General features: G+C 49.0%; 2 protein-coding genes across 3 annotated transcripts in view; one reads left to right on the forward strand and one right to left on the reverse strand.

Moving 5' to 3' along the window:
- Window positions 1-6,093: 6,093 nt before the first annotated feature.
- On the reverse strand, window positions 6,094-39,009 carry Wipi2 (WD repeat domain, phosphoinositide interacting 2). Of its 2 annotated transcripts, none has more exons than XM_052167578.1 (12): window positions 38,714-39,009; window positions 31,444-31,526; window positions 19,035-19,204; window positions 16,883-16,979; window positions 16,034-16,131; window positions 15,593-15,685; window positions 13,994-14,064; window positions 12,304-12,411; window positions 11,283-11,447; window positions 10,253-10,360; window positions 9,537-9,694; window positions 6,094-8,938 (listed from the first exon to the last, which is right to left on the reverse strand). In XM_052167578.1, exons 1-12 carry the CDS (start codon window positions 38,785-38,787, stop codon window positions 8,826-8,828), a joined length of 1,338 nt encoding a protein of 445 aa, XP_052023538.1. In that variant the 5' UTR covers window positions 38,788-39,009; the 3' UTR covers window positions 6,094-8,825. The 2 variants fall into 2 exon arrangements, with proteins under 2 accessions (XP_052023538.1, XP_052023539.1); XM_052167579.1 differs by lacking the exon at window positions 38,714-39,009 and adding an exon at window positions 32,174-32,440.
- A 17,977-nt stretch (window positions 39,010-56,986) lies between these two features.
- Mmd2 (monocyte to macrophage differentiation associated 2) overlaps window positions 56,987-71,247 on the forward strand; it is a 44,849-nt gene continuing 30,588 nt past the window's right edge. Inside the window, exons 1-2 of the mRNA XM_052167614.1 lie at window positions 56,987-57,008; window positions 58,172-58,334. Of these exons, the coding sequence (XP_052023574.1) occupies window positions 56,987-57,008; window positions 58,172-58,334 (185 nt within the window). The remainder of the gene's footprint in view (window positions 57,009-58,171; window positions 58,335-71,247) is intronic.

Genomic DNA, 71,247 nt, shown 5'->3' on the forward strand with positions numbered 1-71,247 from the left:
ATGCCTTTGCAGGTAAAGGTGGCCGGAGTTTCCCACATAAAGGTGGAGAGAGACAATCAACTCTATGGCGTTATCCTTTGACCTTTACATGTGCATGGTAGTATACAGGCTCACATACTTGTGGGCACACATGCACGCATACACATGTGCACACACATACACACACCTCTAGACATGGTTGTAATGCCAGTGCCCAGGAGGTTGAGACAAATTTATTCTTGGGACTTGCTGGTCAGCCACCAAGAGATCCTAAAGAAACGAACAAACAAACAAACAAACCCAAGGATGCTCTGACTTCTATACACATATATACATATGTACACACTCATCCTACACACATGTGTGTACATGCATACACATACCCATGTACAGGCAGCATAAACAATGCCTTAGTTGAGGTTTCTATTGCTGTGATGAAATACCATGACCAAAAGCAGGACTGGGGAGGGAGTGGGGTATTCAGCTTCCACTTCCACATTGTAGTCAGTCACCAAAGGAAGCCAGGACAGGAACTCACAAAGGGCAGGAACTGGGAGGCAGGAGCTGACGCAGAGGCCATGGAGAACTGCTGCTTACTGACTTGCTCCCCATGGCTTGCTCAGCCTGCTTTCTTATAGGACTCAGGACCACCAGCCCAGGGATGGCCCCACCCACAATGGGTTGAGCCCTCCCCATCAATCACTAATTGACCAAGTGACTTTAGCTGTGCCAAGCTGACGTAAAGTGACGTAAAATGTCTGCACTATCCAGTGCAGACCTGATGTTCTGGAACCGAGAGGCTGGGTATGGTGGCACATACGTGTAGTTCTGGCATTTGGGTGGCAGTGAGAGGCAGGAGGATTGCCATGAGTTTGAGACCAGCCCAGTCTACATAAAACCTTACAGGTACCTCCGGGCTACATGGTGAGAGAGAGCCTGTCAAAAAAACAAAACAGCCCAGTGTAGTGTGGCACGCCTTCAATCCCAGCACTCAGGAGGCAGAGGCAGGTTCGAGCCCAGCCTGGTCTACAAAAGGAGTTTCAGGACAGCCAGGGCTGAATAAACAGAGAGACCTTGTCTTGGAAAACCAAAAATCCAAACAACAATGAAAACCTTTTTTAAAAGGTGTTGGGCTCAGGGCGATGCCTTAGTTGCTCCTCAGTTGGTGTTGCCTTGTAAGCACCAGGACCTGAATTCAGATCCTCAGAACCTTAGTAAAAGGGCGTAGTGATGTGTCCCTGGGTTTCTAGAAGAGGGGGATGGGCACAGAGACAAGGGGATTGCTGTGAGCTCTCGGGCCAGCTAGCCTGGCCTGTGAAGATCAGGCCGATGAGAGATTCTATCTCAAATAAAAGGTGGAAGGTGTCTGAGGACTGATACGAGTGTCCTCAGATCTCCAAGTGCCTGTGCATGTGTGTGTGTGTGTGTGTGTGTGTGTGCCACACACCTGTGCACCCACACCTATCCATACAAACAAAAGAAATAACATAAAAAAGGCATCAAGCAACCCTGAGCTCAGTCCCCAGGATTACACGACAGACAAACAAACCCACACTTCCTGCACATGGGACAGTGTTGACTCCTATCTGTGGGACTCCAGCACCCCAAAAGCTGAGCCCTGCCTCAGAGATGGAAGCAAGGGGCCGCCCCTCGGACTTGTTCAAGGCACAAGGAGAAGAAAGTGAAATCTAAAAGGAGCAGGTGTTTCCGGGGAGGCAGCACAGGGCTTGCTTGAACAGATCAGGTCTCATTCTTGGGACACAGCATCCATTATGGTCCCCAAGCCTTGCCTGCTGAGCCTCCTTGAAGCAGATGAACGACTTGGCTGGCCACAGACACCACATTTCATCTGCGGATGTAATTGAGGGCATAAATAATGCCTGCTGACAAGAAGCCACCTGAAGGAAGGAGGGATGGACACAGGGCCCAGCTGGGGTTGTCTCGTGATGGCCATTTGTCAGCCTGGTCCTAGAGGTTGTCGTTGGGTGGCTTTGGGCCAGTGTGGGTGATATGTCAACAATGGTCTTCCAGCCACATATGAGACAGGAGTCTGGCTTCCTGCTGGATCCACTGTGGTCTATATCCTAGGATGGCAGCCTTGAGGCCAGACAGCGGTATCCTGACTGGCACTGTGGCTCTTTTTCAGTATCCTCTATTTTCCTGGGCAATGAGTCCTTAGATCCACTCTTACCAGACACTATACCTGGGTTTCCATGGAGTGACTTTCTCTCCTTGTCTGGGATGGGCCCCAGGATTCTTCTACCTCTGCCACCAGTTGGGGATCAAGTGCTGAGTCTATGGGGCATTTCATACCAACTAAAGCACTGGTATCTTGTCTCCCCCACCTCTCTTTGGAGGACAAAGTACCCCAGAAGCACACCTTTGATGAGCATCTAAGCGAGAGACATTCTCACTGTATGGTGTAAACACCAAATAAATATTTTAAAAATGGAGGGTTCTTTTTTTAATGTGTCATATTTCCATTTGGAATTTTGAGACCAGTTCCCACTGAGGATCCTGGAGTCTAACTGGTCAGCTTCAAGGACACCCCCTCCACCCTGCTGGAGGACCCCTAAAGAGCAATTCAGGTCCCACAGACACAGTCAGTCATGAGACTCGTGCCATCTAGTGGCTGAGGGAAGAGCAGGGCCAGTCCTGCCTGGGGCCCTGGGGTTCACAGGCTGCCTCCTACAGTGCCTCCACTGACTATAGATGACACTCTGGAGTCAGTCACAATCAGCAGGGAGGGCTGCCTTCACAGAACCCCAGGGATGGGCTGTGATGAGCACACAAGCCCTGGCCTGGGGGCATGTCTATTTCCAGATGTGTGTTTTAACTCATCAAAATGTTATGACCTTTGTGTGTGCCTGCACACGTGGCATGGCGGTATGCTGAAGTCGGTTCTTCTCGTGTGGCTCCTGGGGTTAAGTGCCTTGACCTACTGAGCCATCCCACTGGTCGTTATTTTTTAAACATTTATTTTTTATTTTGTGTGTGTTTCACCTATTTGTCTGTCCGTGCACCACTTGCATATGGTGCCCGAGGAAGCCATTAGAGAGCAGTCCTCCGAACTGAACTGACAGCCCTTTGCCACCATGTAGGGTGCTGGGAGCATAAGCCTGGTCCTCTGCAAGGCTAAAGGATGCTGTAACCACCAAGCTGCCCCATCAGCTCCTGCAAGTATCTTAAGACAAATCCCTTTTATTAGTTGTCTGGGGGTAAATTTACACAGATGACTGACGACCTGTGAGTGTCACTTTTTCCTGTGGGGGAAGCCGTGTGATGAATATGGACGCGCTCTGGGACACGAGTGGACTGCAAGGCCTTGCTGGAGCAGCTGGGAGTCCACTGATGGCACATGGACGCTCTAGTGCAAGGGCAAGGGTGGCTGGAGATCCTCGGGGTCTCAGAGCTATTAGGGGCTCTTCCTGGACAGAGTCATCAGGGAGGCTTCTGGTGCCTTCTTCAGTACTGTTCTTTTGATGGTAGCAAGACTCGAACCCAGGACCTCACACATACTAGACATGAGCTCTACCACAGAGATATGGTCCAGTTTTTTTCATGCGTCCAACATGATTTTTTTCAAGTTGTGTGTATGTGTACATGTGTGTGCATGTGGCTTATATGGTCTGTGTGGGTGAGTGCAGGTGGCTTCGGAGTTCATAAGAGGGCATTGGATCCTGGAGGTGGAGGCACAGGTGGTTGTGAACTACCTGACGTGCATGCTGGGAACCAAACTCTGGAACCCTACAAATGCAGCAACCATTCTTAACCACAGAGCCAGCTCTCTAGCCTCATCATTCTGTGAAACAGGTTCATTATGCTGTTCCAGAAGGCTTTGAACTTCCGATACTCCTGCCTCAGACTCCCAAGTATCTGGAATTACAGGTGTAGTAATTCCACCCTGGGTCCAGCTTATTACTGGTGTGGTCTTTTAAACATTAAAACAATTTTATGTTTGTGTGTGGTCCATGGGACACCTGAGGACAACTTGCAGTAGTCACATTTTCCTGCCTTGTAGGGACCAAATTCAAGTTGTCAGGCCTGCACACTAAAGCATCTACTTGCTGAGCTATCCCAATGATTTTTGAAGACAGGGCCTTGAACACATGACATAGCCCATGGTGGCCTTTAAGTGCATAGGTGCTTTGCTTCCACGTATGCCTGTGCACATGTGTGCACAGCCTTCTGTAGCTACAAGAGGGTGTTGAACCACCAGGGCCTGGAGTTATGAGTCACAATGTGGGTGTTGGGAACAGAACTCTGGTCCTTTGCAGGTAACAGTAAGTGCTGAGCCATCTCTCTAGCCCCACCCACCTATAAAGATTTACTTTTTTTTATTTTTAACTGTGTGTGTAGTGGTGTGTGAGTCCGGGTAAGCCTCTGGGCCTGGAATCACAACACAGGTGCTGTGAGCTGGGGGGAAACTCAGGTCCTCTGCAAGAGCAGCAAGCACTCTTCACCAGAGTCCATTTCTAAGACATTTTTAGAAATAGGTGTTAATGTCTCTATGTATGCATGGTTACTACATAAGTGGCTGGTGCCAACAGAGGACTTCAGATCCCCTGGACTGTAGAGTTGTCAGTTACCATGTGGGTGCTGGGAACCAAACCTGGGTCCTCTGGAAGGGCCAACAATGCTCTTAACCCCTGCATTCTCTTCAGCCCATTGAGATAGTATATCTCCCTGCCTACCCCCCACCCCCACCCTGGCATCCCCACTATCCTGAGACAGGGTTTCTCTGTGTAGCCCTGGTTGTCCTAGAACTCGCTCTGTAGATCAGGCTGGATCCATCTGCTTTTGCCACCCAAGTGCTGAGATTAAAGGTGTGCACCATGGCTGTCTGGTGACCCAGGGTATTCATGCAGCTCAGGCTGGCACTGAACTCTGTGTAGCTGAGGGTGTCCTGAAATTTCTGATCCTTCTGACTCCTCCCTAATATTGGGATCATAGGCATGTACCATATTACCCAGCTCTGATACGGGGACTTGTAATCTCTGTGGCTTTGAGAGAGGGGGCGAGGGGACAGATAGACACACACACACACACACACACAATACCTGAAATACCTTTACCTTGAAGGAATGTAAAAATGAATACTTTTCAGGCACATCTCAGTACAGAATGAGACAGAGGGAAGGGATCGGAACAGTTCCCTTAAATCGAGCTTGAAAAAGGTTTAATTTTTCAAAATCAAGAGATATTCCTTGTCAGACACCAGAGAAGAGCTGATCTGGCCTCCAAACCCAGAGCAATTGTTCCTTTTCTCCCCCTTGGCTTTCCCCAAACCCACAAAGTACAAACAGTATATAAGACAGGTCAGGGATTACAGGCGGGGTAAGAACTTCAACAACAGTAAATCCCTTGTGCTCGGCAAGCAGCTCTTAGGTGTGCATTTCCAACAGGCTTCATCCTCCAGGACACACTTCTCTCACGGGCCACCACGGGCTTCCACCAGCTCTCCTCACACCTGGGATACGGGATGTTCCCAACAAGTAATCCAGTCATCGCTAGCATGCAGAGGGTCAGGAGCCTGAGGAGCACATCTTTATGTCACTATCTTGATAAAAGCTCCAATGTGCTGCCTTGTGCCTGTGGTACCAGAACAAGGGAGGCAGAGGCAGCAGGATCTTAAGTCTGAGTGCAGCCTGGGCTAAATTGTAAGATCATTTCAAAAATAAAACAAAAAGAACCAGAGGGTGTAGTTGAGCAAGGCACACGTTCCTCGCCTCAGCTGAGCTGTGACCAAAACATTCTAGTCTTTTCCAAGCGGCACACCTGCTGTCGAGCCCCATCTCCAAGCTGACTTGGCAGGAGTCTCAGCCTTCAAGCTCCAGCGTCCACAAGAGGGCAGAGTTGGGCAGCTACAGGTGGCCTAGGCAGGGCATTTGCTGCTGCTGTGGCCTGTGGTCCATGCTTGAGGCCCAGCAGGGGTATCTCAGCATCACCGGCCTCCAAGACAGACCCATGCGTGGTCTCTTTCTCTTTGTACTGCGGAGCAGAGCAAGACCAAGGGCATACTTCCGCAGATCCTCCAATGCAAGACTGTCTTCCACCTAGCTTTGTAGGCAGAGAGCAGAGCTCAACAAAAACCATGCACTTTACTCCGTGGGGTTTCAGTTTTAGTGTTTATTGGAGTCCACTGCTGGTCAGCCCCAGCGCTGGGTGCTCACAGGACACCCCCTCACACACCTCACAACAGCCCTGTGAGGTAGGGTTCTTCTCCTACAGTCCAACCTCAGACCTGCCCCTAGCTCATGCTGTTTGTGTAGGCAGGACAAGGGACTCCAACTCTTGCTTTCACTGTTTGAGAAAATACAAAAGCTTTGGTCCCAATCCACACTAATCTTAAAATTGGGGGGGGGGTTCAAACTCCCATTCCCCATTGTCTTTTTTTTAAAGTCATCATCCTTTGGTTTTTTTGAGACAGGGTCTCGCTCTGTATGCCAGGCTTGCCCAGGAGTACATAGTCTAGGCTGGCCTCAAACTTACAGCAATCCTCCTGCCTCACTCTTCTGACTGCTGGGATTATAGGTGTGTGCCACCTCCAAAATTTTCTCTTAACTTTGGAGTAAAATCTTAAAACTAGCCACCGCTGTGGGGCCGGGGGCCAGCACTTATTCGAGTGTGTATCTACTGACTCAGTTTCTCAGTTGGCTCCACCACTGTATCCCACCAGTGCGTGCTAACCTCAGCCAGCTCCTCAGTGGTGCACGGATATAGCCTGAGGTCAGCAGAGCTTTCTCCTTTGCTTTTCTAACCTCTGTGCACATCTGTCCCAAGAGGGGAAGGCTTGCCAAATTTGCCCAGCCCGGCAAGACCACTGAAGGCACAGCCCAGACCCCCAAAGAGGCTTTTTCTGACCAAACTTTCAAGTGAGGAAACCCAGGTGAAAAGGGAGAAAGGAATTCCAACATGTTTTTGGAATACCAACTCCCAAGAGAGGAAACCTCAGATGGAGCTGGGTGCCAGCCACACCCACAGTGTACAAGGCCAAGGTCACTACCTCCCCAGTCACACTCTTTGGTTCCAGGAAACCCCAGCTCCCAATCAGCCAGCCCTGTGCACTTCCCATAGTCTGTTCCTGTCAGCACTCGCTGGCTGTGTTTGGTCCTGTGAAGGCCAGTTTTAGTCTCCCAGTAAAGTACTCACTGAACCAGACCATGGGTTGGGGTCCTATGTTATCAGGGTCCAGGACACTCACGCACACCCAGCCTCACCCTGCCTCACAAGCTATCCAGTTTGGCTCCTCAGATGCTCCAGGGTCAGGTGCCAACAGCAGCAGGAACTAGCAGTGGGCATCCCTCAAACCACACTCATGTGATTAGCTATCCTCTGAACAGCAAGATCAGGGGACCTCAGCAGATTTAGCTACAGGTACCTTGCAGAAACACTCTCCGAGACATAATCACACTGGCCTGAAGGCAGCTACCTGCAGTCCTTCTTGTCCAGATGCTTGACCTGAGCTGGGTTAACCGAGTACCCTGATAGTATCCTGATTTCCTGCTCCAAAAGCCCTGCACCTAAAGTCATATTCATGCAGAAGCCACATACCACACCCCCGGGCTCCACTGTTAGGGTCTGTTGTTTAGAATGCAGATTTTTTTATTCTATAGAGCTGAGAAAGGAGCCTGGCACAGTGGTACCTGGTCCAACTCTCAGGAAGTTGAGGCATGGGGGCTGCTGTGAGTCTGAGACCAGTCTGAGCGATACAGTGAGTTCCAGAGCCTGAGTTGTAGTGAGAGCCCATACTTTACCCAAAGACACCAATCAAAAGCAGATAGGTGCAGGGCAGCACTGACATCTGACCTCATTTCCAAAAGAAAAGGCACATCACCCAGGAGGGAGAGAGGGAGAGAGGGAGGGAGGGAGAGAGGGAGGGAGGGAGTCTCCTGCGGCACCCCGGGGCCTCTCTGCTATCTGCTATCTCTGGGGAGGGAGAAGAGCCTCTGGCAGACAGCACCGCTCAGGTCAGCAGAGACTAACACCTGACGTAGCATCTTTCTTACACCTTTGTGCTTTTTCAGGAATTGGAGTAGCAATACTCTCCTTTAAAAACAAAAACATAAAACCAAGTCACAGTTATGGATGGGGACAGTGGGAGACAGAGCATTTAAAGACACTGACGAAATCACCTTCCTTGGCTCCAGGCTGCCCCGGCAGGCTGCCAAGTTCACCTGTCAGAAGAGAAGGCACAGAGAGCAGAAACTGCCTCTCTCCTCTCAAGATCCCCGTGGAGACTAAGACCCAAAACAATAGTCCCCGTGGAGGAAGCTACTCCCAGAATGATCCAGTCTGGAAAGAGTTTAATAAATTGGGAGGGAAAATGGCCCAGGTGAGGCAGCAGGGCAAGAGGACTCCTGTCAGAGGCCACTGTCCACCTTTGCCCTGGCTGGTCTCGGTGGGCACACGGGCCCTGTCCCTGCAGAATCACCGCACGTGGGCAGACACTTCTTCATGCATACCCTGGCATGAGACCTGACAACTGTGGCTTGCTGTGGAGTGGCCGCTCCACTGGCTCTCCCTCCTATGCTGGCTTGGCACCTCACACATGCAAAGCAAGGAGACTCCACAGACTTCATCAAATAGTTAATTTTGGCAAAAAAAAAAAAAAGGTTAAAAAAATTAAAGAGAAAATAAAAAGCTAAATTCATAAGCAGGATTAAAGTCACTGAACTGAAAACTGTATTTTCTCAACAGTATGGATAGGCTATAACTACAATCTCTTTGCTTTAAAGTCTCTGCCATCCTCTCCCTCAATTCAGGTCAAAGTTCATAGCAGCAGTGCTCAAGTCCTCAGCCAGGCCAGTGTCGTCTGCTCCTGGGCCAGAGTTCACAGGTCGGGATCAGTCAGTCCGGAGGATCATGGGAGGGTGTTCGCTGTCTTCATCCAGGCGCAGCGCACTGGCTTCATCCTCTAGGCATGCGCCACCCACAGCACCCAGGTCATCTGTGTAGGCTGAGAGAGAAGAGTGGTCCCTAGAGAGCTGGGACCAGCCGCTGACCCTGTCACAGCGACCACAGGCTGTGGCCAGGAGACAGCACTTGGTGATGAGCCACAGCCACACTAAGACTTTCCAGACCTGACCGGAGTGGAGCCTCTACAGCCCAGCAGAGCCAGATGATGCTGCCCATTCCCAGCATGCACTACTCACTACAGCACAAGGCCATACAGTAAATGGTGGTAGCCGGATGCACTCTGTGAGTGACTAGGGAGCTCTATGGGATTCTGACTGGGGAATGTTACAGCTCAAAGGATGCCCCACAACAGGGAGCTAGCACCTCTTGAGTTTAGGGAAAGTCGGCCGCATGATGGAGAGGGGCAGCACCGGCAGCCTCTGCCCATGACACACTGCTTACACAGGGAGGTAGCAGGCGAGGTGGGCTCACACGCAGCCGGAGTCACTGGCCACAATGACTGACTTTCTCCCCAAATGAAGACTATAAATTTGCTTTCACAAGCTTTGGAAGGAACCCCCCCTCCCCCGGCTTCATGGGAGGCAGTAACTCCAGGGACAGCATGGGATGGAAGCGCCCGGAAGCTCGTGCTCAATTACCTTCTAAGTTGGCGTCCTGCCCTTTACCAAGTCTGGTGGGGGACGAGGGCACATAGGCCCCTTTGGCAGCTGCTGTGCCATATGTCTGTGTTGCTAGGGGGCAGTCGTGAGACGCAGAGTCCACAATTTCACTGGTCGTCTCCATGCTGCCATCGAGCCTAGAGACAGTAAGCGAACACGGTCAGATGCACTACTTCAAGTAGGGTGATGGCTCACTCAAAATCCCTGCACTTGGAGGGGGAGGTGTCGAGGCAGGAAGATTCCCCTTATTTTGAGGCCAGCCTTGACTACATAGCAAGAACCATCTCAAACTAAACAAGTTGTTCCAGAAGGGCAGTTGGACATACATATAGCATGGCCTGGGGGCAGACACTAGTATGCCGCAGATGCCTGCTCCTGCGTGATGTGACACTCCCACCAACATGAAGCTGATTTCCACACTGCTTTTAACATGGGAAGCCTGATGAAGCGACACACATCTCAATCACCACCTGCGAATTCCCAACTCGCATCCTGAGATGGGTCAGCAGGCTTCTGTGAGGACACCTCACTATAGAGCCCAAGCAGCAACCCAATTCTCACCATCACACCCTCAGGCACGTTTCCTTCCTGTCCCTGAATGGCCTCCTGTAGCCAGCACATCAGCCTTCAGGGAAGGATGAGCAGACAGTACCCGCCACAGGACCGCAGCTGCAGACCGCCCACACCTGCCTCACCTGTGCTGACGCATCAGCGCACACTCGCCGCCTTCCTGGGGGTCCAGGTTATACATGTACAAATAGCCATCCGATGCTCCTACCAGCAACCGTGGGATCTTCTGAATTCTAAGGAAAAGCAGCTATGGTTTTGTTTCAGAAAGCAGATGTTTTTTCCTCACGAAAGGTATGTAACTAAACCTACATCTCAGCAGAGCTAGGAAGAAACCCACCAGTCATCACATTAGGTGAACACAGTACCTGGGCTCCTCAGAGTGAAGCTGGCAAGGCCACGGATGGCCTGGGTGTGAGCACACACTGAGTCCCAAAGAGCACGTGGTGGAGCGGGGTGGCTGTCAGTTTCTCTTTCCTGTGTGTGTATACACGTGCCCATCTATGCATGGCCACGGGGAAGCCAGAGGGTGTGAGATAACCTGCTCTACCACTCCGGGCTTTATTCCACTGAACCTGGATATAATAGGCTGGCACCAAAGAGACATACTTGTCCCTGCCTCCCTTAGTGCTGAAAGCAGGCACATGTGGGCACATCTGGCTCTTATGTGAGTGTTGACGGTCGGCCTGCCCACAAGGCTTTCAGACATGCTTTTGCCCACGTTAGCAGAACACCAGGACTACAGCTTTTGCAGCTATTCAAGTTGGAAAAGACCATCAATGAGCAGAGCAGAGCGGTCACTTGTCTTACAGAGGGGCTTCCCAGTGCTCCATGGCAACAACCCCAGCTGCACGAGCAGGACCTTGGTCCCTGGACACTCCCACTAAATAATGTCAATTTCCTACTGTCTGACTTAATGGTCTCCACCAACACAAACACCCTGAAAAATGCAAAGAAGGTTCTGTGGTGAGGATGCCAGGGCCGCCCAGGTCTCAGGCCTATGGGTGTCCTGCTCTACGGAGGGCTTGATGGAACCCAGGCTTGGGCAGGCTGGACAGGATCATACACCCCTGCAACCTGGCAGCAAGTGCAGTGACTGTTCTCTGGTTCTGGTGTGCATGGGCAGAGGGTGGGGTCGCAGACTCAGTCTGTACTCACGTGGTTAGTGAGCAGATGTTCTTGTGGCCACAAAATGGCAGGCGGACGGTGGCAAAGGCCCTGCCCTGGTTGAACATTTCTGTCACTTGTGAGGGCAGGTAGCTTGTAGATGCCATGAGAACCTTCCCAAAGTAGCCGGTCCAGGTGGTGGGCTCTTCCGGAGGTCTGGAAGGAGGCCCCATCACAAGGTGAGACTGGGCTCTCGCTGACAACTACACTGACCACCGGTCACACCCCACAAAGATGGGTTGTGGAGGCACAGAGCGCCCTGTTGCCCTCTGGCCCAGTGGCCATGGCTCTGACAACACACCGTCAGGAGCTCGCCCTGGAGCAGCAGCTCCCATCCTCGCCTCACACTCCAGCTTCACTCAAGTCCCATCACATTTCCTTAGCATGTACGCGCCTGACCGCCTATGGGAGTCAGGCCGCTGTCTAACAGTGTGGGCCCTTGGATGGGCCACAGGCTCCATCATCAATACCAGCCCCAGTCTAGCACGTATCTGTCTCAGGGACATCTGTTTCAGTTTAAGATGGAAGCACGCAGCTCCTTGCTGACCTTTGAGTACTGGAGCTGTGATTTCATCCCAGAGTGGGACACACAGGTACTGACCAGGAGACACCCTTGGCCCTCAAGCCTCAGCACCCTGGTGCCTCAGAACCCTTCCAGCACAGGTCTCCTGCTGAAGCTGGTCTTGGTGGTGCTGTGCCTACCCTATAGTCAGAAATGGTGACCCTGTGTTTGATCCTCAGTGCTTCCCATTCCCAACAAACCCTGGTAGAAAAATTTAGTCAGGTCTGGTGGCACACGCCTTTAATCCCAGTCCTCAGGGGTAGAGGCAGGTGGATCTCTGAGTTGCCTGGTCTACAGAATGAGTTCCAGACCAGCCAGGGCTACAGAGAGAAATCCTGTCTCAAAAAACAAAAACCAACCCCTGCCCACACACACACACAAAAAAAAAACAAACAAAAAAACAAAACAAGGAAACAAAACAAAACAAGCTTGCTTGTCTTTGCAACTTACTTTTCCCTCACGGCCTCAAGTTTGAAGATATGCACTGTCTCGGTGTTGCTGGATGCGGAGAGGAACATGCCGTCCATGCTGAAGGCCAGGGAGCAGATGCTCACACACCTGAGGAACGGGGGTGGGGTGGGAGCAGTGTGAGGGAGGCCTCAGCCCCACCACAGAACACACAGCCACAGCTGCGGGGTGGGGCATGAGTGCTTTCCCAGGGACCGGCCACAGAGGAAATACTTTTGTCACTGACACACTTGGCTCCACAGAAGTCTTTCTGTCCTTTTGGCTATCCCCTCTGGACAGAGAAACCTTGTGATAAAACCAAGAGCAATTCTCTTGATGCTGACACAGCGTCTTACTGTGTAATGCCGGCCGGCCTGGGGTTTAGGATGCAGACCTGCCTGGTTTTCAACTTGCAATCATTCCCCTACCTCTATCTCCTGAGTGTGCTCAGATCACCGCTACCAACCTCCCTCATTTTGAGACAGGGTCTCTCTATAGAGCTCTGTCCTTGAACTCAGAGACACTTCAGCCTCCAGTCTCTGCCTCCCTGGTGCTGGGACTAAAGGTGTGAGCCATCACACTCAGCCAGGAAAAATTCTTCAGTTAGTCTTTAAATAATCTATTTTTTCTTTGATTTCAAATAACCAAATGTGTGGCTACTTGGAACCAATTTTAGAAGGATTAGGATGGCACTAGAATGTCTGACCAGGAGGGGCCAGCACAGCACTGATATTTTAGAGCAATCCCCCAGCATGTCTCCAAGGCCATAAATATCCCGTAGCCTGAATAAACACATTTTCCCTTAATCCTCTGAAGGAGGACTTCCAGAGTGTTTGCAATGTCTCCACATTGATAGAGTTATATACTATACTATACAACACTGTATTATACTTACTAGAGTGTGTATATGTGTATATGTACACACACACACACACACACATAGAGTATATTCTATATATAACATACAACCCTGCCTAGTGCTTGGATTACAGGTGTGGCCATCACACCTAGCACTTGGTTTTGTAAAGGCAATACTGAAACATGGCTGCTCTATCTCTGTGGACATCCCAGCAAGAAAAGAGAGGTGATAACAGGTCCCCTCGAGAGGATAACCAAGCATTCCTAAATACTTCCCAGAATCCATCAACATGAAGCCCTGGAGAGGCAGTTATACTTCTACTGTGTTCCCATTTAAAGAAGAGAAAGTGAGATCCAGGGACAAATGGACACAATGCTACCTTGTCAATCACTGTGATGCGCAAGGGCTTCAGCCAAGCCAGCGGACACCACAGCTTAGTCCTATCCTACTGAGCTCCTGCATCCGCCTTAAGCAACAGTAAGGGAGGGAGTTTTAGGCACAGATGCAGGATGCTATAGATAGGCAAACCCTATCAAAGAGGAAACCCCCAACTTCAAGATATCTGTCAGTGGAGGAGAGATAGGCAGGACCTCAGGGGTAGAGGAACAAACAGGAGGTGAGTCCAGCAGGAGTGGCTGTTGTCCCGAACCCTGAATTTCCAGGCTGCATTCACAGCAATGCTTGTCTTACCCTTCTGAGACCTGTCCCAGGAGGTGAACTTGGGCTGTGAGCTGCTGGAGTCCCCACGTCCTCCATGCCTCCCCTTGCTTGAGCACAGGTAACAGAACCTGAGACCCAAGGGAACCTCTGACCAGCCAGGTGCACGCCCTTTACCTCTTCACTCCTCTCCTGAACTCAAACAGTTTCTGTCCTTCTGGAATGGAAAACACCCGAATCACAGTCCCCTAGGTCAGAGAGAGGACACAAGGGGAAGAGAATACAATTTTAGCTGAGCAAAGCAATCGGCTTTTCCTTCTTCACATTATTCTACCTAGCAATAAGCGATGCCTCTGTTTCCAGGGGCAACTTGGCTTCCTCTCCGAGCTCCAGTTCAGGGCTAGCACACCCCCTGCTGCCACAGACCAACCACAATGTTCTATCCTATTCTTGCTCATACCATAGCACTGCTTAAAGACAGTCTACTGATCTAGAAAGTAGCAGCCTTGAAGCCAAATGTGGAGAACTCCAAAGCACCTCACCCTTAACCCACAGATCTTATTGGAATCTCTTATGTTAATTACACACATGTACTTGAGATTTATATGACTTAAAACACATCATTATCTGCAGTAACAGTATATAAGAGACAACACAACATCAATGTCTCAAAATACCGATGTTTAAAAATATTCCAGCTGGCCGGGTGGTGGTGGCGCACCCCTGTAATCCCAGTACTCTGGGAGGCAGAGGCAGGTAGATTTCTGAGTTCGAGGCCAGCCTGGTCTACAGAATGAGTTCCACGACAGCCAGGGCTATACAGAGAAACCCTGTCTTGGAAAAACAAAAAACAAAACAAAACAAAACAAAAAAAACAAAAAAAAAATTACAGTCAGGAGGCAGAAGTAGTGGATCTCTGAGTTTGAGGCCAGCCTGGTCTTCAAAGTGAGTTCCAGGATAGCCAGGGCTACACCAAGAAACCCTGTCTCAAAAAGACAAATGAGACAAAAAAGAAAAATTGCAGCCGCTAAAGTGAATTTTGTCGTTGTTGTTTTTGAGACTGAGACAAGGTCCCACTATGTCCCTGGCTGGCCTAGAACTCACTGTGTAGACCAGACTGGTTCTGAATTCACAGACTACCTGCTTCTTGTATCAGTGCTATGCCTGATTGCTTCCTATTTTATGCCACAAACAAGCATTTGCTCTTTTTGTTGTTGTTGTTATTATGTGTGTGTGCATATGTGTGTGTTTGTGGGTGTATGTACCACAATGCACATGTGGGGCCCAGAGGTCAGTTCTTTCCTTACACAACACAACCCTGCCCTTCCTTACATGTGTACACACAGACTTGTGTATACACTTGTTGAGCCATCTTTGCGTTCCCTGCGGTGTGTCACACAACCCCAGCCTGTGGCACTGATGGAGGGTTGTGGAACCTTCCAGGTGAGGCTTAAAGGAAGTTGGTTCCAGTCTCTGGAAGTGTGTCCTTAAAGGGACTAAGTGGACCTCAGTCGTCCCCCCCCCCCCACCATATGACCAGTTTTTCTCAGTCATGGGACATGCTTGAAGTGGCCAACCCAGCTGACCAGAAACCCGTTTGTTCTCTCTGCACCAGTTGTTTCCCTCAGGCAGGTGGGAAGTAAGCTCTGGCAGCCCCCTACAGTGCACCAGGAACAGAAAACCTGTTGGCAACTTGGATTGTGAGAACAGGTGACCAGGGTTCATGGAGACTACTGAACCAGGCAGGTGTCCCCAACCCGGCCACAGCAGACATACCTTCTCAGAAGCGGTGGCAAGCTTGGTCCCACTTGCATCAAAAGCCAGGGCTGCTAAGGGACTGTCATGAGCTGGGATCATGTTTGCAGCTCTCTGAAAATAAAGAAAACATGACTGTTACACAAGAGCCCTGTGCCCACAGGGCCATCAGGTAGCAATGGTTGCTAGGACACCACTAGTAAGGTCAGCCAGAGTAATGGAGTCCCGTGGCTGGCAGGCCTGTTAAATATCGCTCACACTGCAGCACGCAGAACAGATGACCCCGTTTGCTGGGTTCTGCCAACAAGCACACCCAAGTTCACATTGTGTGTAGGACCTGGACAGCTCAGCCAGAGACGCTCTGCCACCTCTGGAGAACCTCAGAGAAACGGAGCTGCTGAGCCGAGGATGCCACTGCCTTCCCAGCAAAACACACCCTCCGGAGCCACGCAAGGACCTCACCAAGTTAATGGTGTCGAAGACCTGCACCTCTCCAATGGTCGCACTCCCTGGATATGCCAAGTAGCAGTTGTCATTGTTTATTGACAGTGCACACAAGCCTGTGGAGACACATGACAACTCAATGCAAATTGAGTGTAGAAGGATACCTTTTAGTGTTAGCAGGGTTAACATTTCTAGAACAAAACTAAAAAGTAGCAGATAACTTTCTCTCCCCACCCTCTCTCAAGTTGTCCATCCCAAGCCACCTTGGGTGATGCTGGTGTCATTCAGAAACGAAACTCTTTGGTTTGGAATGACCAGCATGCTGGGCTAAATAAAGCTCATCCAACCAATGAGCTTACAGGCTCACAAGGCAGCCGCACAGGGAGGGCAGCTCAGAGGCAGGAGGGAGGACCAGTCTACACCGGAGAGGAAACTCCCACCGCCCACTATCATTCTACATCTATTTGTTTAGTGTGCGCACCAAGGTGCGTTAGGTAGAGGACACCTGGAAGAACTTGACTCTCTCCTCGCTGTGAGCTCTGGGAGCAGCATCAGCTCGTCAGGCTTAGAATAAGCGCCATTTACTTGCTGAGCCACCTAACCGCCCACTGTCATCCGTATCCTTAAATGACGCCTCCCAAACTGGGGTCTTCCTTTAAAGTTTTCTGCCTCTGTATTTACTTCTGGTGCGTGTGTGTTCACATGCCCACCATGTACGAGTAGTGAGGTCAGAGGACAAGTTGCAGAAGTCAGTTCTCTTCTACAACATGGATTTTTGGAATCACACTGGGGTAGTTGGACGAGTTGCTAAGTGCCTTTACACACTGAACCGTTTCACAGACTCAGACTCTTCTAGCAATGGCTTACCTGCAGGGTTTGGGGGTGTCTCTCGGATGGTATGAAGTACCTTCATGTCCCGGATGTTGTGTATATAGAGTGACTCTTCCAGACACACGATGAGCCTCTAGAGACAGAAACAACAAAGCATGAAGAAGCACCTGAGCTCACTCCTGGACTAGACAGTCTCCACCCCTAGGACACCATGCAGGCTACTGTAAAGAGTGCAAGTGTGTGCAGCCGCCTTTCCACTGACAGTCAGACCCTAGACCCATTTGCATTAGCTCCCATAACTTTATATGCCCAGTGCACTATGAATTCTCACAGGGCGACTTAATTCAGTAGCATGTGTCTGGATGACTAGGAAGAGATCTACAAAAGCAAACTGCTTTAGAAAACTATGGTGAGGACTGAAGAGATGGGCCAGTGGATAACAGCACCTACTATGTGAGCCCAATCAGGTGGCACAGGCCCACCCTCCACCTACTAGAGACTGATTCACAGGAAATTGCATGTTTGAGGCTCTATCACAAAATAAAAAGTAAAAGTGGGCTTAGCAGTAAAGGCTCATGCTTTGCATGTGTGAGGCTACACACAAGGCCCAAACCCCATGATGACTGAGATACCAGTAAAATACAAGCCAAAGCACATGGGTCATGTCACTGTACACACGGGCTACTTTGCTGTACAGTTCTACCGTGTTTTAAGTGCACGAGTGTTTGCTTGCATACATGCATGCACATTGTGTGTGCCTAGTTCTTGAGAAGGTCGTAAGAGGGTGTTGGGTCCCCTGTAGCAACAGTTACAGTGCCTGTGAGCACGTGATATAGGTGCTGAGCAAGAGCAACAGGCACTCTTACTGAAGCCATTTCTCCAGGTCTCTCTGTCCCGTTCTTATTCATTTTAGAGACAGGACGCTGGGGCCTCTAGATGAGAGGCAGGGTTGATACTGTGAGACCTGGCACACACTCCATGTCAGCATGTACAGGGTTACATGCATCCATCTGTTCTGTCTTCACCTTGAAAAATCCACAACTTTCCAGCTGAACTGGATAATTGGGCCAATTCCCAGTTTAATCAGGCAACCAGGAGACACATGTCTGGCTAACTGCCTTAGAAAATAAAAGCTGCCTCTTGGACTCTAGCTCTTGCAGTAAGGGAGGCTTTACAGTCTGCTGCCGAGGCCCCTATCCCTACAGGATGTGTGCTGCCACACGCTCTTCGGCTACCTGGGTGCAAGCTGAGGCTGGGACTGTCAGGAAACACTTTCAGAGTCCGACACAAAGTTGTGCCGTGTGGGCTTGTCTTATTGATTTGGGGAAAAATATTTGTCACAGTTAACAATTCAAAGTTGGAAAAGAGGGAGCAGATGTTGAGACAGTAACCTGAGAGTAAGACTGGTGTCCCGAGGACAGATGGAGCCTGCTGGCAGGGACGAAGCCACCATCACATGTGGACTACCTGAGCAGAGCTGCTGAGAGGAGCCCAGGGTCCGGCTCAGCGAATGTGTGAGGCAGCCGTGGTGGTGGACACCGTAATCCCAGCACTACAGAGGCAGAGCCAGACCCATCACCGGGACTCGGAGGCCAGCCTGGTCTACATAACAAGCTGCAGGACAGTCAGGGCTACATAAAGACCCTGTCTCTACTACATTCACTACAGCATAATACAGCGTAGTGAATGGAGGTAATGAAGCAGTGAGTGGTTCCGAGCTGAAAGCCCCAGTGTGAGACGAGGGAGGAACAGCGGAAAACAGACAGCACACCCTTGGTTTCCTTGCTTGATTTTGCTAATGTATGTGATCTATATTTCTGTAAAAATAGTGGTTAGAAGCCAGATATGACACCTGCACTGCTCAGTTATCCTGTCTTATTCCCTTGAGACAGGGTCTCTCTGCCCACTGCAATGCTAGGGTTAGATACACATGGCTTTTTATGCAGCTGCTGGGGATTCAGACTCAAGTCCATTCATTTATAGAGCAAGAGCTCTCAGCACTGAGACACCTGCTCAGCCACTCCTTATTCTGAGAGGCTCCCATTCTTTGGATCCTCCTGCCTATCCTCTCACTGCCTATCCTCTCACTGTGCTGACATTACAGATGGGATGGCACCCAAGGCTTGAGGGCATGGTGGGCAGGCACGTGCTCTACCATCTGAACTGCCTGCAGCGCAGGGCCACTCACCTGCCTGTTCAGCTTCACGGCCAGGATTGTGTTGGAGTAGCTGTAGTTGCATATCTCGGTGCCCTTCTTAAAGTGGCAGACCTTCAGCTTCCTGGGGGCTTTGAGGCTGACAATGGCCACCAAGCTGCTTGAGAACAATCTCTCCACAATGCAGACATCTTCAGTGTCAGCTGGAACCAGAGAAGAAACATACGTGTGGAGACATACATTTCCCAGTTAAGGCAAGCAATCTGCCCACAGATACAAGTGGCATGCACTTTTAACAGGTACATGATACACAACACTGTAATGGACACACAGGCTGACATATCTCTGGAGTCAAAAGTCATCAGAGGGAATGGAAAGTCTCCTATCTGGAGCCAAGGCTCTGTCACTGTAACTATAGATCACATCCTATGTGCAAACTTTGATGCCAAAGCACAGAATCACGAAAGGGTGGCTTTGAATGCACTCTGCTGTGACAGGATTTCAAAGCACACTTACTACATTTATCTGCTGGGTTTGTTTTTTTAAAGATTTTTTTAATTTATTTTATGTATAGGAGTACTGTCTGTAGCTGTCTTCAGACACACTAGAAGAAGGCATCGGATCCCATTACGGATGGTTGTGAGCCACCATGTGGTTGCTGGGATTTGAACACGGGACCTCTGAAGAGCGGTCAGTGCTCTTAGCCATTGAGCCATCTTTCCAGCCCTGTTGTTTTTAATATATATTGTGGGTGTGCCATGGTCAGAGTGGAGGTCAGGGGTAACTCGTGGAAGTCTGTTCTTTCCTCCTCCCATGGGGGTCTGGGGTTCCAACTCAAGTTGTTGTCAAGTCTGGCAGCAAGTTTCTTTATCCACTGAGCCATCTTACTGGCCCCCGCTTATTCAAGTCAGGTAAGAGATGCTGCAAGGGATACATGCTAAGGCCCCATCCACACTGCTGTGGCACTGGGCAGTGAACCGGATGTCAGCCCCATGCTGTTGTAGCATTCAGCAAGCTGGTTTGATAAACAAAGCTCTGACTCTTTGTAGCTGAGGATTGGTTCATCAGGACACAACCCTGTGTAAGTCAAAGAACATTTGTGTTGCTAGGCAAGCACATGGTTTCATTAGGTCTGCCTGACCTGAAAGGCAAACATACATTAACGTACTAGACACAAATACAGACTGTAACACTGGACATAAGCTAGAAGCAAACACACTTGGTTTTGTTTAAGCAGGGGACTCTGCTGCTACTCACAATGGAACAGGCAGTAAATCAATGCCTGACCCTAAGCTCTTTATAATTTATTCATGGGCACTTTTAGCCAGATGACACAAATCACATTTGCTTCCTTTCCAGAGCAGTAAGCAAGCCTTCATTTTAAGGATCAAAACACAAGTGGCTGCCACCACTGGGGGACAGGCCAGAGGGGTGGGAGCCAGGAGATGGGTCCCAGGCTGAAGAAGCTTTGCCCATGAGCATCCTGATACAGGTGCCAACCCCTGCTCAGAGTGCCTTGCAACAAAAGCACAGTTAACACTGCCAGCTCTTGGAGAAGTCAGAGACTTTGTACACGACAAGCACTTGAGACACAGTCAACCAGGTGGACAGACTAGAGACCCAGAAAGTCAACGATCTGTAGCACAAAGAACTTCCCTCCAGAGATCACAAGGATATCTGTCATGAGAAACCTGCCAGGCAGGAGGAGTATCACAGAGATGCTGATATGTTTACAGTTGCCAGGTATGGTGTCTTTTGCCTTTAATCCTAACATTCAGGAGGCAGAGGCAGGTGGATCTCTTGTGACTTTGAGGCTAGCCTGGTTTACATAGAGTTAAGTTTGCAAAGGCCACTGAGACTGTTTTTAAAAAAGGGGTGTGGGATGGGGCAGAAGAGGTGGCACCCCATGTAGAAAGGAGGTCAGGGTGATGTGCCAGGAAGCAGAGACACAAGGGCCCATGCAGCTCACTGGCTAGCTAATCTGGAGGACTGTTTAGATACCAGATTGTCAAGCTGCTGTATATGAAACACACACACACACACACACACACACACACACACACACACACTTTAAAAAAAATAAATAAAAAATAAAAAAATAAAAAGATAAAAAGGAAAGTCAGCTGTAGTGGTACTAGAAACAAGAAATGTCTGTATATGTGAGGACATACTGGTATATATACATAGTAAGTTCAAGCCAGCCAGGACTAGTTGCCCATGCAGAACTTGTGCCTAATATCCTCAAAGATGCAAGACTGGATTACAGCTTTGGTAACTCTAAAGATGGGGCATACTATAGGAAAGCACAGTCTATATAAAACTGATTGTGTGTCTGTATGCATGTGTTTGTGCATTCATGTGTGTACAGGGATGAGTTCATGGCCTGCAGGGGGAGATCAGAGGAAACTTAAGTTCTGATCACCCCAAATCTTTTCTGTTTGCATTTCTACCTCCCCAGCTTGGGGATTTACCTATGTCCTGGGGATCAAAACTCAGGTCCTTAGACTTGGAAGGCAAATATTTTATCAGTGACTTAATCATTTCCATATTGTAAAAGTGGTGAGTAAATTTTACATAAATCCACTAGCCCTTTCATTTAAACCACAGGTGAGATAGTCATAACACCTTTCTACACGCAGCTGTGTGTCACCCTTCATAGAGTCTGGGTTTGAGGAGCTGCCCCCATGCTAATGTTTAACTCCAGCCCCTGGGGATTTCACAGTTATTGCCTGACAGGGAGGACGGTGGGGGCAAATCCTTGTCTTCTGCACACATTCCCAGTGAGGGGAGGGCTGAAGTGAGAGGGGAGGGGAGGGCGTGGCAAAGGGGCTGCAGAATGCTCCTGGTGGTGAAGCAGAGACTGTGAGAGCTGGGAGGAGGAGCATTGCTTCCAAGAGCATTTGTTTCAGTCACGGGAGCCCTTATATGCTCACACGACTGCACTTCAGCAGACACAGGGTCCCCGAAGGACCAGGACAGTGTCATTTAATAATGTCAGGAGCAATAAAATCCAGCAAGACTAAGTTTAAACTGCGGGAAACCCCACCCTTCTTATTAAGCAGGAGGGAGGAGGAACCCAGCCAGGCCCAGAGGCCAGCAGGTAGTCAGGCTATCTTGGGGAGGAGCTGGGAGCTCCTGCAGCAAGCCTGGGTCATTGCAGGGCAGGGGTGGGAGGGTTCCTAAGTGCAACATGGTTAAACACAGAGCCAGCAGCAGGCACAAGGAGGCCTAGGACTGCATGCACAGACATTCAGAACCAGTCAACTGGAGGGAAATTACACCAATGCTACAGAGGCCAACAAACAGAGCACAACCAGTACTCGGGCTGGGAGTGGTGGCTCACAACTACAGTCAGTACTTTGGAGGTTGAGGCAGGACTGCCACAAGTTTGAAGCTAGTCATAACTACACAGTGAAACTGTGTTTAAAAAAACAAAAGCAGGGCTGGAGAGATGGCTCAGCACTTAAGAGCACTGACAGCTTTTCCGAAGGTTCTGAGTTCAAATTCCAGCAACCACCTGGTGGCTCACAGCCATCAGTAGAGAGATCTGATGCCCTCTTCTGGTGTCTGAAGACAGCTATAGTGTACTTAGGTATACTAATAAATAAATATTAAAAAAAAACAAAAACAAAAGCAACCAAACACCCCCTCCCTAAACCAAGTTCAGAAACCTAGGGACAGGTAGTGGGTTGGGTGGGGGTGGGGCATAGGGGGTGATGTATGCCCTTATCCTAGTATATGCAGAAACAGATCTGCCTAGGTGGGAGGGAAAAAAGGTCATTTAGTAATAGGAAGAGGAAAAGAAAATCCTTGTTGAGAAATTTCTCTTAGCCAGGCATGGTGGTGCACATCTTTAATTCCAGTACTTGGTAGGCAGAGGCTGGCAGACTTCTGTGAGTTCTAGGCCAGCCTGGTCTACATAGTAAGCTCCAGAACAGCCAGGGCTACATCGAGGTCCTGTCTCAAAAATGCCAAAATGAAAAATCTCTAACACTGTCTTTAATGACGGAAATCATAATCTGCCCTTGGAGACAGAGCACCAATGCCCCTGGCCTCTCTGCACATCTCTGCAGCAGATTCAGGGTTGGGAGTGGGTGGGGGAAAGCACCTGGATCCAAGTCTGTTAGATTGTGGATGCTTTCCCTGTAGAGGGATTGGCCAGACTTTATATTCCATCCAATACCTTCCTTGAGAAGCTAAACTCCTAACCTTTATAGCCCCACAGTTGGCTGGGACATAGGAGTCACTCCCCAAATTACCATCTTATACCCTTATCTATACCCTATCTACCATGTTCATTAATCTGCTAAAAAACCCAAAAAACAAACCAGAAACACTCAGCACAGAGTCCAGTATTGGGTGTGAGGATGCTCACTCCCTCTAGCCACCACATGTGGTAGCACATAGCTAGTGCTTATCTGTGTGGTTATCTGATGACCCTGCCCCTTTTCCAACTCCAGGACAGCTTTATTCACCAGTGGCCAAGGCAAAGTTCCTCAGGCAGCCACCTGACTCCTACATCTACTCTATTAATGGGAACAGGCACCCATACTGCTGTCTGCACATCAATGTGTAGAACGGCGCTATTTACAACAAGCAAGAAATACGAACAGCCCATGTGTGCACACATCGATAGATGAACCAAACAGGACAACTACGACAGTACAGCAACACTCAGCCATAGTGCACAGGAGGTCTGGTGCATGAAAATGCAGGGGCAAGCTGTAAAAACACTCCACACGAACAAAGCCAGCCACATTCAGCTGCATTTATCTGCAAAGCCCAGACAGCAAATCTATAGATGCAGAAAGAAGATGAGTGGCTGAGCTGGGCTGGGTGGCGGGGAGTAATTGCTAATGGACTCGGGCTTTAAGAGATGATAAAAACATTTGTAAATTCCATGATGGTAGGCTCCTCAACTCAGCAAATGCACCACACGTCACTCAACTGGATAATTTAAGCAGATTTATAGGCCATAAAAGTATATTAACTATACCCCAAAGAGGCTGGCTTTTATTTTTGTAAATCACACTAGAGCCCATCTCAGGTAGCCTAGTGCAGACATATGAACTTTGGCCAATATATTAAGACTGATGCAAGAAGTTACTGACGCAAGTAGTAGGGGACTCTCAGTACAAGTCACATCACCAGGGAAAAATGGGCCACTGGGACAAGGCAGAAGCTAAGTATATGCAGACCCTCTGGGAACTCCAATCCTTCAACCCCAGGCAATGGGCATCAGTGGGGGAGGGATGCCTCTTAAGCCACTGAAGACATCCGATAGCTACTGAGTTTTCTGGGGCAATTTCTGACCTGTAACTTTTATCTGGTTTCCACAGGGGCCACTAACAAGAAAAGGATTAAGCCCTCCGCAAATGGCAGGGGAACTTCCTTGCCTAGTCTGACCAGGAAGAGCTGACACTGTGTGGATGCCTGTGAGCTGGGCAAGCTAAACAAAAGGTTACTGATAGGTGCCTCTCTTTGTTGGTCTCCCACTGAACACAGTGGCAAACTGGCTGGCCAGATCATTCCCAGGATGCACCTCCCTGTCCCCCTCCCCCTGGCACTAGGGTTAGACATTGCCACCATAAGCTATCTTTTCATGGGGCCTAGGGGTCTACACACCGAGCCTTCTCTTCAGCCTATGGCTACTGTATTAAGCTTTGCACTTGGCAGAACCAGAATACCAGCACCAAGCATGAGCCCCACACCCTCAGCACAGCCCCTCTCCACTCCATCAAGGGTCGCTCAGCCACCCTGAGAAGCAATGGTAAAGGCTAGTGATGGAAGGAGACAGCTAACAGGGCTGAGCCCTTGGAGGGTGGGACACCAGTGCCAGAGTGTACCCAGGCTGATGCAGAGAACACTTTGGACACAAACTTCAGTGACCTCAAGAGGCGATGGCCTAGTTTCCAAGTTGCCTCAGGCACAATGCTGCCCACTTCCTCGAGGTTGGCTGTCTAAAGTCTAACTTAGGAAGGAGTTACTTGGGCTAAAGAAATGCTGTTTTGTTCTGTACTGACTAACTGATGGAACACAATTCCCCAGGCCTGTCCACACTAGGGCTCCCTCAGTGATGCCAGCCAAGAGCTGATGCCCCCCACAGCACACTAAGGCAGAGAAGTGCCCCCGTTACTGTAATTTCTCACAGAATTAATATTCTGACAGGTACACAGGCTGTCAAATGGGCAAAGTGTCATTTCTCTGACCTGAGAACTCAAATGCTCATGAGGTGCTCTGGTCCTGGGGAAGGTTCCCACAACCACCAAGGACACCTAACACTGAACTATAGGTGGGCTCACTTTGTGAACTTTCAGAAGTACAAGTTTTGTGAAGAGCACGGTCCCCACTCAAATGGTTCTGACCCTACATGGCATCTGGAGAAGTTCACTTCTAAACTCTGACATTTTACAAAGGTCTTTTTATGCATTTTATGTAATAGTGGACACTGCTGTTGCAGTGACATTTAAAAGAAGAGAGCCACAAGAATGTGCATTGTGAACTTTCCAACACTGAGGCATGTTGGAACACATGAGAACATGTGGGACAGAAACAACAGGCAGTTTTTACAATGTTGCCTAACTGTAAAATCAACTGGGAAAGTAGCTCAGTGGTTAGAGTACTTGCCTAGCATTCAGGAAACTCTGGGTTCTAGCTCCACATCTGCATTAAAACATGAGTGGCAGCGCATGCCTTTAATCTCGATCCTTGGGAGTCAGAGACGAGAGGATCAAAAGTTCAAGGTCACCCTAACACTGAGTTTGAGGCCACTGGTCTACATTAAGACCCTGTGTCCAAGAGGTAGGGGGATTGAGAAAGGCTGGTTGACATACTGAGTTTGAAATGGAGGCTATGTTGCCATACACTAGTAATCCTAGCATTCAGAAATCTAAAATTGGCAGCTCATGAACTGCAGGCCAGCCTGGACTATGCAGTAAGACTTGTCTTACACATGAAGGTAAGAAGTCTGAATCGCAGCAGCACTGTTAGGAAAGACCTAACTTGCTGGGCAAAGCTTTTATTTCTTGTTTGCTTTAAAGAACCATTAGTGGTTGGTCCTGCTCCCCAGGACCTGTCCAGGCTGATTCTTCTGATAAAACAACAAAGGCTGATAGCAAAGACTTCATTTCATGATGGACTGCCAGGAGTCATGAGTGTACAAGACCTAAAATTGGAGTCAGAAAGATTCTTCACTCTACTTGCAGAAGAATAATAGACAACCTTGACATTCACTCAGAGGTGAACTGGTTTTCCAGGACACCTGCCCCTATGTGAGGAGGTGGTCAGCACTGTAGGGGTAGATTTACCTCCTCGGTGGAGGATTAACTCAGACGGAGCTACCCAGAGAGCTCAGCAGGTAAAGGTGCTGGCTCTACCAGTCCGGAGTCCCAAGATCAAGCTTCATAAACCACAAAAAGGCGGAAGGACCGAACAGATTCCAAGACCTCCCACCCCTGCTCAAATGTGTATGCATGCACAAATCAAAAAACACAAATTTGTAAGTATTAACTGGAATGTTCTTTGCTGCCACATCTACTTTTAAGAATCCAAATTCAGGCTGGGAGGTACAAGCCCTAGTCCTAGCACTTGGGAAGCAAAGCAGGGAGATCCTTATTAGTTCCAGGGCAGTCAGGATTACACTGCAAGACCCTGTCTCTAAGTCATATAAGTCAATAGAAATTTAAAGTGGCAGGTATATTAGCACATGCCTTTAATCCCAGCACTCAGGAGGCAAAGGCAGGCAGATCTCTGAGTTCTAGGCCAGCCTGGTCTACAGGAACAGTCAGGGCTATAGGAGAAACCCTGTTTCAAATAAATAAATAAATAAGAAAAAAGAAAACTCAAAGTTCACTAAGGGACACGAAAGTTAGCAGGTCACCTTCCCACACTTCTAAGACACTATCAAGACATCATATTCTGTTCCCACCAAAGCCAGTCAGGAAGGTCAGGCACAGGCAAGAGAGGACTGGGTTCTGGCATTCCTTTCTTTGCACTCAAGACACCAAGCCTCCCAAAACAGGGAGAACCAGGATTTGCACACAGCCACCAACAGTGACACCAGAACCAAACAGCATAGGTGAGGCACTCCACTCTAGAGACTTGATCACATTTTAGCCACCAGGGACTGGGGGGCGGGGCGGGGGGGGGTAAAAGCTAAGGGAGCCTTTTCCTGAGGTAGGTCACCCTTCAGGAGGAGTCCTGCTTCAGATGTCAGGAATGCTGGCCCACACCTGACATTACTAAGTTATGTCTGTCCAGTTCCATCTCAGTGAGACTAGAAGACATGGAGGGACCAGGAATATGGTGACTATTGAGACCATAAAAGAGTAATGTCTAGGAGGCAGTGGGACACAGGGGTCAGGACCAGGGAGCGCATCTAATACCAGTGGCCACTCCCTCCCAGTGGGTCTTGAGGCAGTAACAACCAAGGTGATGCAGAGGGTCTGTCAGACAAACTCTGTCCTGGAGTCAAGGGCACCTGCAGCACATGACCTCCAGCAGGAAGGGGGCCTTCTACCCTCCTGGTTTCCAGGACTTTGGAATTCTAAGACAGAAGCCTCAGTGTCCCCCTCACCTTATGCTAAGGGCTGGGTACTAGTTATCTGTCTGTTCCCCAGAGTCCCCAGCCTCATGCTTGAGTCACTTCTGGAATCCTATTTAGAAACAGCTGTCAGTAAGCACCTGCCACTCCTCTTTAACAATCAGAATAGTCTCCAAGACTGAAACCACTTCAAGTTAGGCAAGTTAGGGCCATCCTTGACTACAAAGTACGTCCAAGGACACCCTGGGCTGAGAATAATTAATCTTAAACCAAAGAAGAGTGGGCAAAAACCTGAGAGTAGGGGATAGACACCAAAAAGTGCTTGACACTGAACTGAAACCTCAGCCCTTGGATAACAGGAATGAGAACTGAGGCTAGCATAGCTCAGAAACCACAAGCAAAGCCAGGTTTAGTGGACACTAACAGGGCACTCACTCACTCACTATCTGGGCGTCAATAGGCAGATCTCTGAGTCTGAAGCCAGCTCAGTCTACATGAATTCTAGCCAGAGTTACATAGACTCTGTCAACACCATCACCAAGGAAACACAACTTAACTATGAGACAGGATCCCACATATCTGAGAGGGAAGGTGCACAGCACTATCAATAATCGGACTGCTTTCTATCATTGGTGAATGCGGGACAGCCACCCAGGAAGTGTCCGCAGACAGTCTCTTGTTTGCAGAAGTAACCTAGTTGGGACTTAAACTCTCTTTAGCTAAGCATGGACCTAAACTGCTCCCTGATCATTCTGCCCCACCTGCTTCCTAAAGAAACACTATACGTGCAGTTACCACATAATTGTACTCCTGAGCACTCACCTTCAAGAAATGAAAATTCATATTCACACAAAAAACCCCACCTGCTTCCTAAAGAAACACTATACGTGCAGTTACCACATAATTGTACTCCTGAGCACTCACCTTCAAGAAATGAAAATTCATATTCACACAAAAAACCCACCCACGGATGTTCACTGCGGCTTTATTTGTAAACAACAGCAAGAGCTAACCTCTCTGCTCATCTTCTCATGGGTTAACAGCTAAGCAAAGTATCGTCACATATGGGTCACTTCTCGAGAAACTCTGCTGACCGAAAAGCTAATCACACACTACAGGATGGCTCAGCTGGTAAAGTGTTTGTCTCCCAGGTGAGGGGGGCTCAAGTCTGAAGCCTCAGAGCCCACACACTTCAAAGTACCTGGGTTCCATTCCCAGCACTCACATGACAGGCTCAGAGCAGCCATAACTTCCATTCCAGGGGACCCTGTCCATACAGGTTTGCAGTCGAAACAAACAGAAAAGACAACCTGCTACCAGGGTTGTGCCCACCACACCTAGCCTTCCTGTCTCCAGCTGAGATCAGTGCTCCCACCCCCTTGCCTGTGTGGTCAAGGGCTGGAGTCTGACTGAGCTCACACAGTCATGCCCTTGAGCCTCCTAAACTGACCCATTTGTTCTTCCTTGTTAGTTGGGTTTCAGGAAGCTCAGTAGTATCCAAAGATACAACCTGAGTAACACAACTTTCAAACCTGGGTGTCCCGCACTCAGGAAGCTGAGGCAGATCAAGATGATGGGTGGGAGAATGTAGGGAGAGAAGGCTTGTCAACCTGAAGGGACTTTATTTATGTATTGGTTAGTATTATTTTGCTTTTTGTTTTTTCCCAGATAGGGTCTCACTCTGTATCCAGACTGACAGAGAACACAGTCCTCCTAAGGAACACAGAAATTACAGGTGGGTCACTGGGCCTAACTTTAACCTAAGGATCTTTCTATACTGGTTGTTCTTAAACCTGTGGGTCTCTACCCCTTTGGGGGTCAAAAAAACCTTTTACAGGGTCACCTAAGATCATAAGAAAATAGATATTTTCATTATCATTCATAACAGTAGTAAAATTATGGTTACAAAGTAGCAACAAATTGTGTGGTTGGAGGTCACCAAACATGAGGAAGTATATTAAAGGGCTACAGCATTAGGAAGGGTGAGAACCACTGCTCTATGTGAGAAGAGTTTTATCAAGATCCTGGTGGATACAGGACTCTCTACAGGTGCTAAGACATCACAGAATTACACACACAGGCAGATATAAGTAAAACTGCAGGAATGGAAAAAGCAGTAATATTCTGGCTGTGGTAGCTGACAAAGGGGCCGTATCTCACAGATGCTTGTCAATTTAAAATGAGCTCATCCTAATAATGGCGTATGGGCGAGGGGCTGCAAGAACCTCAACAGGTAAAGGCACCTGCTGCCAAGCTTGACAACCTGACTGCAATCCCTGGGACCCGCAATCCCACAGGTTGGGCTCTGACCTCTACACTTGCATGATGACACATTTTCACCCAAATGCACACGAAGTTTTTTGTTTTTGTTTTGATATAGGGTCTGATCATGTAGCTGTAGCTGACTCTGAGATCTAACTGCCTCAGTCTCTCAGGTGCTGGATTTAAAGGCATATGCCACCACATGGTCACAATATTGTTTTTAATAGCAAAAACAAAAAACCCACAAAAACCCATTTTAACATGTGCACTGTGTGAACCTGCATGCCCACAGAAAATAGAATAAAGTGTTAGATCCTCTGAAACTGGAGTTACAGGCAACTATGAGCCTCCTGATGTGGCTGCTGGGAACCAAACACAGGCCTTCTGCAAGAGCAGAACCACTGAACCATCATCTGTCCAGTAAGCCTCCCTCCATCTTATTAAAGCAAGCATGATGGCCCAGTGGGTAAAAAGTGCCTGCTACCAGAGCTGAATTTGACCTAGGACCCAAATAGAGGGAAGAAAAAACAGCGTCCTGTAAGTTGTCCTCTAACCTTCATGCTTGTGTGGTGATGCATGTGCATATCTGAGGTTGCACACTAAATAAATAAAATGTAATAAACAAAACCATGCCATTTAATAATGTCTAGGGGTTAGGAACATCTCAGTAGGTAAAGTAGTTGCCAGGCAAGCGAGAGGACCTGTGTTCAGATCCCCAGACCCAGGTCTAACTCCAGCGTCGGGAGGCACACGGGCAGAGCCTTGGAGCTCACAGAGCATCCAGTCCAGCTCTACGGGCAAACTCTAGGTTCAGTGAGAGCCTGTCTGAAAACAACAAAAATAAAAAAACAAAAAAATAAAGTGTGCAGAGCATTTCAGACAGACTGCCTGTCGCTTCTGGCCTCCACACCCCACAGCACTCTAAAGATTCTTCTCATTTATTTATGTGTGTGTATGAGTGTTTCACTTGCACTTGCATGTGTGTGTACTATGTGGGTGCGTGGTGTCTACACATGTCAGAAGTGGGTGTTGGATCTCCTGTATTGGAGATACAGAAGGTTGAGAGCTACCATTCAGGTTCTGGGACCTAAACCCAGGTCATCTGAAAGAACAAGTGCTCTAAACCACTGAGCCACCTCTCTCGTCCGAAACGATGTGTTTTATGGTCATTAACTTCCAGTCCTGACCACGGTCCTACAGAGAGCCATTACTTCTTTTTCAGAAGCCCCAGCTTGTGACCCTTCTGCTATCCCAATACACAGACCACCATCAAAAAATGACCAAAGGAAAGCATTTCTATGGGGCTGGAACAGTTCTGTTTTCTAGAACCCTTTTAAGACAGTTATGCAGTCTAAATGGCACTGGGGTGGAGGGGTGAGAAATAATAAGATTATATATGGTACAATGTCAGGTACAACCCTAAATGTGCACTTATTATACACAGATATCCCGAGATCTAGAAGAATACCCAGATGGTCAGTCCCTAGCTATGAGTTGCTGGGGTGGCTAGGGTGAAACAGGACTGGCCCAGGGCCGTGTGGACTTGAACTGCCCAGTGTTAGAGTAGAAGACTGCATTCCAATTCTTTATCAATAGGTCTACTTTGTTTAACAAGGGGAAAATAAAGCAAGCACTTACTGCATTCATAGATCTGTTCCAGCTTATCCACAGAAGAAAGGGAGAAAAACTTATACCCGGACTTACTACCAACAGCTAGGGACCTGCAAAAAAGCCAAATTCAGAAGTAAGAGCTGAGGCACGTACACAGCAATCATGCATAACCCAGTGCCCGCTTTACCCACAGTCACCGGGCTTCTGTCAGATATCACCAGCATGCTCCGAGCTTATCAAGGGCTGTATCAGGGATGTGGCAGAGGGTGCTATAGGCCAGGATTCTGTAAAGCATATGGCGTGGCCATTGAGACAGGGGTCTCATCACAACTGCATACTGCAGGCTAGCTGGCCTGCAGGCATCCAGGAATGTTCCTGTGTCGCCTCCCTTCTGATCTGAGAAGGATGGGCCATGCCTGGCTTGGCACGTGCTCATGGTATCTGAAGTCCCCTCACACTTGTATGGCATGTGTTTTTTTACTTTCTAAGCCATCTCCCCAGCCCCAGGCTATAAGTATGAAGGTATCCAAGATGTAGTCCTTAAATATATTCAAGTTTGTCAGTTACCCTTCCTGTCATAAAACTTGGGAAAAGATTAAAATAGTAAAAACAAATGAATAAAACTCCCTTTGAGGCCTAAAGGAAGAGTAATCAGCTGTCATCAGTGACTGCAGAAACACACGGCTGTTTTGGCACTTGTGAGCCTGCAAATTTACTACGCCATACAATATTCTACACTTTGAACAATGATACTTACAACCTGGGCTTGGTATCCATCCTTGTTTCAGGACTGCTTCTCACTGCCTTAAGCACTCACATAAGGTGTTGTGGTCAGAAGGCAGGGTAGGAATGGTATGCACCAAGGAATATTCAGACCCTGGGATTGGAGGACTCTGCTGCCTTAGACCACTGGCTCTCAACCAGTGGGTCTCCCCCCTTTGGGGTCACATTACGATTCCTAACTGTAGCAGATGTACAGTTATGAAATAACGTTTGGGAGGCAGAGGCAGGCGAATTTCCAAGTTCGAGGCCAGCCTTGTCTACAGAGTGAGTTCCAGGACAGCCAGGTCTACAAGAGAAACCCTGTCTTGAAAAAAAAAAAAAATGAAATAACAACAGAAATCATTTTATGGTTGGGGGTGACCACAACATGAAGAAGTGTAACAAAGGGGTGCAGCATTAGGAAGGCTGGGAACCACTGCCTCAGATGGAAAAGGCTCATGTTTACCAACTCCCAGCTCTGGCTAAAATGCTCAGAGCACAAAGGCTTGGTGACACCAAATAAAGGGAGTCCTGATCAGAAAATTCTATCCCCAGAATGCAACTGAGCAAGGAAGGAAGAGAAAGCAGCACACACAGCTGTCCCCAGCACAGAAGATGATTAGGGAGAAGCAAGGCGATACAAAGGGCTCAGGCACCAGGGCTGATGTTGGTTTCATGCTGGGAAAAGATGAAAGCCCATCTCCATGGGCACAGGGGCAGACCAGAGGACTGCCACTGATTTGTATTTGTACCCTAGGAAGACACCTGAGGCTACATCAACAATCAGGCTATCACTTAACATTTCTGGCCTTCCCACAGAGATACGGAAAGCATTCTTAAACCTGGGTATGACAATACAGGTGTGCAATCTCAGCGCCTGGGAGGCAGAGGCTGGAAGACCAGAAATTCAAGGTCCTCCTAGGCTATATGCGAAGTTCAAAGGCGGCCTGGTCTACATAAGGCCCTGATTCAAATCACCAAAAGGGAAAAAGAAAAAGAAAGCCACCCACTTCCAGAACGAAGGCTCTGTGAGTGCTGCAGAAACCTGAGGACCACAGCTGTTCTCTATGTTAGGGGTTTTTGTCATTACACTGAGTTCTTTCAACCAGTGTTCAGGTATAGAGACTGGACATACGGTGAATAGCAACAGGTGGCTGTGATGGATCTTAGGGATCCAGCATGCTCTACAGGGCAAGTGCCAAGCCACATGTATCTCAATGTAAAATTAATTAAAAAAAAAAAAAAAAAAAAAAAAAGAGCAACAAAACAACTCTCCAGAAAGGCTGGAAATAAAATCTCAGCAGCTAAAAACTCTGAGCAAATTGGTGTTCAAGAAAGTATTTTTCCAGACAATAAAAAAGTTTGCTACTGTAAGCAAGTTTTAGTTGCTTACTTCACTGGACAGTGGTGGCGCATACTTTTAATGCCAGCACTTGGGAGGCAGAGGCAGGCGGTTTTCTGAGTTTGAGGCCAGCCTGGTCTACAGAGTGAGTTCCAGGACAGCCAGGGCTACACCGAGAAACCCTGTCTTGAAAACCAAAAAAAAAAAAAAAAACCCAAAAACAAAAAAACAAACAAAAAAACAAAAACAACAACAACAACCAAAAAAAATTCGCTTACCTCAATTACTTCTGAATTTAAAACACAAACCACCCTGGCCTCACAGTGAGTCCCTGTCTCAAAGTAAAAACAAAACAACCACAATACCAAGAAGCACAAAGAAAGTAGACAAAAATCATTCCAAGTTGTATATTTTCCTGTGTAGTCTGAGAGACTTTCGTTTATATACACGTATCTATGTGTGTATCTGCCGTACCCCACAGATAGGCCAGGCAGCTGTGATGTTCTGGATACATAGAACTGATTAGAGTCTAAAATACCCAGGCTAAAGCTTTACCTGATTAGAGTCTAAAATACCCAGGCTAAAGCTTTAATGCCAAACCCACCTAACTGACTGTGCCGTCCGTCAGTCTGTCCGTCAGTAAGAAATGGAAGTGAGAGACTCTACCAGGGAAGGGAAGTTAAATGACACTGTAAGTCGGCTTGGGCGCAACACATCAGAGTGCCTGCTGGGTATGACTGGCCCTCAGGTCCCAGGTCAGTGCAACATTTTATTAGACACCCACAACCAGGTTCACATATATACCTCCTTGGAAGGTTCTCTTGACAGAAAATGCCAACATTTATAATCGTGAAAAAGGCATAACCACAAGAGAGGTGAGATGCCTCTCTTAGTGCTCACACCTTATTAGCGAGTTAGCCCAGGCCCAGGAATGTAGCTCAGTGGTGGAGCACTTGCTGGGCTGGCATGTGCAAGGGCCCTGAGTTCAATCCCAGGTTGTCCAGTGTTCTCCTTATTGACAGAGGGGAGTATAGACTGCCAAGGGGATGGAGAAGACACTTGGGAGGAGGAGCCAGAGGCCAACAAGGCACAGAGCAACTATCTCAAAAGAGAAACTTTAAAGGGGTGACAGTGCCCAGCTTTAAGTCTGGCACTGGGGAGTAAACACAGGAGGACGCTCTGGGAAGTTCACGGCCAACCATGACCACATGGCACAGTAAGTTCAAGGCCCAGGCTGGCCTTAAGCGACCCACTCACAAGCAAACAGATGGATTTGCTTGGGCTGGAGTGGATGGCTCAGTGGTTAAGAGCATATATTGTTCTTGCAGAGGACCTGAGTTTGATTCCCAGCATTTACAACAGGTAACTCACATGCGTGTAACTCCAGCACAAAGGGACCTGACATGCATGACCTCCTCAGGAACATACATGTATTCTCACCCTCCCCTCCCATGAGTCAAACCTGTTACAATATCCATTTACTATTTCATGAGGCTGTGGGGAAGGAACTGCCATCTTGAAATGGTATCTCTGTTACTGAATTTAAACATGAGCCTCAAGTGGATGGCAGACTTCCGCTTCACTCAGCTTCTAGGCCATCAGTCCATAAAGGCCCTCCCCTGTCATTACCTTCACTGGGAAAAGGTCACACTCGATTATGTAGGTGAGTGGGACAAGCCACCACTGTAAACAGGAAGCTGACTGCCCCACAGATACTATTAAGACCACAGTCAGGTCAAGTTCATGGAGAAACCAGCCCATCCCCACTCCAGGCCTGTACCAGAAGTCCTGAGGCCTTTCAGAGGATCAGAAGCAGAGCTCTTTCATTGGCCAATTTTTTAGGGGGCTAACAACGTTCACTAAGAAAACCAGAACTGGAAGCCAGGTTGCTCTTGAACATATCACACAGGTTCTGTGGGTCACTGTCCATCTACAGTAATCTGCAGGAACCTCTGCAGCAATCTCCTGTTCACCGATCTGCTCTGCAAAGCAAACAGGAGGCAGACAAGTTAAGGCTGAAGGGGCTGTGAAATCTACCTTCAATTTACAGGTAAATACAGAGAACAGTTCCTTCCAGAATGGTGCCTGGCAATGGAGGAAGTTCAGTGGGAGAAAGCAGTTAATACCTTTGCACCCTTTCTAACATGGGGGTGGGAGGTCTAACATGGGGGTCTTCCTTTACTCTAGCCCTCTGGGAACAGAGGCTTAAAATAGACACAACCACCTCTTTGACTTCCCCAAATCCTCTGGAAAACCTTAGTCCTGATTAGACCATGTGAGAATCCAGTGACCTTATGCCAGTCATTCGCTGGTTAAGTTCGACTTGGAAACACTTGAGCGTGCACATAAACCTGCCACTTTAAGACACCCAGGTGGAAAAGCATAAGCAGAATGGGCTGCTCTTCCTTCCTTTCCATTGCTCTTCTTTAAAACCAAACCCATAAAGAGCAGGTCACACTGGGCTCACCTTAGAATAAGCATACAAAGAAAAACCTCTCAACATTTGAAATCATATTACTAGTACAAGAAAAAAGAGACTAATGCAGTTTGGAGTTAAATAAATATTTGAGCAATTAAAAGAGCCGTTGAAATGACTACAGAATGGATAGATGCTCTCAATGTACAGTGGCCTCATCTATCCCTGAACACAGCAAATCGGATCCCACACAAGGTTTAACGCCTGGCTGAAAACCTAAAATTCCATGTAACATGTTTAAGGTATTTCTGCACATGCGTATCTGTGTGCATGTATGTGTATGTGTCCACAGAGGCCACAGACCAGGAGATGGGCATCTTCCTTTACTGCACTCCATCTTGTTATCTGAGACAAGGTCTCTTATGAACCTCGACAGACTGGTGGGCCAGAAGACTCTGGGGATGATCAACAAGTTCCCACACCTACACAGGCCCCAGAGTTACGGATGCTCTGTCCCCCCTGTAATCCCTGCCTGGGTTTCACATGGGTGCTGAGGAGCCAAACTCAACCCCTCATGCTCCACACCCTTGTCCTTGCTGGTTTTTCCCCACCCTTTAAACAAGGTCTCTCTATTGAGTCCTGGCTATATGGGGAATTTGTTAAGCAGACCAGGCTGACCTGGATTCAGAGATCCTCGTGCCTCTGCCTCCCAAGCGAGGGGATTAAAGGTGTGCCACCACCAGACCCATTCCTCTTTAAAAAAAAAAAATTCTGGCTGGGCACGGTGGCACACACTTGCAATTCCAGCACTTAGAAGGTGCAAGAGTACCAGGAATACAAGGCTAGCAGGACATTAGCTTCTTTGGGGGATGGAGTGGAGGGAGAGACATGGTTTTCTCTGTATAGGCTTAGCTGTCCTGGAACTCCAGAGCTCTGTAGACTAGGCTGGCCTTGGACTCAAGAGATCCTCCTGCCTCTGCCTCCCAATACCAGATTAAAGGCATGTGTCACCCAGTATTTGGGTTAATGGTGACAATCTGTCACCAAGCCTGAGTTCATGTGTGCTCTAAGTCACGTCACTGCTGTGAACTCCTTGCATAGTTCTAAACTTCCAATGTAGGTTTCTAGATCTCTTTGGCAAGTCGAAAAATGACACATTAAGTCTTGTTTTTAAGTAATAACTTCATAAACTAGTGGGTTCAGGGCTGAGGGAGGGGTGTCTCAAAATAAGTAAGTAAAGCCTTGTAATATTAGAATTTCCTAATGATCCTCAAACCCTAACGGTTCAGAGGCCAAATCACCACTGTTTGGAAATGCTTTCCACATGGATGGCATCTGCTTATCCACTAGGCAAACTGCAACAGGTTGTCCCTGTAGCTTTTCTTGTGCTGACTTTAGGACGCGACAGTCTTTAGCAGCCTGAATGTATGTAAGAGGCTCACACCTGCCAGTGTGCATACTTGTGTGGAGGCCAGCGGTTGATGCCAGGTGTCTCCCTCTTTATTTACCAAAGTAGGGTCTCTTCCCTGAACCCCAGAGCTCACTGACCCTACTCATTCAGCTAGCCAGGGCTTGGCTGGGATTATAGACCGCTGCCTAGCTTTTATGTGAGGGCTAGGATCCCAACTCTGGGCCTCAGGGTGGTGTGACAAGTGCTTTATCCAATGACCCATCTCTCCAGTGTATAGGTCCCCTATTACTTCTAGACTCAGTGTCTTTAGCATTCTGTTCGGATGTAGAAAAGACCCAGTGTCGTACAACAGGAAGAACACCAGGAGAGCAAGCTCAGGGGGTGAGAACCTACCCCTGCCCCATCCTACTATTAACCAACTTTAAGATCCTGGCAGACTCTAGCTCTTTCTGGACTCCACCATCTCATTTGTGGCTGGACCGAATCTCAGGACAGCTCCTCCTTCTTAAGAGCTGGTGAAGGTCCAGCTGAGCACCTGTTGCTTACCTGCCTCCACACAGGTACTTGCCGGTTCTCCAATCTAGCTTTTAATTGAGGAAAAACAAAAGCCTCAGTCTCTGCCCTGCTAATGCTATTGTGCCAGTAGCGACCAACTACTTAGTGTGATGCCAAGTGACCCATTCCTCCTCCTCTTACATCACTTCCTCTTACTCACTTCCCAAGATGGCTCTTCTCCCTTCCAGTCCCATAACTCATCCCTCCTTCCTCAGAAACCTCATCTATTACCTACCTTCCAGGTATGCCAACAAGGCAGCTTTCAAGACCCAGCCTGGAACCTATAGCAGTTCAGTCTGGTGAAACAGCACACCGAGAACGAAGGTTCTTTTTGACCCCAGGAATAGCCCACCTCAACCCCCTTTGAAGCTCTCAGATCCCTTGAGGACAAAGTCTCAGATCAAAGGCCTGGGTTACTACTGCCGTTTGGTCCTCCTTTGAAGGAGACCAAGTGACTTGCCAGAAAGAAGAAAGAAGAAAACAGAAAACGCAGAGCCACGAAAAGCGATAGAAGCACTGAAGATAACCGATGTACAGAACGAGGGAGGCGGGCGATGGCCAGCCAGGACGGCCGCGAAACCGAGTCCGGGTGCGGCGAGCACAGTTCCTTCCCAACTTTGCGAAAGGCGAGGTCTGAGGACAGGTGGATGGGAGCACCCCGAGTTCCATCACCTCCCCCAGCCCAGGAGGCGGCTGCGCTCGAGCGGCCGCACGGGCTCAGCACGCCCCCCCACCCCCGCCCATACCCCTCAACCTGACACAGCCCTGACCTCTGACCCGGCCCCGTGCCCGAGCCCGAGCCCGGCCTTACGTGTTATCCTGGTTGAAGTTGGCGAACAGCAGCTGGCCGGCGCCGGCCTCTCCGCTCTGGCTCGCCAGGTTCATGGCTGCGCGCGCGCGACGGACGCGGACCCCCTTGGCGGGAGCGCGCGCGGCTCGACTCGGGCGGCCCGCGGGAGCACGCTACACCCAGGATCTACGTCCGGTCCAGCTGGTCGTCGCCCCGCTCGCCGCCTCTCGCTGCGCGGGGACCAACTGCCGCCTCATCCCGTCCCCACTCTTGTTTATGCTCCAGCGCCGGGACCGGCTGCGCGCTTGCGCGGTCCCGCCCACCCTCGCGACGCACGGCGGCGTACGGCGCAGGCCCGCTGCGTAGGGTCCGCCTCTTCACCTCAGGCTCCCGCGGGTGTTTCCGGTCGACTGCGCATGCATAAAGGTGCGCTGGTTGGTGCGCCTGCGCGTGGCGGAGAGTGGGCGGGAGTTTGCTGTCTGAACACCGGGTTACCTCGTTGGTCCTGGTTCGTTGATCATTGTTCTAGGGGACTTGTGCGTAGCCCGTTTCCTGGAGAGACTATCACATGTCCGTTTTGCAGATTTGAAAAGCGAGGCTCAGAACTGTAAACAATTTGCCAAATGGTGGATCTGAAACTGGAAATGACTTCTCCCAGGCGCGTGCCATCACAGTTCTTTGGACAGGATTCTACTTTAAAAGTATTAATCGATGTATATGGGAAGCACCTTTCTCCTTCCCAATCTACTTCCCATCTTTTCTTTCTCTTCTTCCCCTCAAGGGGATGGGAACGCCCTGGAGACAAAGGACCTGGAGAAGAGCTAGACTTGTTCTGGGCTGTTAGAACTGAACCTGTAGGCCAGGGGCTGATGCTGTCCTTGAGGGCAGTTAAGGTGGGAGTGAAGTCGAACCTTGTTAGTACAGCCCCAGAGGCAAAGACAAGTGTTGATAAAAAGGTGGCCCACACTTTCCTACCCTTCCGGTTTTGTGCTTTTGTTTTTTGTTGTCTTTTTGAGATAGGGTCTCATCTTAGACTAGCTTTGGACTCTAGCTGAGGTTGACCTTGAGTTCCTGGTCTTCCTGCCTTTACCTCTTAAAAGATTACAGAGACGCACCACCATGCTTGCTTAAAGTAGCCTTTGGATTTTTGGATTTGTGTTTTGTTTTGTTTTGTTTTTTTGAGACCGGGTTTCTTTGTATAGCCCTGGCTGTCCTGGAACTCACTCTGTAGACCAGGCTGGCCTCAAAGTCAGAAATCCACCTGCCTCTGCCTCCCAGAGTGCTGGGATTACAGGCTTGCGTCACCACCACCCGGCTAAAGTAGCCTTTAAAATGGTTTGTTTTGCCTTTGGAGACCTTGGCTGGTCTGGAACTTAACATCTTAACCTTCAACACATAGAAATCTACTGCCCTCTGCCCTCTCTGGTGCTGGAATTAAATGTGCTACAATTCCCAACTTTTTCTTTCTTTTGTTTTTTTTTGTTTTTTTTTGTTTTTGTTTTTGTTTTGTTTTTTTCGAGACAGAGTTTCTCTGTGTAGCCCTGGCTGTCCTGGAACTCACTCTGTAGACAAGGCTGGCCTTGAACTCAGAAATCCACCTGCCTCTGCCTCCCAAGTGCTGGGATTAAAGGCATGCACCACCACCGCCAGGCTCCCAGCTTTTCTTTTTTAAAATGAATTCTTTGAGATTTTCATGCAATGCGTTTTGATCATATTCAGCCTCACCACCCAAATCCACTCTTTTTCCCTAACCACCCAACTTTGTGTTTTTTTTTTTTTCTGTCATTTTTAAACCCACCAATTCCATTTACTGTTGCCTATATATTTTTGGATATAGTCTTCTACTGGAGTGTTGTCAACCTATCAGAGATCATACCCTTGAAGAAAACTGATTTCTCATTCCCAGCACCTACCAGTTAACAACAGCTCCTTAGCTTCTTAGCTAGGAGTGGGGGCTTCATGTCCATCTCTCTGATAAATAATGTGATTTTTGTCTGGCTTGACCTGCACAGGTCTGGTATATCTGCTGTGAGAAGCTGCCCTGCTGTGTCCAGAAAACACTTTCGGTTAGTTGTGGGCCTCTGTGTCAGTCGCCATCTTCTGCAAATAGAAGCTTCTCTGAGGAGAGCTGAGAGATGCATTTATCTATGGGTGTAACAGTAAGGGGTCACTTTAATACGATGGCCATTCAGCAGACCAGTGTTGGTAGGGCCTCCCCTAAGGTCTGTGGCCTGCCTACCCCACAGGTTGTGGGCCTTGATAATGGTGCTGGATATAGGTTTCATTTTGTGAAGCAGACCTTAAATCCAATTAATACTATTGGCACAAGGAAAGACTTTCTGAACAGGACCCCAGTAACCTAGGCATTAAGACTGACAACTAATAGAAGGAACCTCACGAGACTAACAAACTTCTTTACTACAAAGGACGTTGTCATCTGAGAGAAGAGGAAACCTTCAGAATGGGTAAACAACCTTTAGAAGCTATACACCTGACAGAGGGTTACTATCAAGAATATACAAAGAACTGGGGGAAAAAAAATCAAGAAAACCCAATTAAAAACTGGGGCATAGAGACCTGTGTACTGTCGCATGGGTTTAACCCAGCACTCAGGAGGCAGAGGCAGGAGGATCTCTGTGTTGGAGGCCAGCCTAGAGTGAGTTCCAGGACAGCCAGGGCTTCACAGAGAAACCCTATCTTGAAAAGAAATCACCTCACACCTGAATGGGACAGGAAACTGAACATAAAGTTCCTAAAAGATGAAGCAAAACCAGTCAGGAAACATTCTTTTAAAAATTCAACATCCTTAGCTATCAGGGAAATGTAAATTAAAAATCAGAGATTTCCTCTCATCCTCAGTCAGAACTGAGGCTAAGATCCCCTTCCCCACCCCCCACCCCCAATGGATGTAGGGGAAAGGGAACATTTACTTGGTGCTGGTGGGAGTTGCCATGGAAATCAGCGTGGAGGTTCCTCAAAAAGCTAGAACTAGATCAACTACGTGCCTCACCTGTAACCACTCCCGAGCCTACGTCCCGAGGACCGCCCCTTGCTACAGAGATCCCGGCTCTCTGTGTCCGCTGCTGCTCTATTCATAACGGACAGGAAATGGAAACTGCCTAGGTGCCCATCAGCTAGCTGATGGACGGATGATGAAAATGTGGCACGCTTACACAATGGGTAGTAGTCAACTGGTAAGAAAAAATGAGATTATGAGACTCACAGGTCAACGAATGGAGCCAGAAATAATCATTCGAAGCGAAGCCACCCAGACCCCAAAGACAAACACCCCACGTTTTCTCCCATTTGTGGAGGTTAGCTTAGAATCTTTAGGCGTGTGTGTTTCATCCGGAGTACCCACAGAAGTCAGGAGATTAGGAAGGGGCTATGGGCGGGTTGGGGGGGGGCTTTCGTGGAAGGGAAGATCAAATGCAGTGGTATAGAGAGGTAAAGGGGAATGATGGAGCAGGAAGGGTTAAATGGGTGGGGGATGGGCATTTGGAGCAGAGGAGGGAATGTGGGGAGGGTCAACTAATGCTAAAGATTTCGGGAAAAGCCACATGGTAACTCATATTACACAGATATGCACACAGAAGAAGAGTTCAATGGAGTTACCCTATTAACAGGACAACAAAGCCCTATTAGACACCGCAGGCTAATAAATAAAAAGCCCCATGCCTGGAGTGAGTCACCTCTTTCAGAGGTGTTGGACAGTGAGGTCAAAAGGTTCCCAAGCGTGACAGGCTACTACCAATGGTTACCTTCCAGAATTGGACGGTGATACCCCTTTGCTGAAGATGCTATGTTCTCAAGAACATGAGGGAATCCACGTATTGAGCTGGAAGTCTCAAGCCTCCTGGCTATTCATAGCGTGTCCTTCCAGACTTCATACAGCTAGAAGGGCCTCTGCATACACTCTTAAGTGGATAAGGAGTCCTCGGTCTTACCCAGCTGTGGACCTCACGAGCTATAATAACCAGAGCCCTGACAGAACATGCCTGCTGGTGCAATACTGGCATAAACGCCATGGAAGTAGCCAAGATGGCCTTGTTAATAAAAGGAATAAATCCCTCCATCTAATTCAACACCTGGAAATTATCTTAACCAATGTGCAGGCAATGACTGACCTAGGGTGGCTGGGGATAAAGAGATGACAAACTCACAGACACAAGGACAGAAAACAGCTGGAGCTGGGTGGTCTGGGCTCCGATGGAGAAGCTGCATCCCCAGGAAGTTCAGCATATTTGTTACATAGACGAGCTGGACAACCAGCCTCCCTTCCCAGTGTCTCAAGTGCTGCATTGTAGGCGTGCACTGCTTGCTTAGCCATATTTTATTTCAATTAAACAATCCATTTCCTTATTGATTTGGAGATAGTTACTTACTTATGCTGCCTAGACTGGTCTGGAACTCACCGTGTAAATAAGGCTGGCCTTGCACCCTCAGAGATGCACCTGTTTCTCTGTCTGGAATGCTGAGATTCACAGCCTGTGCCATCACACGGGACTGTCGTTTATTTTGAGAAAAAAATTTCAATTATTGCTTTATTGCCTCCAATTCACTACAAAGACAAAAATAACCTTGAATTCCTCATCATCTTGCCTCCACTGGACTGGGATTACAGGTGTGTACCACTTCGCCCGGTTTTATGAGTTTATGTGGTGCTGGGAATCAAACACCTGGCATTCAGCAAGCCAGCCAGGGCAGACACCCCAGCTGAGCTGCTGTTTCGGGTCTCTGGGGTTTTCTCTGATGATGCAATTGGAAAGTAAAGTGTTTTTGTTTTTTTTTTTTGTTTGTTTGTTTTTGTTTTTAAGTTTTATGTTCTAACTGGGTTCCCCCTCCCCCCTCTCTCTTTCTTTTTCTTTTGCTTTTTTAAAGGTATATCTTTATATCTTGCTATATACCCTAGGCTGTCCTTGAATTTCTGATCCTTGCACTCCAGCCTCCTGAGTTCTGGAATTCTGGACATGCACCACCACACCCGGTTAATGAGGTGGTGGGAATGAAAGCCAGACTCCATATATGGTAGGCAATTGCTCCGCCCACTGGGACACCCCCTCCCCCAAGCCCTGTTTATTGTTACTTTGTTCTTTGAAACAGAGTTTCTCTGTGTAGCCCCGGCTGTCCTGGAACTATCTCTGTAAGACCAGGCTGGCTTTGAACTCGTAGAGGTCTGCCTGCCTCTGCAGTGATCAAAGGTATATGCCACCACCACCCGGTTTGAGTGTCACCATTTTTAAGCCTGGCTGTCATCTGGGTGTGGTGGCCCAACTCTAATCCAAGCATCCATAGGTCTGAGGCAGGAGGATGCACAATTTTGGGCTCAGCTTGGGCTACATGAGATCCTACCTCAACAGAGCAATGGGAGACCCTAACTTGAAACAAAGCAAATTTAAAGAGGTGAACAAGAAAGATTCAAGGCTAGACTGAAGCATGTCAGAACCCGTTTCAAAGCAAAACAGTAAAAAAATAAAATTAGTCTAGCTTCTTAGCACATTTTTTAAAATTTCATGTATGTGAGTACACTGTCTCTGTCCTCCAGACACACCAGAGGAGGGCATCAGATCTCCATTACAGATGGTTGTGAGCCACCATGTGGTTGCTGGGAATTGAACTCAGGACCTCTGCAAGAACAGTCAGTGCTCTTAACCGCTGAGCCATCTCTCCAGCCCAGGGCTCTCAGATTTAATCAAAGGTATTTTTGTTTGTTTGCTTGTTTGTTTTTTGTTGTTGTTTATTTGTTTTGTATTTTTGGTTTTTGAGAGAGTTTCTCTGTATAGACCCGACTGACCTAGAACTTACACTATGGACCAGGCTGGCCTCAAACTCTGCCTGCTGCTGTCTCCTGAGTGCTGGGATTAAAGGTGTACACCACCACCCCTGGCATAGTCAGAGCCTTTAACAGGGATCTGCTCCTGTGAGCTAGTGTCCTGGGTCTGGGTTAAGCATGGGAGCATGGCCAGGTCCACCCATGGCTTGTCACTGCTCCTGAGTGGGTGCAGTCTATTGAGAGTGCATAGCTTGCTGGTTTCCTGCACTGTCACTGACCAGGAAGAACTTCCCATGGCTTACTGCTCTCCAATGACGTTAACTCCTGGTTTAAGATAAAGCCAGTCCCTCTGGGCAAAGCCAGGGAGCACTCATCCTTAAGGTTGGCCTCTTCCCTAGTCAAAGCCTGGGGACATGGATGGCATCCTGGCTGGAAATGGGGACTTTTCTAGATTGCTCTACAAATGAGCCCTAGGTGGGGCTGCGTGTGAGGGGCGCGGCTACAGCTCTTTTTGAATATGTTTTGTTTTCTACATATCTGTGTATAAATCTATCAATGTATCTATTTATTTATCTGCTGTCTCACTATAATCTATGTATTTATCTCTATCAATGTATCTATTTATTTATCTATTTATCTGTCTGGCATCTATTTATTATCTATGTATCTATCTCTATCCATCCATCCATCCATCCTTCTATCATTTATCTTTCTGCCATCTAGCAAACATCTGCCTATCATCCATCCATCTTCTTTCTTTCTTTCTTTCTTTCTTTCTTTCTTTCTTTCTTTCTTTCTTTCTTTCTGATGTCTGTGGAGGTCAGAGAATGTCTTTTAGGAGTCAGTTCTCTACTTGCACTGTTGGTTCTCGGATCACCAAGTTTGTAGGGCAGCGCATTTCTCCACAGAGTCATTCTCTGGCCCTCCCTTCTTCTCCTTTCTCTTCTTGAGACAGGGTCTCCTGTAGCCCAGGCTGGTTTCTCTGTAGATGATGATGGCCTTGAACTTTTTTTGAAAAACACTATGTGTATGAGTTCTTTCTTTCTTTCTTTCTTTCTTTCTTTTTAATGTATGCATGTGCTTTTATTTGTCATTTTTTTTTAGAATTTAATTTATTTTGCAATTTTTGATTTCCCCCCTCCCCAAACACCCCCAACCCCCCTCCCTCCCCTGCCTCCCTGTATATGCCCTTCCACACAATACACTCCCGCCTCCCCCCCCTCAGTTTCCCTTTGTTTGGGCATCTGTTGAGCCTTTACCTGACCAAGGACCATTTCTCCCACTGATGCCCAACAAGGCCTTCCTCTGCCACATTTTTGGCCCCTTGGTTGATGGTTCAATCCCTGGGAATCTTGGGGTATCTGGGTGGCCAAAATCATTGTTCTTCCCGTGAGGCTGTAAGCCCCTTCAGCTCCTCCAGACCACCCTTCAGCTCCTCCATTGGGGATCCCATGCCCAGTCCAATAGTTGGTTGCTAGCATCTGCCTCTGTATCTGTAAGGCTCTGGCAGGGCCCCTCTGGAGACACCCATTGCATGTTCCTTTTGGTATACACTTCTTGTCGTCCTTAGCAGTGTTGGGGTTTGTTGACTGTTTATAGGATGAATCCCCAGGTAGGGCAGTCTCTGGGTGGCCTTTACTTCAGCCCGTGCTGTATGAACGTTTTCTCTGCATGTATCTCCACCAGGCATCCAGTCCCATCAGAAGTCAGAAGAGGGCATCAGATTCCCTGAGGCTGGGATCCATGGTGTGAGTGGTGGCCCTGTGGTGCTGGGACAGAAACTCCAGTTATCTGCAAGAGCTGCAAGTGCTCTTAAGCCCTGAGCCAACTCTCAAGCCCTGAGACCTCGAACTCCTGACTCTTAGTATCTGTAGCTCTAAAGTGCTGGGGTTTCAGGCATACACTGTATACTAGGAGCTGAGCCTTGAACTTGCTATACCCAGCACACTGGCCTTGAAGTCAGCATCCTCTTGCCTCAGCCTTGGAATGCTGGGATTGAAAATGTGTGCCACCACATCCTGCTTGGTCTTTAACTTCTGATCCCTTCACCTCCAGGAGGACAGATGTGTGCCTACCTGCCTGGTTTATTCGACTTTGGGGAGGGAACTCGGGGCCTCCTGCATACTGGGCAAACACTCTACCAGGAGCCTTTCCCGCCACTTTATAATGAACACATTCTTTTTACCTCTTGCCTGCTAGTCCACTATACAGACATGCTCCTGTGGTTAAACAGCATGGGGGGAGGGTGTCGGGGGAAGATACGCATCTGTAATGTTCAGTCCAGACAATGCCAGTTTTCTTCTCCACTGATTCCCTAAGGAGCGGGTTTGATCCCGTGGCTTTAAATACTATCTCAGGGCAACGTTATTCAAAAGGAAGCAGAAAGCAGTAGCTTTTGGTGAAGATCCACAGGGGTGAGGGCGGGGCTGGGGGCACTGGAGATCTGGCTCTGGCTCTGGCTCTGGGATTAAGAACGCAAGCCGCCCTTGCAGAAGACCCAAGTTCCATTCCCAGCACCCAGGTCAGGCAGCTCACAGCCATCTATAACTTCAGCTCCAGGTGATCAAACCTTTTCCCACCTCCTTGGGTACTTGCACTCAGGTGCACATGCCCTGATGCTCGAGGGTGCACACACACACACACACACACACACACCAGTGAAGGTACTGAGGGTCTGCCACATGATTTTGGCCCCCACTCGCCTTCCTTCTGACCGTTTGACTCCCTTGAGCCAGTTGGTCACTTGGCCAGAGTTCCACCTGGAACGCTCTCAAATTCAAACACCTCAAGCCAGCCTCCTGAAGTGACTTACCCTGCGTGGGAGGGAACTGGCCTCGGGAGCCTGAAGGCCTGAGCTGGATCAACTAAACCTGTGTAGAGGTGGCAGGAGGAAACTGACTCCTCAAAATTGTCCTTTGACCTTCACAGGTGTGCTGTGGCACATGTAATCCCCCCCCCTCTCTCTCTCTCACACACACACACACACACACACACACACACACACGAGTCAGGTCAGCAAGAAGTCACTTGCTTAGAAGCCTGACCTGGTTCACTCCCCAGTACTCACACGGTAGAGGGAGGGACTAGATTCGAGCAGGCTGTCCTCTGACATCCACATGGACATTGTAGCATACATACATAAGTAAATGTTATAACACGTAATAAAAAATTTAATTTAATCCCAGCACTAGGAGGCAGGCAGATCTCTGAGTTTGAGGCCAGCCTGGTCTACAGAGTGAGTTCCAGGACAGCCAGGGCTACACAGAGAAACCCTGTCTCAAAAAAACCAACCGAAGCAAAACCAAACCAAACAAACCAAAAGTAGATGTTTGGATCCCTCTCCACCTCCCCAAACCATTGCCATCCTGGTACAGACTCCCCCCACCCCCAACCCCTTCTCTCCCTTTTCCTTCCACCGTGTAGCCCAGGCTGGTTTTGAACTCCTGACACATGCATGTGGCGATGAAATGAGCACAATCGAGTAGTCATTTTCCCAACGCTTGCTATAGTGGTGACCAATGTGACGGACAGGCAGAGTCACAGGCAGCCAGAGGAACAGGAAAGCTTTTGGGAGGAGGAGAGGGCTCAGGTGAGCATTGACTGGGACTGCCGACATGGGGAAGCTGAGCTGTCTTACTAGAAGCAGGACATCATGAAGTGGGCATCGTGATGCCCACCTGCAATCCCCGTACCCATAATAGGCAGGTGGAGCATCACGAGTTTGAAGCTTGTCTGCATACATAGTGATTTCTACGCTAGCCCAGGCTACATAGTCAGACTCTTCCCCCCTCTGAAAAAAAGAAGGGGGGATGATTTAACTCTGTGGCAGAGTGCTGGTCTAGCTGTGTGAAGCCCTGGGTTTAATTCGTAGCTTTAAATTCATTTTAAACATAGGAATGGAGCCCAGTTGGCAGTGTTGTTGCTTAGTATTTACAAAGCCCTGGGTTCAATCCACATGTAAACTGTGTAAACTGGGGTTGGCAGTGCGGGCCTACAATTCCAGCACTTGAGAAGGGGAGACAAGAGAGTATAAACAGGGAGTTCAAAGTGGGGGAGGGGGCTGCTGAGAACATCTTAATAAAGGAACAATATAATTATTGTATGGTATGATAATTAAAATTAATTAATATTATGTGTTTTGATGGATGCTTCCTAATGGTGACAGTCCTGTGGATGCTCTAAATCAGCGACTTTCAACCTTCCTGACACTGTGACCCCTCGATACAGCTCCTCATATTGTGGTGAACCCCCCACCACAAAATTATTTTCATTGTTACCTCATAACTGTAATTTTTGCAACTGTCATGAATCATAATGTAAATATCAGATACGCGGATCCCTGTGAAAGGTTTGCAACCCACAGGTTGAGAACTGCTGCTCTAAATAAACCACACACCTCTTTCTCTATCTGTGATCATCTTGATGTGATTTTACTACAGGCCACCAGAGGGCACCATGGTCCAGGCTATTGTTGAACCGTGGCTTCTCTTGTAGGTTAGGGGTAGAGGTTTGTTCTAGACTGGGTCTCAAGCCCCCCACGCAGCACACACGCAGGAGCTCCAAGGAAGGATGGATATCAGATATCATGGTCAGTTCTCAGAATTTTAAGAACAGAACATTTTTTTTAAAGATTCATTTATTTTATTTGTCTGAATGTGTGTATGTCTGTGGACCACATATGTGGCTGGTGCTCTTTGAGGTCAGAAGAGTGTTGGGTCTCCTGGAACTGCAGTTATGGGTGGTTTTGAGCCAACATGTGAGTGCTGGGAATCAAACTCAGGTCCTGTGGAAAGAGTAGTCAGTGCTCTTGAGCGCAGAACCATGGGGCTCAGCCTGGTGATGCAGGTAGGCCCAGAGCCACAGCTAAGGCAGAAGGCAGAGGCAGGAGAGTTCCAAGTTCCAGACCTGCTGGGGCTGCAAAGTCAGTGCAAGATCAGTCTGAGCAACAGAGTGAAAGCCTGACTCAAAATCAAATAAATGCCCCTCCCCCTTCTAAATAAGAGAAACAAGAGGAGGAGAGGGGAGGGGAGGGAAGGAGGGAAAAGAGGGGGAAGGAGGGATATGGAGGGGAGGGGAATCACAAGTATACCTGGCATGGTGGCTCAAGGGTATAATCCCAGCTCTTGGGCAGCTGAGGCAGGAGAATTTCCAATTCAAGGCTAGCCTGGGCCACATAGCGACATTCTATTTAAGAAAAAAAAAATAATAAAAGATGGGGCGGGGGTGGGTGGGTGGCTGGAGAGATGGTTCATCCGTTGAGAGCCCTGGCTGCTTTTCCAAAGGACCCGGGTTCAATTCTCAGCACTGAAATGGCAGTTCACAACTGTCTGCGGCTCCCGTTCTGGGAGATCTCATACCCTCAGACAGATGTATACACAGGGGAAATAAATACGTAATTTTTTATAAAAAGAGAGAAGCCTGCAGCTTGGTTAGAAGCATCCGTGAAGCCAGGCAAAACTGGATGGTGGTGATGTGTACCTGTCATTCCTAATATTTTAGAGGTGGAAACAGTAGCTTTAGGAGTTCAAGGTCACCCTCAGCTACATAGGGAGTTAGAGGCCAGCCTGGGCAGCAGGAGACCCCGTGTCAAAAAAACAAAATCACACCAGGACTGGCTGAGGTGTAGGTAGCTGCCACCAAGCTTGCACACACCTGCACAGAAAAACTGGGACCAGGTGGGCTTGCTCTGATCAGTCTGGTAGCTCGTCGTGTTTATTATATACGGCCCAGGGAAAGGGGTGCGATCGTGGAATGGGAGGTATCTGTAGCTGTGTCTCGGGTTGCAGTCGTCCTGGAGAAATATCAGGCCTCAGAGCAGAAGGGAGGCTTTGCCAGTTCCCATGGGTCAGAGGCCTCTGTCCTTGTCCGTGATACACGTTGGCTCGGGACTCATCGTTCCTCACGCATACCCTCCCAGCTTTGGCTCCCGTAGCAAATAAATCAACAAGTAAAATATCCGAGTGTGTGAAGGGCCCACAAGAAAACACCAGGCAGCGATGGCTCCTGTACTCTTCCTCTTCCCCAGCCAGCTGCCTCCTCCTTCTGAGTCCTCTTTCCTGTCCCTCCCCACTTGCCCTCCCCACTTCCTCCCCTCTCTCCCACTCTCCTTCTCTCTTGAATAATCTCCCCCTCCTCCCAGGCTGTTTCCCCATCTGACCACTCAGCCCACCTGATCCTATTCTCTTTCCTTCAAAGAAATCTGTTTCCTCATCTTGCCTCTCACTAACCTGGTAAGCTTTCTTACAGAAGTAGGCAGACAAATCAGCCTTCCTTCCTTCCTTCCTTCCTTCCTTCCTTCCTTCCTTCCTTCCTTCCTTCTCTCCTTCCATCCCTCCCTCCCTCATTCCTTCCTCTCATCTCTTGCCACCCAAGCCAGCCACACCAACCCCCAAAACCTAGCCAGATTCCTGAGAGTTCTCTTTCCATCCTCACCCCCATCTCAGCTTCTACCAACTCATTAGGCACATCCTGAAATGACCCGAGTCTGAAAGGTGGCCAGAGAGAGCTCAAGGCTGGGAAAGAATTGTTCTCGCCCTCCCTTCAGGGACAACAGCTACAGACACTGATAAGCCTTTAGCAGACCATTAGGGCTTAGTGTCACCAAAACTCCTCCAGCCTTTTGTAACTGTTTCTTTCCTTGATCCCCTCGAGCCTCTTCCCAGCCCCTCCCCATGCCCACTTTTTTCTTCTTTAAAAACAATGTAGCCCAAAGGTTCGCCTTAAACTTAACTGTAGCATCCACGCTGCCCTTGAACTCCTCATCCTCCTGCCTCCGCTTGCCAAGTGCTAGGATTTCAGAGGTGTACCTCCACATACGGTTACCCTATTCTTCGCTTTTAAAATGTCTAGAGCTAGCTGCGCATGGTAGTTCATATCTGTGATCCCAGCAGTCCAGAGGACAAGCAGAGCAGAGAGAGTTCAAGTACTAGGGTAGCCTGGGCTACATAGTAAGACTGGGTCTCAGAAAGCAAGGGCTGGAGGAGGTCTGCGGTAGGATGCTAACTTTGGACACTTAAGGCTCTGGTTTCACTTTTAGCTCTGCAAAAATAAATACATGGGGGGAAAGGCTCAGTCCACAAAGCGTTTGCTGCACAAGCCCGAGGATCGGAGCTTAATCTCCTAAGACACAGGTAACCAAAGAAGGGTGTGGTGGCCAACACAAGCTCTAGGGAGGCAGAGACAGGAGGATACCTCTAACTCCTTGGTCAGTCAGACTAGCTCAACTGCCAGGCTCCATGATAGTGAGAATTTCTAACTCAAAAGCCAAGATAGCACAAGATGGCTTCGTGAGTACCTACTGCCAAGGTTGATGCTCTGAGTGTGAGCCCTGGAACCCACGTGGTGGGAGGAGGGAATCAATTTTCACGGGTCGTTCTCTGCCCTCCACACCTGGGGCTCTGGCAGCCTTACCTCTGCCCAGAATACATTAATAAATGTCATAAAAACAGAACTGCAGTGTTTGGATTCTAAGCATGATTCTGCCGCTGATCTATGGTCTCTACAAGTATGGGCATGGCCCGTGTGTGTGTGTGTGTGTGTGTGTGTGTGTGTGTGTGTGTGTGTGTGCGTGCACACACACACCACAGAGCTACCTAGATACCTTTGTGCAAACACACAATGAATTCAATTCTCACTGGACTTCACCCAGTGCAGTACTTGCTCCTGATAAAAATCTCTGCTGACCATGGCAGTTTTGTTTAACTTCACTACTCCCCCCGCCTCAGACCTAATGTGTGCTTGTAGGTGGTAGCTCCCGCCAGCTCTGTCTCTCTCTGATCTACCTGTGAGTCCCACAAGAAAGAACAGTGCCGAGGTGGAAATCTTGCCCAAATAGGGAGGCTGAGGCACCAGAGGAGGAGTCTGGAGCCTGCAGGGAGGTCAACAGGGGATGGGACATGGCTCTCCTATGAGGCTGGTTTACCTTTTGATTCTATGACAATCACATTGAAATGATGCAGAAACTAATGTCTATAGACAGGCAGACTAGTACTTGAGGGGTTGTTAGAGCCCCTGCCTAGAATCCCCCAGGAAGGGGCTGGGGCGTGGCTCAGTGGTAGAGCACCTGCCTAGAATCCCCCAGTGAGGGGCTGGGGTGTGGTTCAATGGGAGAGCCCCTGCCTAGAATCCCCCAGTGAGGGGCTGGGGCGTGGCTCAGTGGTAGAGTTGGTATGGAGCTTACCTGAAGCCCTGTTTCCATCCCAAGCACTGCAATAAACAAATAAGTAAACAAATTTTACAATGATGGAAAAGAGCCAGCTGGGCGGTGGTGGCACACGCCTTTAATCCCAGCACTTGGGAGGCACAGGCAGGCAGATTTCTGAGTTTGAGGCCAGCCTGGTCTACAGAGTGAGTTCCAGGATAGCCAGGGCTACTCAGAGAAAGCCTGTCTCGAAAACAAAACAAACAAACAAAAAGGAAAAGAGCAGGGAAGGGAGAGAGGAGGGAGGTGGTCAAGAGTCCCTCTGATGTGCACAGGACAGAACTGTGATCTTCAGGCTTCTCTCCTTGCTGCTGACCACCCTGCCAGCCACCTCCTCCCGCTTCTCCCTCACACATAGCCCAACCCCCACTCTGGAGCAAGAGTCAGGCCCTTTGTTGCCATAACAACCACATCCCAGCGGTAAAAATAGTAACTTATTCTTTATTCCACTTCTTTAGCTGATGGAGGTGGAAATATACATTTCTAGACTTAACGTTTCATTCCAGGGGTCTCCTGGTGGTCTCCACAGGCCCACTGTCAAGACCTGCTTGAAAGTGGATACCAGAGAGGTGGGCTAACAGCCTAGGCCAAGGAGGAGGCCCCCTCCCTGGAGAGGAATGACCCAAGTCTCCTGGGAACCGTGGCTACCAGTGACCATTCAGGATTTGACTTGGACTCTGTGGGAAGAAAGGTGATCAAGAAAGGGTCAGGCCATGTCAGAAGAGACACGAGTTTTGATTGAGAGCTGGGGCAGAGATATCATTGGAAGACAGACAGGTAGGTGAGGTGTTAATACATCTGATAGAGAGACTTGGACCTGTGGGTTAGCACAGGACTGTGGGCTATGGGGCTTAACTTCCTCTGTTTGGTTTTTGTCTCCCGGAGGTCAATAGAAGTTACGAATGATTCTGGGGGTTTTATTTGACAGTGAGCTCAGGGTGCAGAGAATGAGATTCGAACACAGATAGCCTGTAACCAGGAGCCATGTCCTGCAGGAACACGTGCCCATTTGTCCACGTGGAGGCCACAGGTCGAGGGTGGATTTTTTTTCTATTGCTTTCTTCTGTCTTAGTCAGGGTTTCTATTCCTGCACAAACATCATGACCAAGGAGCAAGTTGGGGAGGAAAGGGTTTATTCAGCTTACACTTCCGCGTTGCAGTTCATCACTAAAGGAAGTCAGGACTGGAACTCAAGCAGGTCAGGAAGCAGGAGCTGATGCAGAGGCCATGGAGGGATGTTTCTTACTGGCTTGCTTCCCCTGGCTTGCTCAGTTTGCTCTCTTATAGAACCCAAGACTACCAGCCCAGGGATGGTACCACCCACAAGGGGCTCTCCCACCTTGATCACTAATTGAGAAAATGCCTTACAGCTGGATCTCATGGAGGCACTTCCTCAAGAGAGGCTCCTTTCTCTGTGATAACTCCAGATTGTGTCAAGTTGACACAAAACAAGTCAGTACACTTTCCATCTTCTAAAGTATTTTCTTTTGGATTTGGTTTTTTGGAGACAGGGTTTCTCTGTATAGCCCTGACTGTCCTGGAACTCACTCTGTAGACCAGGCTGGTCTCAAACTCAGAAATCTGCCTGCCTCTGCCTCCCAGAGTGCTGGGATTACAGGCATGCACCACCACTACCACCTGACACTTTCCATCTTTAAAAAAAAAAAGGTTTATTATTCTTATTTTATGCTACAAGTATCTTCCCTGTATGCATGTATGTACACTGTAGTCATGTCTAGTGTCCACAGAAGCTGGAAGAGGGTGCCAGATCCCTTAACTGGAGCTAAGGTTGTTTTAGCTACCATGTGGTTGCTAGGAACCAAACCTGGGCCCGCTGCAAGAACAGCAAACGCTCTTAATCATGATGGAGTGGACCGCTATCACCAGTCCACTATAATTCTTTGAGACAAAGTTTCCCATCAAATCTGGAGTTTATCAACCGCTCTAGGCTGGGTGGCCCCAAAGCTCCCTAAACCAAATGTCTCTGTGTCCCTAGAACTGGGTTTATAGATTCATGCCACTGCACTCAGATTCTATGTGGTTACTGGGGATTCGAACTCAGGTCCTCATGTTTGCATGGCAAGAACTTCACGCATTAAGTTGTCTCTCCAGCCTTCCATTGTGGGTTTCCCAACTCTGCTCCTTCTCCTCCTCCACCACTACCTTCTCTTCTCTCCTCCCCCTCCTCTCCCTCCCCCTCCTCCTCTCCCTCCTCCTCCTCCTCTATGGTTGTCATAGTCTAACTGTGCAGTTCAGGTTACTCTTGAACTCAAGACCCTCTTGGTTTAGTCTTCTGAATTCTGGAATTACAGATTTTAACCACTACATCTGGCTTTCTCAGTGGATTTTACCACGAGTTGCAAACAAGCATGCATCTCCAACTCAAGCAGGATACATAAATGTAAATACTATAAATAACAGCTTCCTAGTCATTTCTTCTTCCTTTCTTCCTTCTGCCCCTCTTCTTTCTTTCTTTTTTTCTTTCTTTCTTTCTTTCTGTCTGTCTTTCTTTCCAGTTTTAAGACAGGGTTTTTCTGTGTAGCCCTGGCTGTCCTTAAATTCACTATTCTGTAGATCTGTCTGTCTCAAGTGTTGAAATTAAAGCCATACACCACCACGACTTGGCCTTCTGCCTCATTTTTAAAATTAGTTTTTAAAGTTAGTATAAAGAGTAATTAGTTTAATTGTGACATTTTGATTCTTTTTCACCCTTGTATGTTGGGAAATGAATTCTGGGTCTCACACATGCTAGGTAGACTTTTCTACTGGTAAACTATACTCCCAGCCCCTCACTGGGGGATTCTAGGCAGGTGCTCTACCACTAAGCCACACCCCAGCCCCTCACTGGGGGATTCTAGGCAGGGGCTCTACCACTAAGCCACACCCCAGCCCCTCCCTGGGGGATTCTAGGCAGGGGCTCTACTACTGAGCCACACCCCAGACCCTCCCTGGGGGATTCTAGGCAGGGGCTCTACCACTGAGCCATGCCCCCAGCCCCTCACTGGGAGATTCTAGGCAGGGGCTCTACCACTGAGCCACGCCCCCAGCCCCTCACTGGGGGATTCTAGGCAGGAGCTCTACCACTGAGCCACACCCCAGCCTCTCACTGGGGGATTCTAGGCAGGGGCTCTACCACTGAGCCACGCCCCCAACCCCTCCCTGGGAATTCTAGGCAGGGACTCTACCACTGAGCCATGCCCCCAGCCCCTCACTGGGGGACTATGCAGTGCTCTACTGGAGTAATATGCCCCTTTTGATTTCTTCATTGAGATAAGATCTTGCTAAATTGTCCTGGCTGGCCTTAAAATATCCTGGCTGCCTTTGTATTCCAAGTGCTGGGATGACCACGTTATATGTCTTGAATTTCTAAGCATCTGAGGCTGCTCAGCCTTATCATTTAAGCACCAGGGTCCTCCCTTTCGCCTCTTCTTTCAGCATCCTCATCCTCCCCCACCCTCCTGCCCTGATCTCCGTGCCATCTCCCTGTAGCTCTCTGGCTTTGCCCACACCGGCTCAGCATTTGGAAGGCAGAGGTGGATCAGACCGTCTTCTGTCAGTTTGTTTCTTCTTCTAGCTTCCTTGACCCCGAGGGTGTGGATGGCATTTTCTCAGCATTCCATGGGACACCAAACAAACATTGTTCTAACAAGAACTAGGGCAAGGCCACTTAGGAGGCCTTGTTCCCAGCCACTTGGGAGGCTGAAGATAGGAGGACCGAAAGTTCAAGGTCAGCTTGGGCTAAGGAGTGGGTTCAAGGCCAGCTAGAGTAAGTTAGCCTGGCTATCTGAAAGAAAAAAATGAAAGAAGGACTGGAGATGTAGTCCAATCATAGAGTGTCCATCTAGCGTGGGCTGGGGTCTGGATCCCATCTCTAGCACTGGGCAAAAATAAATAAATCAAGGAAGCTGTGGACTTAGGGAGGAGGAAGACATTGATGCGGGAGGAGAGGACTTCTCATCAACTTGGGGAACCATCTGGTCACCTTGCATACATGGTCAAGATGCAGAGAGATGCTGGGCTGTGGTGGCGCACACCTTTAATCCCAGGATTGAGGCAGAGGCAGGTGCATCTCTGAGTTCAAGGGCAGCCTGGTCTATAGAGCAAGTTCCAGGTCAGCCAGGGCTACACAGAGAAATGCTATCTTGAAAAACAAAGCCACCACCACCACCAACAACAAAAAGCATCTAGGAAACAGGAATGTTGGCATTAAGTTCACAATATTTCTTTTATTCAAGACCAGCCCCGAGTCCAGGGTCCAGGTCCAGCTCACATTTAGGGTTGGTCTTCCTACCTAAACCAACCAATAAGATCCTTCTCGGACATGCCCGGAGGTTATATCTTTGGTGATTCTAGATCCTGCCAAATGGAAAGCCAACAATGGTAGCTGTCATGAACATCGAAGACCATCCTGCCTCCAGCAGCTCCCTCAAGGGGTGTTTAGAATGTCCAGAGACAGATTGGATTCCCATGTCCTTCAAAGAAGCCCAGGTCCCCCTAAAGCAGAAAGCTAAATTTGGGGGGGGGGAGGTTGGTGAGCCGGTTCAACCGATAGGAAAGATGCTTGTTTCCAAGCCTGAAGGCCTGACTTTTGTCCCTAAGTTGTACACGGTGTAGGGATAAAACCAACGCCTGCAAGTTGCCCTCTGACCTCCACATGCATGGTAAATACTTAACTGTGGGAGGCTGGAGAGCTCACTGAGTGCTTGCCCCTCACCCAGAGGATTGGAGTTCGACTCCTGGGCACCCACTTCGGTTGCCTCACAATTGCCCCTAACTCCCGCCCCTGGGGGATCCCACACTTCTGATCTCCAGGCACTTGCACTCACAAGCCTCCCCCGCCCCCTCCCCCCCCCACCCGCTCATACACACACATACCTTAAAAATAAATGCTTTAAAATATTAAAATGCAATAAAGTAATAATAAAAGGAAAGCTGGAGTTTGAAGATATGAGGAGTTTGAAGACTTGCGGCTGCAGATTCTGAACATCTGGAGTGTCCCCAGCTTGGTACCTACCAGGATGGAGATGGGGACGGGGACGGGGGGCGGGGGGGGGGGGGGGTGGAATGGGGGTGGGGTGAAGCAAGATGGTTCCTAGAGTCCTGGATGGTAGGGAGGATTCAGGGCTGACAGGCAGTCTCAGAGGAGCACAGAGCTAAGAGTCTTCAACAAGTAAACTGAGGGTGCCACCTGGTTGGGTCCCCAGGCGTCCCCTGTGTCTTTGCAGTGCTGCCGGGATGGCAAGCAAAACCAGAAGCAGTCCAGTCTAGTCCGAGCTGTCTTCTGCTGGCTAGAAGAGCGATGGGGTGGAGGGGACTCAGGGAGAAGCTAGCAGGAGGGAGCGGACCTCCCAGCAGGGCGATTGGCAGCGTGCGCCCGAGTCCCCCCCCTCCCATATCCCGCCCCCGCCCCGCCCCGCCCCCGCCACCATCTGCTCTGGATTTGCTAAACGGAGACTTCAGGCTTAGGGGCTCAGGGCTCCGGAGGCAACTGATCGGGTCTGCTCAGGGCCCTGGAGCTGCCCGAGGATCCGACACCCTTCCAACCTGCTGCGCCTCCCAAAGCGGCTCCTGGTGTTCCTGCGTCCCAGCCCCGGGCCGGGCGCTGATGGAACCGCGGCGATGTTCACTTTGGCCAGGTTGCTGGATTTCCAGAAAACCAAATATGCAAGGTGAGCAGCGGGTCAGGGGGTGATAGACAGGGGCCAGGACGCCAAGACCCTCCTTTCCTGTCCCCACTGTCTGGAGAACTGGGCTCGATGCACAGACCCCATTGCCTGGGGGTAGAGCAATCCAGCGTGGTCTTCATAATGGAGTGGTAACTGTCGCCCCGCTTTTGCGCTCAGCGCAGCGGATCTCCGCGTTTCCTTTTTCCACTGGGCGAGGCGCTTCTTTGGTCCAAAGCTCAGTTTCCACATTTGCGACCCGGTGAACGGTGAGAGTCCCCACCATTCGGGACCATGGAAGGATTATAGGAGATGATCCTTAGAAAGCACTTCGTGGTGCCAGCAGGGTGGGGGAACTGCTCCATCTCTGTGGGGCTCTCTGGGGCCCTCCCTGAACCCAGCTTTCTTTTTTTCCGTTTGAGTCAGGTCTTACTATGCTTGGCTGGCCTGGAACCCTCTTTGTAGACCAGACTGTCCTTTGACCTCACAGAGCTCAGTCTAGCTCTGGAACGCTGGTCCTTCTTTTCCTGTTTTTGAGACAATCTTGCTACATACCCTAGGCTGGCCTTGATCTCACTGTGTAGCCCAGGCTTGTCTTGAACTTAATTCTTCAGACTTAGCCCCCTGGGTGCTGAAATTAGGGCTGGGTGTTCCCATACCTCACAAGAGTCTATTTTAGCTAACATTTTGTATACTCGATTCCCATCTGAACACCAGCTGAGTTATTTTGCATTGTGTTTTCTTTTAACACAAAGTTTTCATTATCTGGTGTGCATTTTGATTTGATTTGGTGGTCTTGAATGATTATTATTATTATTATAGTTACTATTGCGATTTTTATTGACTGTGGGGTTGTGTGCCCCCCACACATATGGAAGTCAGACAACATTGTGGAGTTGAATCTTTGCTCCCAATTCTATGTGAATTCCAGGGATCGAACCCTGGTCTCCAGACTTTTTTGGCAAGCTCCTTGACCTGCAAGGCCCTCTTGTCAGGCCTTCCATCCTCCCCAGCCCCGCCTCTTATTGAGAAAGTGTCTCATTCTATAGCCCAGACTTCTCTGAAATACACTATGTGGCCCAGGCCACCCTTACAGTCCTTTGGCCTCAGCCTTTTGAAGGCTGGGATTACAAGTGTGGGCTGATATGCCTGGCTCCATGTGGAATCATGGTCGCCTCTGTGGAGGGTGGAGGGTCGAGCCTTTGAGAAGAGATCAGGCTGTGGCAGATGTAACTGTTTCACTTGAGTGAGTGCTAGCTCTCAGAGATGGGGTTAGCTCTGTCCTGAGCTGGTTGCTGCGACGTGAGGCTGCCCCTCCAGGCTCACAGTTCTCTGCACACCTGTAGATTTACTGCCCCTGAACTAAAGCCAGCAATGGACTCAGATGGTCCAGTCTCCAGATTCTATTCTGTGGATCCCAAACTGGTCTCTAACTCACAGCTGAGGATAGTCCCAAATTCCCGATCTGTCTAAGTGTTGGGTTGGGTGTAAACCACCACACCCAGTTAATGCAACGGCGGGGACTGAACCCAGTGCCTTGCACATGGTAGACGAGTATACTGAGCTACTCCGCCAGCCCAACAACAGCTAAGTCTTTCGGCTAGCGTGTCTCGGGTATTCTGTTCCAGAATCCACAGAAAGCAAATGGAGGGAGGAGAGCTCAGGGAGTGAGGCGCTTGCCACTCAATGATGAGGACCCGAGTTTGAATCCCAGTACTCAAGATAGAAAGCCAGGTGTGGTGGCATCCTTGGGATCCTAGTGCTAGGGATGTGGAGACAAGTAGATGCACGGAGCTTCCTGGCCATCCAGCCAGGCAGGCCCTGGGTCCCAGTGAGAGACCCCTGTCTCAAAAACAAGGTTGGTATCCCCCAAGGAACAACTGACCCTTGGCCTCCTTATAGACACATGCACACATGTATATCCATATATATGTGTATATACTGCCTTCTAAAAACATGCATATACGCCCCCCCCACACACACACACAAAGGTGTGTGGACAGACTTAGATAAAGTTGGGTGTTTCTTCGTTCTACCAGTGTTATCTTCGCCCCTTTCATTTCTTCTTTATTTCCCTTTCTTTCCTTCTTGTTTTGATACTGAGATGCTGGGAGAAGAAGCCTTGGGTTCTTTTATTTTATTATAATGCTTTATTACATTTATACGGGTGGTGCCACAGCATCCGTGTGGAGGCCATAGAACAACATGAGGGTCTCTGCTCTCTCCTTCTGCCATGTGGGTGACAGGGATTAAACTCAGATTGTCAGGGTTGGCAACAAATACCTTTACCCACTGAGCCATCTTGATGGTCCCGGCTTTGAAGTCCCAAGTGATTGATAGCGGAGACAGATGGGGCTTCATTTCTTGGGATTTTTCAGTTTTCTGGTCTGTACAGATGATAAAACCTACCTTTCGTTTGATATAACGATTTTTAATTTGTTTCACAGTTGGATGAGTCCTGAAGCTCAGTTCTTAGACTTTGTTTTGTTTTTGAGACAAGGTCTTGCTATGGAGACCAGGCTGGCCTTGAACTTACAGAGATCTGTCTGCTTCTGTCTCCCTAGTGCTGGGACAAAAGTCTTGCACCGCTGTGTCCTGTGGTCAGCACATTTGCTCTTACTGTGACCAATCAAGTCTTCTTCCAGAGACAGACTCATCTTTGAGTTTCATTCCTGGGACAGGGGCTTCTTTGGAAATGTTTACACAAGTCTATATCATGTGACCACATGACGTAAGGCTCCTTCTGTAGCATTACAGGGTCATGTTGGCTCAGTTCAGACATGGCGACCAGGGGATGCTTTCCATGTGGGTGTTTGCTTGTTATGCAAAGGAAAGGCCTAGGGAATCCACCCATTGCTGTAGCTTATAGGGACACTGATTTACAGCAGGGAAGGCCCCGAGCCAGGAGTTTGAGCAACCAGCCCTCTTTCTCCTGAGTTTGACCCCAAAGATGTACATGATGGAAACACAGAATTGATTTCTTTCAAGTTGCTCTTTGACCTCTCCACATGTGTAGTTCAAGAAGTGTGCCCCTCCCCCTCCCCCACATAAATAAACATAAAAAGGACCTAACTAACCTATAAGCCAACCCGACCTGCTATTAATTGTTTGCAGATTTAGGAGCCCGAGGAAGGAGAATCGTCAGTTTAAGGCTAGCCCAGGCTCAGTCCTGGGCCCCCATGTCAAACAACAAACCAGAACCAACCAAAAACAAATGAAAACAACTTATTTCTGACCCCAGTTTAACACACGTCCAGAAGTCCACATCATGGTTCCATGCTGATTCCTTTCCTTATTTCCCACTTGGGGGTGTTGGGGAAATTCCACTGCTGAAGTCGCCTCTGGGGTTCATCTGTGAAGTGATGCCAGGGGGATTGTTCTATGACCTGTATTGTTGGGCTCTGGGCAGGAGCAGACAGGTCACATAGTTCCCAAGTTCCAGGTCATATCTACTTGCTGCCCAGTGCACAGGGGTCAAATGGCCCTCAGTGGAGTTTCTTGCACAGGACTTGGAATTCCTCCTAAGGCCACACAGAGACAAAGATAGGGTCCCAGCTTGTCCCACAGAGGGATCCATGGGAAGGCTTGGAGCTGGGGTTTAACTCTGTCGTCGCCGTGTTGTTCTGCCTGTTAGTGGGGCTGTTTGGTAGTCTCTCTGTGGCTTTTAGTGCCTCCTTAGTGTCTTCCAAGACCCTGAGGTATGGACTGTGGGGCGTGGCTCTCTTGGTAGAGTTCTTGCCTGCCACTCATTAAGCCTTAGGTTCCAGGCACAGCACTGCAGAAAACGAATCGTGTGGCTCAGAGGTTCAAAGTCACCGTGGGCTATTGAATGTCGAGCTTGAGGTCAACATGGGTTACCTGAGGCTCTGTCTTAAAGCACACACACACACACACACACACACACACACACACACACCGGAGAGACTGTTTCCAGCTAGCATTATGGCATTGTGGAAGGCTATAAATTCTAGAATAGCTTTCAACCTGAAGATGACGAGTCTTCTGTGTTGTCTGACATGAAAACGGGTGTCGCCACATGTTGGTTATTGCATTTTTGTATGTGTTTTTGGTGGAGCTGGTCACTGAATCTAGGGCCTTGGGTACACGAGGCAAGCACTCTCTGCATCTCCAGCCTCTGATTTACATTCCAGTTAGTGGCGCTGGGGACAGACGACAGCCTTGTTTTTGGTCAGAAGTGCTCTACCACGGGAACTACACATTCGTTCACCTTTCTCATTTATGCATTCCTGGGGGGGGGGGAAACAGGGTGGAGGTCCAGGTGCATGCACGCACACCCCAAGTGTGAAGGTCAGAGGTCAGCTTGTAGTGTTCATCTTCGGGTGCGCTCTACTTTTTATTTGAGTCTGGGTCTGAAGTTTTGCCATGTAGGCCAGGCTGTCCTATCCTCAGACCTCCAGGGATCAGTTATCTCGGAATCTCACGTCGTTGTCCTTGATCCTGACTTTTGTGCGGGTTCTAGGGATCGGAACTTAAGTCCTCCCTCATGTGCGGCAAGGGCTTTACCGACTGAGTCATCCCTCCAGCTCCTTTAGATTTGAATTTTGAGGCAGGGTCTCCCTAAACTGCCCATGCTGACTCGGATTTGACTCCGTAGCCTAGGCCAGTCTTGACCACTCAGTCCTCCTGTCTTGGCCTCCACAGTGGCTGGAGGGACAGACCCAAGCCCCTGGGCACTGCCGGAAGATGGGTTACCATTGTGGTTTATAGTCTGCCTGTTTCTGGAGGGGCTTCGACGTAACTTGTAGACCGCTCCTCTGTTGAGGTCAGTGGGGCTGCAGCTGCTTGCTGTGGGTGTGGAGAGTGGGGGATGGAGGCGGAGGCCACTCTTTCTGGCTTAGGGCAGATGGCCCTGCGCAGCGTTTCCTGGGATCTGGATGAGAGGCACTCCATCATTTGTCAACATCACCCCTTGGCCAGCCGGCTTGCTGCCAGGGACGTTGTCTTCTTCTTTGTGGGCGTATGCATATACTCGCCTGTGTGCATGTATGTGCATGTGCCACAGCACAATTGTGGAGACTGGAGGACCACCTTGTGTGTTGGATCTTCTCCTTTGGCCTTGTTTGAAGAGAGGGCTTCTTGTTTGCCACTGAGAACACCGGCCGCCCTCAGGCTTCTGAAGACTCTCCTGTCTTGGCCTCCTGTAAAAGCATCTTTTAGTCATCTGAAGTCATTGTCGTCTCCGCGGCTCACTGCCTCTGTCTGCTAACCCAGGCCTAGTTGTGGAAGCTTCTGGCCTCCGTACATCTTGTCTAGGCCTAGGATGTTTTCAGCTGCTGAGAAAGCTCACCCCCCTTCCTACTTCTCTGTGATCTCTGGCTGGCTGGTTCAGCTCAGTTCTGGCTTAAACATCTCTCCAAGCTGACTGACTCAGTCTGGCTTCTTCCGGCTTCTCCTGAATTGCTCTGCTAACTCTGATAATCTAGTCTAATCCTCTGGCCCCTCGTTCTCTGGCTCGTTCTGTCTTCACCTGTGTCTCGCTTGTTCTCTCTTCAGCCTGTCTCTGTGAAACCTTCCCAGGAAAGCAGCCCATTTCTTCTTTTCCTCTCTGCCCTGCTCCCTTACATAGCTTCCCTTTCCTCTGCCTGCTAGTGAGAGTTGGGCGTATCCTAGGCTGTCAGATCTTTCTCGGATTCGTCACTTCTTCTGCCACTCAAGTGGACATCACTTTCAAACACAGGCGCTTCCTTCTACAAACTAACTTTATTCTATAGTCCAGCCAGAGGGATTAAAAGTGTGCACTAAGGGATTAAGCCACACCATAACACAATTTCGGGAGTCACAGTGTGAGCAAATATCCTGCGACAGCCTCCCATTTCGCTGAGAGAGTGCCGAGAATAGACGGGTGCTACTGTACGCAGCTTTAGGAGGGTTCTAGGTGGGATCTGAACCTAGGTCCTCACGCTTGCAAGGCAGATGCTTTCCCCACTGAGCCATCTCCCCAGCCTTGGTATATATTTGAAATCCCCATTTGGTCTGCCTAAGCTGCTGCTTCGACTCTCTGCTCCCCCGGCACATCACGCCCACGCCAACCAATAACAATGGCAGCGCCATCCACGGGGAGAATAATAGTCTCAATAGCAGAGCACCCTTAGACTTATTCCCTGTGAGACAAAGAGCTTCCGAGTCGGGTTTGGAGCTGCCCTGGCTGCCCACACTTGGGTGGGAACGGGAGAGGCTATCAGGACATGCATGTCCCCCTCCTTAATTCATTCACACCGCCTGGCATCTCCCGCGGTCTCGTGCATTCATTCACTGCCTGGCACCTGCAGGGCATATCCTTCATGTATTCTTCTATTGGTCAGACATTTGTAGGCTGCAGCACACATATACACGGGAAGCCACATACTGTAAGCTTTGATATTTATTATTATTATTATTATTATATTATTATTATTATTTTGAGACAGTATCTTGCAGGCTGACCTGGAAATCTTCGTCTACTGACTTTAGCCTCTGCACTTCCGTGCTCCGCTGCCTGATTAGCTCCTTCTCTCTTGATGTCACTGCACGAAAATTATTCTGCTATTTCATATACACAATGTTTTTTTCCTTAAATGTGAGTTGTGGACAGCCCCAACATGAAGATCTGCTGTCGGATAAAAACAACACAAGCCACCTGTGGCTGCTTTATTTGAAACAGAATAATTGAATGAAATAAAATTAGTAAGTCCGTGTCTCAGCTACCCTGGGTTCAGCTTCAGGGCATGAGATGCCCGTGGCTGGTGGGTTCTGTTCTGCACAGCGGGATCTAAAAAAACATTCCCTTCTTCACAGGAAATGTTCCCTTCTTCACAGAGACTTCTCTTGGAGAGAGCAAGAGTCTGTAGCATTAAAATATACAATGCAAAGCCCACTGTGGGAGTTTGCACTGTCACCACGGTACTGGGGAGCCTGGAGTAGGAGGGTTGCCCATTGGAGGCAAGCTTGGGCTGCCCAGTGAGACTTTGTCTCAGAAAGGCAAGGAATAGCCTCCTGCACATTAGACAAGTGTGCTACCAATGAGCTCAATTTCCAAACCAGTGATAAAAGAATTTAAATAAGATGATTTATTGTAGGAATGTTAATTAATCTCAGTGGGGGAGGGTTTCTACCCTGCCTTTGATCATTCAGTTCCCAGATAAAAGATACAAACAATAACCCTTTAATCAGCACCACCTCTGAGCAGATACCTACCCTCCAAGCTGTTATGTCTATTTCCCTGCCAATAATCCCGAGCTATGAGTCGCATGTTCTGTCTGGTCTGCTCTTAACTGCAGTTGGCCAGCCCTCATGGCCATGCTTCTATGACTCACCTTCCCCATAGCGTCTCCTCCTCTCTCCGCTTTCTTTCTTCTTCCCCTCATAGTTCCTCTCTGACCCCAAGCCCTGGAACTGAAACCCCAACTATCCCTCTTCTGCCCAGCTATAGGCGGTAGGCATCTTGATTCACCAATCAGGGATGACTTGGGTGGGCCAGGTTACAGAGTATCACTTCAGCCTACATGAGAAAGTCCTTGCCCCTGGGGACAACCAGAGCCAATACAATACATAGCAACAGACTAAACCTCAATAATGATTTTTTTTTTTTACTTTGTTAATAGAATTGGATTTTAGGAAATGAAGCAACTCTACCCAGAGTTCTAAGGCTCTTTAGTTGCTGGTGTGAAGAAGGGGGAGACAGAGAGAATGATGGGAGACTAGAGGCGGAGGTGATGAATGGAGAGTGAGCATTTAATGACTACAAAGTTTCACGTCGCCCCTTGCTCTCTGAACTTTCTATCTTCCCGACATGAAACTTTGTAGTCATTCAAGGCGGACTCTCCATTTATCGCCTTGCTTCTAGTCTCCCCACAAGCCCCTCACTCCTTAGCCAAGGCTGTTTTCTTAACCCTTTAGCCTCTGCCTCCAAAGTCCTGGGATCACAAGTGTGCACCACTACCCCCAGCCTACTCTATCTCCCTATGATTTTAACTAACCCGGAACCTCACAGAAGTGGAATCACGGGGAATCTGTAACTGACCTGGGTACATGTCGTTATCAGGATTGCCTGATTTTTAAAGCCAAGTGGTAGCCCATTGTGGGTCTGCATGTGTAGCCATCTTTTGTTTGCAGCAGTGGGTACCTGGGCCAGAGATGTGGAGAAGCTCTTCCTGGGCCTGCCTGGTGTCAGTTGGCAGTAGTGTTTAGGACTCCTGGCAGGCCGTGCTACTGATGGAGGTCACATCCCCAATGACTTCCGATATTCAATGACCCTTGGATAGCTATGCCAGAGACAACTGGTCCCTGTACCCTTGTTTGCAGTGCCCTCCATGGACTGGTAACTCAGGTGTTCAAGGAAAACCGTGTCTCTGCTTGCAGCATAACCTCTGACCCCTTCTGTTGTCCCCACTCCTCCATTTTCTCCTCCCACACTTGCGTATTTTGAGACAGGGTCTCATATACCCCAGGCTAGCCACATACTCATCATACAGCTGAGGAGGATCCTAAGATCTTGATCTGATCCAATTGGGTATGGAAACCAGGACTTCTCACATACTGGGCAAACCCTTTACCACCAAGCTACATCACTACCCTTCTTATCACTTAAAAAAAAAATCCCCCTCCCCGTCTGTGTGTAGGATGTGTGGGCGAGGGCGTATCACTTTGTATACGCAGCTTTGGGGAGCATCTCTCCTGTGGTGTCTGCCACGATCCACACTCCAGGCGACCCAGGCTGGCTGCTTCTAGGCAATGCTCTAGTCTCTGCTCCCCAACTCTTCATAAGGGTGTGGGGTTCCAGATGTGCACCACCACATGTGGCTTTTAATGTGGATTCCACGAATGGAGGTCAGGTCTTCAGGCATGTATAGCCAGTGCTTTTGCCTCTGAGCCATCTCACTGGCCACTGGCTTTTTTTCTCTTTCTCTTGAGACATGCTCTTACTAGACTGTCAAGGCTGGCCTTGAACTCTCTCTCTCTCTGTAGCCCAGACTGGCCTTGAACTTACTCTAGGGAGGACTTAAGTTGTGATCCTCCTGCCTCAGCCTCCCAAGTGGATGACTTGACAGACCTGCATCACCCTGCCCAGTAGACCTGCACCTCTGCAGACACCACAGGTGTGGGCTCCCCCACGTCACAGGTCTTTATTTTAATTCATTTCTATCCTTCTTTCTCTTTTGCTCTGCACCTTAGTTCCTGTGTACAGAATCACAAACATGCATGTGTATGTGTACATGTGTGTGTACGTATGTTTGCACGTGCATGTTGGGGGTGGCGTGAGTGTCATGGCACATGTATGGTCAGAGGATGACGTCAGGTCTCGGCCCTCACCTTGTTTGAGGCAGGGTCCCATGTTCTCTGCTGTGTACACTAGGCTGTCCTACCACAGAGCTTCACGGGACTCCCTGTTTGTGATTCTCATCTCATTGGCTCACAGATCACTGAGCCCAGCCTTGAGTCAGTCTTTATGTGCATGCTGGAGGATCCGATCTTAGTTCCCAGGCCTGCACGACGAGAGCTTTCCCCACTGAGCCCCTTCCCCAGCCCTCCTGGATTTGTTGAAAACAACAACCCCTAAACCTGGCACAGACCTCACAGGTTAAAGGGACTGGGCCCCATAAACTATGCCCATAGTGGTTGCTGATCTCAGGAAGTGTGTGTGTGTGTGTGTGTGTGTGTGTGTGTGTGTCTGTTTACATGAGTGTGGCCTTCATGTGGAAACCTAAGTACAACTTTCAGGAATCAGTTCTTCCACTTGTGGGTTCCGGGGATCCAACTCCAGTTGTCAGGCTTGGCAGCAAGCCCCTTTACTTACTGAACCATCTTGCTGGCCCACACATGTACATATTGCTGTTATGGTGTTACGTATGAACAGCTGGGGCGTGTCCTCAACTTCTGGGACCACTGCACCTGTGGGGTTTAGGTAGCCCTTTGCTGACTCCCTTATCTTAGGTCCGTCCTAAGCCCAAATCGGCAGTGTCCCCAGGTCGAGGGTCAGCTCTCCAAAGCACTGGGACTCCTCTGTCATGAGGGCAGATCTGTCAGGCAAAGAGCTTAATGGGGCAAGAGGGCAAGCGGGGGAGGTCAGGACCTGTGGGAGTTTTGTGGTCTGGATGTTAATGATTACCGATAATTACATCGTCAGCTGACGTCTGTAGCTAGTGTTGGGGCAAGAGAGGGGGGGGGGAGACAGGCTGTGTCATACTGAGAGTTGTCTGACCTAAGGGGGCAGCATTCAGAAGACTCCATAGGAGGCTGGAGAGATGGCTCGGTGGTTAAGAGTCCCGGTTGCTCTTGCGGAGGACCTGACTTCGGTTGTAAGACAGCCCATAATTCCAGCTCCAGGGCATCGGACACCTTTTTCTGGACTCTGAGGACAGCCCGCACTCATGTCCATTGCCCCCAAATACACATATAATTTGATGATGATGGTGGTGGTGATGACGGTGATGATGGCAGTGGTGGTAGTGACAGTGACATTCGTGGGGCTAATAAGATGATTTAAAGACACTTACTGCCAAGCTTAGTGACCCAAGTTCAAGCCCTGGTCTCCCCACTCCCATGCCTAGGCACACATGTAGCTCCTCCACAGATAAATAAGTGAATTTTAAATTAAACACACACACACACACTCACAGGGCTGGGAAATGGTCCTTTGGTGATGAAGCGCTTACTGTGCAAGGACCTGAGTTCAGATCCCCAGCACCCATGAGAGGCCAGTTGTGATACATGCCTGCAGCTTCCACACTGGAATGGGGGCAGAGGCAGAGACGGGGAGGATCCTGAGGGCTCCCTGGCCAGCCAGCCTGCTTCTACCCTCACGAAGCCATTCCATGAGAAGATGACCCAGTTGGTGTTTTAGTTTGGTTCCCGTTACTGCGGACAGTTTATTTGGACGGGTTACAGTATACGGCCGAGGGATGCCAAGGCCTGTGCTCAAGGCAAGACCCTAAGGCCGAGACGACTCATTGCTTGCTGGCTCGCTTCCAGGCTCACGGTCAGCTTCCTTTCTTGTACAGCCCACTCATGCTCCCCTCTGCCCAGGGGCGGCACTGCCCACAGTATGCTGACTCTACCCTGGCAATGCCCCCTAACGTTGCCACAGGCAGGTCTGGTGGAGGGAGTTCCTTGTCCCCTCTTCCCAGGGAAGGTTTCCTCTTCGCAGGTGTCTCTAGTTTCTGTCAAGTGGGCAAGAGCTTGTGGTGCTTAGTTACAGCGGATTAAACTCCTTGTCAGGAGAGCTTGAGGAACTGACTCTAATCCCTACCACCCACATAAAAACCCCAGTGCTGGCGAGGCGGAGGCAGGTGGATCCCTGCAGTTCCCTGGCCAGCCAGGCTAGCCTACTCAGGTGACCATCAGTCAGAGGGAAGTCCTGTCCCAGAAAGCAAGATGTACAGCTCCTAAGGAGCAAGGCTGGAGGTTCACATCTGGTATCCACACATGTACACACACGTGTCTGCACACTTGCGTGCACCCTTGCACATGCACAAACACACACACACACACACACACACACACACACACACACGCACACACACAGCATTCACCATCTTCTTTCTGAACAATTGGGTTTAACAAATAGAAATGTAAATTTTTAAAAAATATGTATTTGTTCATTTATTTTCCAAACAAGGTCTTTCTGTGCAGCTCTGACTGTCCTGGAACATACTAGATCATGCTGACCTCAGGCTCACAGAGATTCACCTGCCTTTGCTTCCCTAGTGCTGGGATTGAAAGCATGCATCACCATACCAAGCTAAGGTTATTTGTGTGTGTGTGTGTGTGTGTGTGTGTGTGTGTGTGTGGTGCGTAGTGTGGTGTGTGGTGTGTGGTGTGGTGTGGGGGTGGGTGGGGGTGGTGTGTGTGTGTATGTGTGTGTGTGTGTGTGTGTGTGTGAGAGAGAGAGAGAGAGAGAGAGAGAGAGAGAGAGAGAGAGAGAGCAATGTATGCCAAAGCTGGAATGGTGTCAGATCCCCGGGGCTGCAGTTACAGGTTGGTTGTAAGCCGTCCAGTGTGGGTGTTGGGGATGGAACTTGGCTCCTCTGGAAGACCATTTTTTTAAGACTTATTTATTTATCTGTCTTCTATGAATATACCATAGCTGTCTTCAGACACACCAGAAGAGGGCGTCTGATCCCATCACAGATGGCCGTGAGCCACCACGTGGTTACTGAGAATTGAACTCAGGACCTCTGGAAGAGCAGTCAGTGCTCTTAACTGCTGAGCCATCTCTGCAGCCCCTTTTTGTCATTGTCGACACTGGGTCTGATGCTGTACCCTAGGCTTGCCTAGGACTTACAGTGTCTCCTAAGCTCTTCTTCATCTCCCAGTGATCCTTCCAACTCTGTCTCCTGAGATCTGGGACTTAGGGCATGAGCCACCCCTGTATGTCCTGTATACGTGACATCAGTCATTGCTAAGTGTGCTGGACGTGCTTGTGATCTGAGCAGGCTCTGTCTGGGGTGCTAGGATTGAGGTCCAGACAAGACAATTCCCTGCCCTCCTGGAGTTCATAGAGGTATTAATGTGTGGCCAGTTGAGGGCAGGGAGGTGTGTGTGTGTGTGTGTGTGTGTGTGTATGAGATGGAGCAGGGACCGTGATAATTTTGTAGGCTACAGGGGGCCAAGAGAAAAGGTATAAGTGGTATTCAGTAGGTGCTGACTAGTTGCAGGCTGGTGGAGAGGTTAGCTGCCCATGCTGGTGGAACTGTCTGTCATTCCAGTGCTGGTAATAGCGCCCGTCCTCTCGCCGCCCGCCTTCCATTGCTCTTTGTCTCCAAGATAGGGTCTCATTATGTAGCTCAACATCACCTTGTAGCTCAGGCTGGCTTTGAACTTACCATGTAGCCCAGGCAAGCCTTAACTTCAGGATCCTCCTGCTTCAGCTTCTGGAATGTTGTGATGACAGACCTTTTCCACTATGCCTGGTCTTTCTCCT

Source organism: Apodemus sylvaticus, chromosome 22 (genome assembly GCF_947179515.1).
Source record: "Apodemus sylvaticus chromosome 22, mApoSyl1.1, whole genome shotgun sequence".
Lineage (NCBI taxonomy): Eukaryota > Metazoa > Chordata > Mammalia > Rodentia > Muridae > Apodemus > Apodemus sylvaticus.

What these genes read in the sequence shown, in the direction of transcription:
- Wipi2 (XM_052167578.1), bottom strand. Translation starts at nt 38,787, where the DNA reads ATGAACCTGGCGAGCCAGAGCGGAGAGGCCGGCGCCGGCCAGCTGCTG. An exon ending in CTTGAGGCCGTGAGGGAAAA is followed by an intron (nt 11,448 to 12,303) that starts GTAAGTTGCAAA and finishes GCCTCCTTCCAG; the next exon opens with ACCTCCGGAAGAGCCCACCA. An exon ending in GCGCTGATGCGTCAGCACAG is followed by an intron (nt 9,695 to 10,252) that starts GTGAGGCAGGTG and finishes TACTGTCTCTAG; the next exon opens with GCTCGATGGCAGCATGGAGA.